At 43.7% G+C, this 55,253-nt stretch overlaps 1 protein-coding gene and 1 non-coding gene across 2 annotated transcripts; both read right to left on the reverse strand.

Moving 5' to 3' along the window:
* Positions 1 to 2,806: 2,806 nt before the first annotated feature.
* On the reverse strand, positions 2,807 to 40,670 carry RRN3 (RNA polymerase I transcription factor RRN3). The gene is made up of 18 exons (XM_075564539.1): positions 40,521 to 40,670; positions 38,735 to 38,840; positions 33,421 to 33,477; positions 30,196 to 30,285; positions 29,966 to 30,095; positions 29,354 to 29,413; positions 28,930 to 28,993; positions 27,992 to 28,061; positions 22,753 to 22,851; positions 19,039 to 19,128; positions 16,410 to 16,548; positions 14,662 to 14,792; positions 12,429 to 12,559; positions 9,417 to 9,601; positions 8,175 to 8,283; positions 6,280 to 6,432; positions 5,112 to 5,199; positions 2,807 to 4,116 (listed from the first exon to the last, which is right to left on the reverse strand). The coding sequence occupies exons 1-18, from the start codon at positions 40,607 to 40,609 to the stop codon at positions 3,934 to 3,936; spliced, it is 1,974 nt and encodes a 657-aa protein (XP_075420654.1). The 5' UTR covers positions 40,610 to 40,670; the 3' UTR covers positions 2,807 to 3,933.
* LOC142423516 (U6 spliceosomal RNA) lies at positions 23,201 to 23,307 on the reverse strand. Its single transcript, XR_012779147.1, has one exon. It is a non-coding gene; the product is annotated as a U6 spliceosomal RNA (small nuclear RNA).
* Positions 40,671 to 55,253: the final 14,583 nt, after the last annotated feature.

Here is a 55,253-nt window from a genome sequence, read left to right on the forward strand (position 1 = left end):
TGTATCTTAAACACTTTTATTGGGGGCTCTTACATCTCTTATCACGATCCATACATTCATCCATTATGTCAAGCACATTTGCTACCATAATTTTTTTTGCTCATTTTTCCTTCATTTCCCCCATCATTTTAAAAGCATTTTCTTTCTACTTGAGCCCTTGATAACAGCTCATTTCTCCCGTCCCTCCCCCACCTGCCCTCTCATGAACCCTTGATAAGCTATAATTATTTTCATATCTTACATATCCTCTGCTGCCCTTCGGCCACTTTTCATTGTTCATCTCCCTGTGAGGGGGTTATGTGTCTCAGGGTCAACAATGAGAATAGAGATAACAGGATTAGGGGAAGGTAGGGGGAGAAAGATGAAATCGAGCACAAGGATCAATTTTATTTTTTGTGCTATCTCCTCCCACCCCACCCCACTACCCACAGGAGATAGTTTCATTTCAAAGTTGAAAGAGCATTTGAGAAAGATAGTCCTCAAACTATGGCCCGCTGGGTGTTTTTGTCCTTTTTTTTTTACTTCAAGGTAAGTTATGTGCAGTGTGCATAGGAATTTGTTCTTTTTTTTTAAACTATAGTCCAGCCCTCCAATGGTCTGAGGGACAGTGAACTGGCCCTGTTTTAAAAGTTTGAGGACTCCTGTCTCAGAATCCTCCAGTCTTAAACAGAGGTCAAATTATTCTGGTTTATAAAGATTTTGAGTTCTGCTGTGTTTTCCTCTGCTACACAGAGCCATCTATTATTGAGCCTGTATCAGGATGGCTGGTATTATCAGCACGGTCTAGTTATTTTCATCTCAGAGCAGACGAGACTATTGCTTGTATAGACTAAGGTCATCCCTACTCTGTTCTGTAGGATTCCTGAGTTGGAAATCACTCAATGGCACTGAGTGTGACTTTGAGCTCCAAGTGACGAGAGCCACTATTACAGGCAGTGGCTGCTTGGGGTAGCACCCCGACCCTTCCTTACACTGATCCTCAAGCAATGTAGCAGAAATGAACTTATTTTTGCCTCCAGAATACCTGTTCATGAAAGTGCTTCCTGTTTAACCCAAGCTGTCTCACAAGATAAAGAAACAAATTAACTGACTACAGGCATGCTTTCGTTGACCCTCACAACTATGACATAACAATTATTCCCATTGTATAACTCACAACAAGCGGTGTGCATCAGGACCGTATCCTTACACCACACGCCTTCAATTGTATGCTGGGAAAACCATCAGAGAAGCTGGGATTATATGAAGAACACGCATCAGGAGTGGAGTAAAGTTTAACCGCCTTCGCTTAAGTGAGGACCCGAAGCACTTATTGATGGAGATCAAGGACTGAAACCTTCAGCATGGCTTGCAACTTAATGTAAAATCTAAAATCCTGCCACTGGACCACAAGATCTCATGACAAATGGAGAAAATATTGGATCTTTGGATCCACAATCAATGCTCACGGAAGTAGCAGTCAAGAACCCAAAAGGCATATTGCACTGGGCAACCCGCTGGTACAACCTTCGCATAGTGTTAATGAGCAAGGGTGGCTGAGAACTGAGGCTTGCCTGGTCTAAGTCATGGTATTTTCGCGTGCCTTATATATCCAAGTGAAAGTTGCACACCACACAGGGAAGACTGCAGAAGAGCCAATGCATTTGGACTATGGTGCTGGTGCATACGGAAAGCACCGGAGATTGCTCAGAGCAGACAAGCTATGGAAGAAATATCGCTTAGAAGCAAGGATGGTGAGACCTCTTCACACAGAACTTTGGACACTGTGAGAGACTGGGTCCTGGAAAGGACGCCGTGCTTGGTAGAGTAGAAGAGCAGTGAAAAAGAGGAAGACACAAGGAAATGGATGACCGCGGTTCTAACAATGGACCCCAACATCACAGTCCTGAGGACGGCATAGGACGGAGCAGCGTTTCAGACGCACGAGGCCCTGTTAGTGAGAACTGACTGGAGGCATCTTGACAATAAGCAGAACTCAAAGACAACAAAAGGACTTGGGGAAAACCCCCCCTTTCCCCCCCGCCCCCGCAAACTTAAAAAGAGATGGAAAAACCTCATAGGAGTTTCCAAAACTCTTCTAGGTTTCAGCTCCCCGCCCCTTCCCAGAGGTGTTTCTTTAAAGGAATTTTTTTGGAAAATCATTCGTTTTCTTTGAAACTCAGTGCCCGTTCCAGCTTCGGTCATCCGTGGCCGAGTGTGGTCAAGGAGAGCGGCTGCCACCTCCAGGTGGTCCTCCTCACAGCCCTGCCACACCAGGCTCACTCCCGGCTCCATCAGAGACTCTCAGACGTAATCAGGAGGTTTGGTGAGGACTCTTGTTTATTGGGACGCTGCCTCTGATTAGCTCAAGAACAAAGTCCCAGACTCACAATGCAGCTGTTCCATGTTCACAACGAATTGTGTTCTCAACTACTTTGAAATCAATCACACTTGCTTTTAAGTATATCCTCCTACATTAAAACGATGTCCCAATCTATTCTTCGTTTATTCATTTTAACCAGAATACAAAAAATCCACAGCTTTTTTGGTCATTACTTAAAAATAAAGTTTCTTTAAGTTTTTCAGATAACTTCACTGTCTTTGGAAGAAATTAATCAATATTCCAAACATTTTAAAGCAATAAAAATGTCCAAGGAGATATTTACAGATTCAAATTCTACATTTATCATCAATAGAATTACACAAGACCATAAAAAGCTCCAGGGAAAAGAAGTATTTCATTACAAAAGGCTTATGAACAAGAAAATAGTGCTGGCCCTTAAATAAAGAATAAGGAAAAGCAGTAAATATAATAAATACTTAGAGATGCTTATTTTTTTTTACAAGTAAACAAAAAAGTACACGCATAAAGAATGAAACTGAAAGGAAGGGCACATGGAGCTTCAAAATGATTCCAGTGTAGTGTTTGCATATTCTTTTTAGGACATGCTTGTCGTGGCTGCGCCTTTTAGGGTCTAATGTTTAGAATACAGAGTCTTGCCAGGAGGGCTTCACCAAGTGGCACTCACGATCTGAAGAGTCCTAAGGGCGAAGTACTGCGTTCTATTCCACCACCCGTGACCTCCTTCAAAGTCACACGCAAGTTTGCTTTCACATGTGAGCAAGAAAGCCTACAAATGACCACCAGGTGCTAGTCAGGTGTAACTCATCTGAACATTTGGATATAAATGAGCAGTTTCAATTCAAATGGGACTCTTAATTATACTTTGAGGGTCCCTCCCCTTTTAAAATTCCTTTCTTCCTTTTTTTTCTTGCACAGTGTAAACTGTGTCTGATTCTGCTTCCCACAATCCCCTCCTTTTTCTCACCTCCTGGCTTTGACGTGCCCACAGATCTCTCCCAGTGCCTCTCCTGCTTGCTTTCCATGAGCCCAACTTGCTCTGGTCACCCCTACTGTCCTCATGTCCTTCTTTCTGCACTCCATGGGGACCCCGATACACAAATAGGAGGGCATCAAAAAGCTCGTGGAAAAATTCCATTTTCCCATGAACTTTTAATAGCCACCTCATCCAATCAGAGCAGACAGCAAAGAGTACCATCCAAAGTACACACATCCTACTTAGATTTTCAACAACGTCCTAGAAGATTTTTCACTGAATAGAAGAAGTTAGAGCACAAAGTCTTGGGCAAAGGTATGTTATGTCAAAAATATCTGTTCAAAGTATTCCAAATGTTACAAAGACCCCAATCATCATGTTCAGGAATGCTAGCAGGGCTGGAACCGCACACAAGCACGCCTTGAGAAAAAGGCTGTGGAACATGTTATCCTCATTCCCACTGTAAAACGCTGCCCAAGGCGTCAGTCTTTGTCTTCACGCAACGCAAAACCAACCACGAAATCCCGTGTCCACACCCGGCGTCAGTCTAACTTGAAAGTGAGAGGCTTGAACAGCAGGAGCCTCACTGCAGAGCCCAAGGGGGGCAAAGCCTCGCTCAATCACAAATCCTGGCCACCACAGGGGACTGGTCCGGCAGGTACAACACTGGTGGGGAGCCCACGCTGCTGGAAGGGCTGCGGAAACTCGAGTCAAAAGAACTTGGTGTTATCCCAATCACAGGCTCATTCTGGGGTACTTCCCCTTTCAAAAAATCATCATCTTCATCTTCCACCATTTCCTGTGAGAAGAGAGATGATACACAAGATGAAAAATGGCCGTTGGAAGACCTGCTAAAAGTTCCTTGCCTCAGGAAAATGCTGTTTTCTAAAAAGGAAAAAGTGACCAATATTTTCAAAAGCTTCCTTTGATAAGAGTCACGATTATGCACCTCCCACCCCCTCACCCTCTCAGCCTGCTGCTCTGCACTTCCTGGAGTGCAGAGACCGCAAGCTCAGTAACAGGAGCGTCTACCATGCTTTATGCGGTGTGAAGGAAGCAAAGCTCCTCCCAAATGCAAATTGCAAAAGAATATATGCCATGCCTTTCCAGTGATTACTTAGGAAAAAGGGGACAGGCACATTAAAGACATAAATGTGCTTCGGAGGAACTGCAGTAGTAGGCACCATGGCGGGCACCGCAGCCCTGCCCTGTCTTTACCACACTCACCATCACCTGTAAGATTCACGCGAGCCTGCCCTGTCTTTACCACACTCACCATCACCTGTAAGATTCACGTGAGCCTGCCCTGTCTTTATCACACTCACCATCACCTGTAAGATTCACGTGAGGTCATCGTAGCATTTCAACAGCAGGGAAATTTGAGATGGCTGCTTGGTGATACTAAGCAGTAAAACTCTTCATCGTACATCTGTGCACATTGCACATACTCTCAACAACAGAAAGCAAAATATTAATAAAAACTACACCAACACAATTTAAAAATTTCCATTGATAATCAATGAACCTTTGGTCCAAAGTCTGGATGTGGTAAGTGGTTTAAACACAACCAACCAACAACACCTTTTCATAAAAACAATCTGGGCTTGCACTTTTAAAAAGTAAACTAAGTCATACGCAGCTCTTTTTTTATTCCCTACATTTTGACTTAATTCAGGCTCCTCTGATTTGGTAGCAATGTATTTCTTTTAAAGAGCAGTGTCACTGTTTTCCACTTGACTATGGCCTGGGAGCACAGGGGAGACAATTAGAAAGTGGGCTGTATCCTAAGTTTACCTTTTTCATTGGTTTCTTAAACTCCTGAAGCTCTTCAGCACTCATGTCTTCCCATATCTGATAAATAGGATCAATGAATTTTTTTGACCTGTCAGCAGACATAATCAAATAACATTTCAAAATTAGGTTGAAGTACAATGAAGCTCAAAACGTTTTCAAGCCCTTTTCTCTTAAGATAGACTTCTTGAAATGCAGGAAGTAAACAACTCTGCCTAAGCATAAAGTCAAAACCACGATCTGCAGATACTGCAGCTAGTGTGGGCCATATGTGCAAAAAATCCACTCCTCACTTTCATTTCCAAGTGAATCTATTCTTGAACTTCGCAACACACAACTGAGTTACAGTCTTCTCCAGCTGAAAATGCATTACAGAAAAATATTCTAGCAAGTCCCTTTCCAGATGACGACAGGGCCCTGGTGGCCCAGGCTGTGTGCTGATGCTGGACCTCCAGCTGCAGGGCCAGCAGTTGGGAACCACAGGCCTCTCCTTAAGTAGCTCCTCTAATGCAGTTAGGGTCGTAGGAACCCACAGGGGTGGATCGCTGTGAGCGGAATGGCCTCAACAGCAGTGGGCTAGCTACCTGCCAGAAAGAAGCCCAGGAAAACCAATCCAGTCAAGCAAGACCTGGGAGCACAGACAATCCCGAGTCAGAAATGTATAATAAGCAAAAACCTAGTTTCATTATAAAATACAAACTGAAGACTGGCAAGTGGCTTTCCAGAAAGGCCTACCTAGAGAGGACACTAGACTTTCGTTTATCCTGGGGGCAGGGGGCAGCGCGGAGGTGGTTTTCGGGCAAGGAGAGAAGGAGCACTTGGCAGGAGCGTGTTCAGCTTGGAAAAGGCAGTAGCGGCCTCCCATTGCATTTACATTGTGCTCACACCCCTTCGATGTTACAACCAGCTGGGTTAAAGAAAAGCGCACAATTGAAAACACTCTTGGGGTCAAGCTGTGCTCTCCCAGAGAAAAAGATCAACAAGTCCCATGTGGCTACGCCAGCCTGCGCCCAGGGTACTGTACCAGCCTCTCCTACTCGGGGCCACTGGCACATGTAAAGAGAGCATGGGCCACCTGTGATGAAGCAGCCCTGAGCCCCACACCTGGGGGAAGCAAATGTGTATTCCATTTAAATTACCACGGCCAGCACCAAATGCTATGAGTACCTACCTCTTAAGAACACAGGGGTCGAAGGGGAAGAAGGTGTCGAGTGGGTTGGTGCAGGTTTGCACTGAGTCCCCTCCAGCTGTGTTTCGAATGACTGGGAGCATCTGGCGATTGTTCCTCTCAATGATGGTGTAGCAGAAGACCAGCTGGTATTTCCTGTCGAACACAGTTAGCCACGCCATGTGGACAGGGCTATTATGTGGGATTAGCTACACAGCCATGGCTGAGTCTCACAGGAAACAGAAAGTAATGTGAAGGTGGAGCAGTTCTGTGTTTACAATTCTCAAATGTGAGGTGGAACAAGGTAATGGGACTGTCGTTGAGAAGCTGTAGGACAATACCATTAAAAATGGAAATGTTTGTAGGGTACAAATCTACTTTACATAATTACACCTAGAAGCTCCTCTCTCTCTCTCTGTTTTCTCCAAATGAGAAAGGTAGGGCTGCCTACTTCCATAAAGATTCACTGTCTTAGCAACCCCAGAGTTCTAGTCTGCCCCTAAGGTTGCTGTGAGTAATAACTGACTTGCTGGCAATAGGTTTTTAGTCTTCTAATTTTTGAAAAAGAACTAGGGAGTGGGTGAAAAAGGGATTCAAGTTTCAGTGAGAAGAAATAGTATTTGTGGATGGAAACGAGGCTATTGATGAAGACGTGACCAAGCTTATCGGGATGGAAGGCATCAGGAACTAAGAAAGTAGTTGTTAAAAAAGAACAGACGTTGTGTGCAGATGAAATGTGTTCCACATAAAATACTTATCAGACCTGTGCCCGGCACTGTAAAAGCTCAGTGTAAGCGATAGAAACACGGCCTGGGGCAATGGGTCTCTCACAAAACGAGTCTCCTAATGTGGGACATTCCTCATGTCCAATTTATTTTTAGGATGATGACAGGAGTCTCTGATTAATAAACAATTGGGGGTTGTACCTCTCAGCCTACTAGCAGCCTCACTGATTTCAAAGTGCCTGGGCTTCTAATGAATTATTGCTCTGGATGAAAAGTAGTAATTTCCAGTGCCGTCAGTTATAGAAACAATAGCTTCAGTACTCTCCTGCAAACACTGGTCATCTTCCTTTCAACATGGTACTGCTCTGTTAATAACGCCACAGGAATTTAATGGAATGCTAAAATGTCAGCATCGACACAAATCTTTTAAACAATAAAGTAAAATTTTTATTTTCTTTAACATTTTTTCTAATATTTTTCTTTTTAACAATTTATTGGGGCTCATACAATCTAATATTTTTCTTTAATAAATTTTCTATCCATGTGCCTGTCACTCCCACCAAATGGCTGGGTCTAACAAACACTACACACCAAGTCCAAGTCCGTTCTGACCCACAGTGACCCTACAAAGAAAGGCAGAACTGTGCTGGTGAGTTTCTGAGACTGTCCATCTCTGAGGGTGTACAAAGCTACGGAGCGGCCAGTGGTACGTTTGGTCAGTTTTAGCTGCCACTCCCCTGGCTTGAAGGGTGAGCAGAGAGAGAAAGCAATCCTGGGGCCTTTGGAAGAAGAGCCCCCAGCGCAGTCCATTCAAGATCTCGGTCTAAAGTGGTGGAGGCTGAGAGCAGAAGCACCAGAGGCCGAGGCAAAGAGACAAGAGAGGAGACTGAGGCAGAGCAGCAGGTTGGCTTCCTGGCTCAGGAAGGCAGAGGTCCAGGCTGAGGGACAAAGGATCAGAGAGGTGTTGCTGTGTGGTAACCGTCTGTCTGCGAGTTTGGTGTTGCCAATCAACGATGAGCCACGCCAGCAGAGGAGTGTGCCACGGGGGCAGGGTGGGTGTCAGAAGAGGTCAGAGAATGGTGGCTGGTGGCAACAGGGAAGCCAGCAAGAAGGAAGAGAGGGCCTCGGGTCATTTTACTGCAAACAATTTCCAGGAGAACATAAATAACTTACCTCGTGATGGCAGCGAACAAGTTAACCACTGAGGGCAGGCAGATCTTCAGAGGGTTCAGCTGACTCATGACTATGCGTTCAAAATTTAGACTTTGAAGGTATAGTAAACCTTTGATTAAAAAAAGAAAAAATATTAAAAGCACACATATAATTTAAAAGGAGTCCTGGTGGTGCAGTGGTAAGTGCTCAGTTGCCAACCAAATGGTTGGTGGGTCAAACCCACCCAGAAGATTCTTGGGAGCAAGACCTGGCCATATATGGTCCTGCCAATGGTTAGTCTAGAAAGTCTGAGGGTAGTGGGTTTGGTTAGAACCAATCATTTGGTGGGAGTTATGGTCATGGATAGAAGAGCCTGCTAGGAAATTTTAAAAAGAAAGCAAGGAACTGTACTTCATGATTTAAAATCTCTAGCAACTGAAATATACTCACAACAGGCTTCACTGGGTAAATTTAAATATCTGTCCTTCAGATATTTAGAAAACGGAATGCTGGCCCGTGAATTCTAAGCTCCTCGCAAGCAGGGCACACCTGAGGTGACCATGAGCTTTCGATTCTGCCCCATTAGGTTCAGGTTTGTGATTCTCCGGAGCTAAAGTCTCCTCATCTGTACCTTACTGGACGGTGGCAAGGGCAAGGAGAGGCTAACCGGAAGGCCGTGTATGTGTGTTGGTGCTGACCCGGAGCACGCTCGGCATCACTCTTACGGTAAAGCAGTCAAATCTCTAAGCCTCGACCCTCCCCAGCCTGGGGTGTGCTCAGCCTCAAGTCCACCGGCTGTTAAAGAGCAGGCCCAACGGGCTCTGCTAGCTGCTGTGCAGTCAGCCTGACTCACGGCGACACCAAGCACAAACCAAAGAAGAGCCACCAGTCCTGTGTCATCCCTACGAGAGCCTGTGAATGAGACCACTGTGCCCAGTGGAGTTTCCAGCAGTTGGATTTTGGAAGCAGATGGCCAGATCCCTCTTCGTGGTCATCGGTAGGCTCTACGGAAATCTGTCCAGTGTCAGAGCAACACACCAGGCCCCCACTGACAGGCGCACAGGCCAGGAACGGAACCAGGGTCTCCCGCATCGAAGGAGAGAATTCTACCACTAATGGGCAAGATTACTTGTACAGATTTGTGTATGCATTTTCCTGGAAGCTCCATTTTCACTAAAAACTCAACAATAAAGAAGCGACAATAGTAACAAGCACACAATGAAATTCCAGAATGTTCCCCGTGCTATAACGCACTCTACTGACCGTCTTTCAGATTTCCACTTAAAAGCTGCTTGTGTCTGAAGACAAAAGTATAGAACACGGCTTGACAGGCTGAGTAAAAGGGTCCGTGGAGGGCAACATCACAGAAAGCCTTTGTCCCCGAGTCCTGGTTATTCAGGTATATGTGCAGCCAGTTAACCAAGAGATCTAGGCATGACTTCACAGTACTAGAGCAAAGAAAAATGTAAGTTAACTTTACTTGGGTCACTGAAAAATAAAACAACCTAGCATGATCTAAAATGCACAAATGCTCAACATTACAAACCACGGAAAGTTAGAGATTTAAGTATCTTTCCCCCACAAAAGTTTTATTGACACTTAATCCAATAAATCTAATATGTCACACAATTTTTCAGTCATATCAAAAGGGTTTTATACCCAGGGAATTTAGATTTTGGGGCCAGGGTGTGGCACCCCATCAGACCTGACCAGAAAACACTCCTAAAGGTCAACAAACAGACCTGGAACTGTTTATAGGCTTTTTTTTGTCCTTGGCTTTTGTTGTTGTTGCTTTGTATTGTCTCTGCATGTCTATCTGGATAAGATAGGGGGATAAACAATCTGGAGGAGACCACAATGCGACTGTTCCACGGGGACACGGAAGTGGAGGGGGGAGATAGGAAGAAGGGTGTCAACCAACCCAGGGACAGAGAAACAAGTGATCTAAAATCGATGGCAAGGAGGGTATAGTATGCCCCGTGGAACTTAATCAAGGACAATGTAACCAAGAGGAACTACGAAAACCCAAATGAAGGCTGAATGTGATAGGATGCGTATGATAGTGGGACAAGAGGAAAGTAAAAGGAAATAGAGGAAAGAATAGGAGGAAAAGGACATTTAGAGAGGTCTAAATACAGGCACGTACATATGTAAGGTATTAAGGTAGCAGATGGACATTGGGCCTCTACTCAAGTACTCCCTCAATGCAAGACCACTTTGTTCTAATAACCCGAATTCTGTGATGCTCACCTTCCCAACACAATTGCTGAAGACGAAATGGGTGTATAGCAAATGGTGCTCGGCTATCAAAAGATATAGCAGCTGGAGTCTTCTGGTTTGAAGACAAACAAGCAGCCATCTAGTTGAGAAGCAATAGAGCCCACATGGAAAAAGCACACCAGCCTGTGTGATCATGAGGTATTAATGGGATCAGGTATCAGGCATCAAAAAAAATCACATCAATGTGAATGAGGGGGAATGTAGAGCCCAAAGCCTATCTGCAGACAACTGGACATCCCTTTACAGAAAGGTCACAAGGAAGAGACAAGCCAGTCAGGATGAAGTACAGCACCAATGAAACATCCAACATTCCTCTAGTTCTTTAATGCTCCCAACCCACCGCCACTACCATGACTTCTACTCAACCTACAAATCCAGCCAGACCAGAGCATGTACACAGGACAGATAAGAGCTGGAAACAAGGGAATCCAGGACAGATAAACCCCTCAGGACCAATAATGAGAGCATTAATACCAGGAGGGTAAGAGGAAGGTGGGGGTAGAAAGGAGAACCGATTTCAATGATCTACATATAACCCCTTTCCAGGGGGATGGACAACAGAAAAGAGGGTGAAGAGAGACACTGGTCAGTATAAGACATAAAATAATAATAATAATTTATAAATTATCAAGGGTTCATGAGGGAGGGAGGGGAAATGAGGAGCTGATATTGAGGGCTCAAGTAGAAAGGAAATGTTTAGAAAATGAAGATGGCAACAAATGTACAAATGTGCTTGACATGATGGATGGATGTATGGATTGTGGTAAGAGCTGTACAGCCCCCAATAAAATGATTTTTAAAAAAAGGTTTCACAATCACCACTACAATCAATTTTAGAATAGCTTCCAACCTCCACCATGGTTAAATTTCTTTAAAACTGAGTTCTAGTGTTCCCCTGCCCCCCACATACATTGTTTGCTCCCCAAAATCTGGCAACAGTTTTTATCTCTATACATTTACTCCTTCTGTGCTTCACAATAAAAAACAGAAACAAATAGAGTGGTAAGAATAAAATAGTAACACAGATACATAATGAGTAAGTAAGTAAGAAAAGACCACCATGACTATTTAAAGGGCCAGGGAGGAAATGTTTGTCACGGAGCAAGCAAGAAATACTGGCACCTAAAACAATTTCAGGTTGGGTCAAGAGAGAGGTCAACTGACAAAGTATCCAGTTCGATCTAGTATAATCACAATTACAATGATCTCTCTCTGATAGTAAAGCTTTTGAGACCTAGTGCCAGTGGCTAGAGGGGATCAGCCACAGGCAGATTTAAGCCACTTTTATCCCATTTCTGGACATCAAAGAGAAACAAACAGGAAAAGACAGGAAAGGGGATGGGAGGCTAACTCCCATTCTACGACTTGGAGCACTGAGGCCCTGTTAGTAACAGGCTGCTGGCTGCTAAGGATGCCCGAAGTCCCAAGGGAGGGGCCGTTTTCCCAGTTAACTCAGGAGTGCTTCTCAGTGGGCCTCCCAGCTTTTCATGGAGGAGGATACGGTCAAAGAGGTGTCAGTATTCCAGCCCTTCACAAGGAAAAGACAGCCTGGTCGGCTTCAATCACTCTGTATGGGGCCTGATGAAATTCTGAGGTCAACAATTTCGGGCCAGAATGGCCAGAGGATGCCTCGTTGTTGGGAATATTTTTAACAGCACCCTTGCTTAAGGACATTTTCATGCAGCATTAGAAGAAAGAGTCCCACAGCAGGTCCTCCTATAAAAAAACTAAAAAGAATCAAAACAGTATACAACATTCAAGAAATGGCAGCCACACAGGGCAGGTGCCAGAAGTATTACACAAGAGATCTCACATCTAAAAAAGGAGACCTGTGTTTTAAGTGGCCTCTTGGAAACAGAAACATCTTAGCGTGAAGGTTTCTTCACGAACAAAGGCAGTCCAAATACTAAGGCAGTGATTTTTCTGACTCGAGACAACACTATCATCTTTTAAAAGTCTGACACGAAAAAGTGCTTAGAAATTTAGACTACTTACATAAGAGGAATAAATTTAGCTCTTGCCAAGAGACTTCCAATATAATTTCCAGCAGCTTGCCTGATGATGGCAGGGTTATTGGGGTCCTGCAGTTTCTTCCAAAGGTGTTCCAAAAACGCTTCTGCAAATCCCTAAAAAAGGAGGTTTCGATTTCATCTTTAATACCCAAGATGTTCTGGTTACTAAAATCCAAAGAATTTTGCTCACCAAGGTGGGAAAGTTAAAAAATGAGTCGCACTCCTGAACGATGAATGCAACGCCCCGAGAAAAGCACAAAGCCTTCACAGAGCCCAGCCTGGCTGAGTATTAAAAGCCACGAGGTACAGACCCAGTAGTCTGTGACAGGACTTCAGTGCCTATTTTTAAAATTCTACAAGTGATTCTGGTGTTGTCAGAATTAGAAACTGGCAATAATCTGCACTGTCAAGGAATTCCTTCTACAGCACAGTGGAGCTCAAACCAACCTTCCAGGTTTGACTGTGTTTATTTCTACCCAGAAGTGGGACGGCAGATTCCGCTCTTCATGGGAAGAACAAGTTGATGAGGTTCCCTGCACGGAGACCTGGGTGGCAGCTGGAACCCACCAGATGCTCTGGGAGAGAACAAGCAGCTTCTATAAACATTTACAGCCTCAGAAACCTACAAGAGGTGTCGGAAGGCTGGCAAGGGTTGGGTTTTGGAGAAAAGGTGCCAAGTCCTCTTTCTCTAAATAGCTCTTTTCAAAAGAACCACTGACACACACTTATGAGTAGAATACATCTTCCCATCATCAACACTCCCCTGACCGTTCTAAGAAGCTACAGAAGAGAACCTTCCATGCATTTCTATCCAGCCCCCACCTCTCCCACCATCAAAGCAAGCAAAAAGCCCCCAAAGATGGACAATTCTGGATTAAAAAATTGCTTTGGGTTATTTAGGATTCAACCCTGAAAACACAATAAAGAAAAGAAACAGTTAAGTATTCCACATTTGAGCCCCTTCCCCAAGCTTGCAGTTTTATTTCAGCCATAGAATAATAAGGAAATCTTTCAAGGGCCATTTTGTGTCAATCTGTGTGTGTTGAGGACAGCTTCTCTTCCCTGCAGAGGAATAATTACGTTTGTATCAACATCTTTCTAATGTTGGAAAATATTCCTCTTTCTCTTGCAATATGTATGCCTACGGCTGGCCTTAGTGCCACACGGAAAAGCTTGTGTCCTTGGGATGTCTGCTCGGTCCAGATTAAGTTCTCCAGGGATCTCTGAGTGAGGTCAGGAGACAGGCACCTGGCTGGGTGGGGGTCATCAAGGGGTTGTCCTTCACCCCCTAGAAGGGGCCAAGGCTCAGGCCCCTGGCAGTGGACTTCCCTCAGGTTAGGTCTGCACACAGTCCATCTTCCCTCAGCCTTGTCTCCTTTCTCTAGGGTCGGTCTGCCCCCTTGAGTGGCCGCCCACCCGAGACTTAAATTGATGCAGAAGGACCTGGATATCAGCTTTCTGGAGGCTGAGCGCCTGCCTGGGGTTTTCTTATCCCCGTGAGGCCTAAAATTCAGCAGCTGGTGAACACCCTGGTCACAGGCTCAATGCACATGAACCAAGGGGGTGCAGGGCTGGGCGGAGGTCATTCGGAAGGCCAGTGGCCAGGCTGGGACCCAGACAGTTGAGATCCCATATGGGATCCTCATAATGGAATGTAAGAGTTGGAAAATTTGGCCATAATAAAAGGTTCTTAAATGAGCAAAGACCAAAACGTAATTCACAATCAGATGTGTAACCAGTGCTAGGTGTTTCTGGTGGCACTTGCCCATGGTGCAAATTTCTCAGGCGAAGAGGGATCATGACTGGAAAGGTAAAAAGTCCTTTTCCCTCCTGCAGATTTGACTTTCCTTAAGTCCCACCTTTCTTACTGGGAGTCCACTCAGCTTTGTCTGGGAAACTTCTTACGGAGAGAGACTTCACTTCTCCCACACTAATAGCTGACTACATTCTGATAGCACTCAAGATCAGCAGTGAGTCTAATGTGAGCTCGTCTCTCTGGTCCGGGGAATCTTGTATTTAGTGTCACGTGCTCTCTCCATGGGATGTAAAGGCCATTTAATTAGGGGAACAGAAAATGAAGCGCTCAGGAAAAAGCCTCAGAAACATTCACGGAAAGAATTCAAGGCTCTCCCCGCTCCATGGACCCCTGCTAATTCCTAAGGGACAACATGATGGTGGGAAGAAAAAAACCAAGCTGATTTTAATGACACCCTTACCAATTTGAAGCTGCAGAGATAAAACATGAAAAACTGTACGTGGCAGGAGGCGTGGGTAGGCAACAGGAGTTTGTCAAAGATGGTTATCATATCTCGATATAACTCCTTGGTTTTGCTGTTATCAACCTTACCTATGGGGAAAAGATAGCATTTCAGTTTCAAAAATACAATCCACAAGCTAGCATGATTGTTCCATCTGCCAGATTTGTTTAAAAGGACGTTTTGACTAAACACAAGAGCCAGCCATCCAATAATTTTTAAAGTACAAGCTTCAAGTTCATAATAAGAAGCTACAAACAGCCAAAATGCCTACCAGCAGAAGGAGGGATGGAGAAACTGTGGGATGTACACACAATGGAATACTATACACCCCTAAAAAGTGGTAGAAACATGAACCACTGCATGACACGGACATACTGGAAACATTATACTGCCCGAGTCCACGGCTGGAAGGATAGACACCACGACGAAGGCAGGCTTCTCCGCCCCAGTCTGCCATCGAATGTGGCCCCCAGCAGTGAGACAAGAAAGTGAGCCTGAACCATTTGTCACCCCCTTATTTGTACATCTTAAAATTTTTTTTGCTGTCAACCCCCCACCCCCGAAACCATTTCACTGGGAACTAATACAGATATTGTGTCACCCATCATTCGCTCATCAAGCAGTATCTTACAGCCATTACTCCAATCAGGTTCAACATTCTCTTCCTTCTTGAACTCCGAGACACCAGCTCCCTTTTGCCTACCCCACCCCCAAGAACCCTTATTCTGCTTACTGTCTCTATAGGGTCATCAATTTATAAATATTAAAGAAACAATTTCAAAAGAGGGGCTGCACACTTCAACTGTGGCCAGTTTCCCAACATGGGGAAGAGGGAGACCAATCAGTCCCTGCCATTTAACATTGTCCTACGATCACCCCAAATCAACAGACACTCGTCCAGGGGAAAGATGCAAAAGAGTTTAAGTATAGTGTGACCCCAAGTCTATGAAGTTAAATTTGATATCAACATTCATTATGTGTTTTTTAAAAACAAGAAAACCAGTAACTGATAGTAACAGTCAACTCAGATTCAAATAGTACTAATGGAAGAGATTGGCTTTGTTCTTGAATCTTCCCAATCAAGGTGAACAGAAAAAACATTTTCTTCAAGTAAAGTCACTAGCCTGAAAATCCCCAAGGAAAAGAAGCACACCCATTTGCTCAGGACCGTCTGAACTTAATGGAGACCATCAAGCACTTTTGATCAATACCTACTGCGCTGACTTTATAATGCCTTCAACAATTAGTGTATTTTGATCCCCGCCCCAAACTCAGCAAACTCCATACATCATCTTTTGATGTAATATCCATCTTTTGATATAATATCAGGAGTTTTGAAAAGATGGATGGCAATGATTCTGAATCCCAGTTCCACACCATTTTAGCAGCAGTGCTCAACCTGTTGGCCGTGACCCCTTTGGGGGTCAAACGACCCTTTCATAGGGGTTCCTCGATTCATAACAGGAGTAAAATTACAGTGATGAAGTAGCAAGGAAAATAATTGTATGGTTGGGGTCCCCACCACATGAGAAGCTGTCTGAAAGGGTCGCGGCATTGGGAAGGTGAGGACCACTGCTTTTAAGTTATGTCACGGTGAGTAGCAAATTGACCTCTGAGAATTTCCTTTTCCTCATACTCAAAATACTGACTTTGATCTGTATGAGGAATTACGTAAAATCAGCTATGTCACTGCTACAGGCAGTTACCATCTAGGAAGCAGACATCCCTAATGTAGGACAAAAGTAAAGACAGCAGAACGTCCAGGCGCTCAGCAACAGGATGCACCATACGGTCAAGCAAGGTAGGAGCAGCTCTCTTGTCAACTTCTGTCTCTTCATCTTCATCCTTTAAATAAAGAAGACATTAACATAACCATGGAACTACTGCTTCCTTTCCACACAGAAGTGTGAAACTTGATTCTAGGATCCTGCGGCTACAGCAGACAGAGCTTCTGTTTACAAACGCTCACTCCGCCTAATCACGTGCCATCAGCTTGCCAAAGCTGGCGCCCGGCTCACTGGAGTTAAACGCACCAACCACAAAGATGCGGAGATTCATCATGTCTACAGATTTTACAGATGCCCCCCCAAATAGATCTACTCTGGAATTTCCTTTGTACTCTTTCTCTTGCTTCTGACCCCGGCTAGCTACCTGAAACTCTGACATCTTCCCCACTCTTTCTGCTGTCCAGCTGTCCCTTTCTCTCTGACGGCACCAGAGTCTTTAACTCTCTCTTTTCAAATACACTTGTGTTTAACTCTTTCCTCAGACTCTGCTGTAGTTTGTAGAGGGTCTGTATTAAACCTAAGCTCCTCTTCCTTTATGTAGTAGCATCTCTCATGGTCTCTATACCTCTGAGGTTAGCTAATTCTCTGGCTTTAGACAAAGGGCCAGAAACCTCCCCTCCCTCAATAAATCTGTTAATTAAAGGTTTTGCTGTGTCTTTTGTCTCTGAAAGACCTTGCAGTAAACACTTGCAGAGCTGGCGGTGCAAACACGACAGGTCTCCCGGGTCCCTCTAGCAGGCACTCTTGGTAGCAGGGCCCTTGCTTTCCTGTGCAGGAAATCCCCATCCCAATGCTCGATGGCTGTTTGCTGCCAAGAGCTCCCGCACCCTTCTTGACAAAGAACCGCCCTTAACAGAAGCACTCCACACTTCCTTCCATGCCACCACTCCTCAGCGCCAACGACTGGCTGACCCCAAACTCACACCAACTCTGTGGCAGATTCATACTCTATTCTTGGAGGGATCCAGCTGTGCTGGAGCTCCCCCAACTTTTTATTGTAAACTGAGTACCAATTTACAGAGCCAATGAGCTTCCCCTTCAATAACTCACACACGTTGTTTCATCTCACTGATCACAATATCCGCGATGTACCTCCATCTGCTGCTTCCTTGTATTTCTCATTTCTAATCCTTCTTTGCCACCCCTCCACCCTTCTGGACTTTGCCTTTGGTTAAGTGCTGTTTTCATATCAAATGGTTGATTATTCTAAGGAATGCCTTAGTTCCCCTATCAGGCTGGACTATTGTGTGGCTGATAACTGAGCTTAGTGGGTTGAGTTCATTTCCAGAGCTGCAGGATGACAAAGGGACACAGTCTCAGGGGTTCCACCAGTCTCTCACCAGACAGTAGCCCTGGCCTTGATGATTCTGAGTTTTGTTGCCCATGTTCACGCACTCTGCCTAGGGCCTTTCAGAGCAGTAGGACAACGCCTAGTCCGTCTGACCTCTGGGTCATGGAGGCGGGCCCACGTGGTCCACTAGTCCTCTGGACTAAGTGTTTCCTTCCCTTTCTGGTGCCTTCCACTGCTCTGTGCTCCAGATGGGGAGAGAGCAAGAGCTGCATTTTAGATGGTCACTTACAAGTTTTCATAACCATACTGTGCCTACTTGGCAAATGAAGACCAACCTTTCACTTAGCTCCTTCGCCTGCTTGTTCAAACTGTCTGTCCCAAGAACGTGTAACCCTGCCTGAGGGTCTCTTCAGCTTGTAAAGCACAGGAATGAAATGGATATGCATCCCTATTGATCATTCCTTCACATACTTTAAAAATCAAAACGAGAAACTATGGTGACAAGAAAACGTCCCCCCCTTTCAAATGAACAAGCTCAAACTCAACTTTGCATGTTCAGAAATCATTTTCAGGGGAAAGGGAAGGAAAAATATCTAAGACAGGTCAGCAAAAATGATGGAAGCAAGGAAGAGAGAGGTGGGTACACAATCCTGCAGTGGCGGTGATCAGCGACTGGACATGTGGGCAGACACGTGGGCTGAGCAGGTCTTGAAGGGTGAGGGCCGCACGTGTACAATAGCTTTCCAATTGTGTCCATGAAGGTGGCAGAACATGGTAGAAACAATTACGAAAATTTCTCAGGCAAAACTAAAGGGGAGGGGAGGAGTCATCGTACCCAGGGCTTCAGCGTCCATCCAAGTCAAATCATATCACACTGTCTCCAATGGACGCAGACACCTGCCTACCATTTGCGATGAAAACAGCAGCATTCACCCAGAGACAAAATTGAGAAAATAGAGGAGGAAAAGAGGAGGAATGGAAACCGGAAACACAGGGAGAAAACACAGGGAGAAAGTGGATGAGTGACGTTGCACTGTGGGGATTATGAATTACTGAATGGCAGCCTAATTTGCTCTATAAACTTTCACCCAATTTACAGTACAGTTTAAAAAGGGAGAACAAGAGTGCATTTTAAAATTTTAATGATTTCTGAGCTATGTTAATTACTTGAGAAAAAATGAGAAATTATTAGCTATCTCTTCCCACCCTCTGAAAACATGCACTACGCATAGTGATTGTATTAACAGGAATTCTGACCATATTAAACAGTCCTTCTGTGGCATCTGTCCCGTCATTAGCTTGAGCTTCTTCCTCAGCATCTTCAATATCTTGGCGGGATGCATTCACCTACATCGTAACAAAGGAAGGAGAACAATAAAGAATTGTGGTGTTTAAACGTACCTGCTATTCTGGGGCTGGAAACTCAGCTGACTTTTAGCACCGTGCAACACAGCACTGAAACCTTCACAGGGTGCCAAACCACTCTAGTGAGTGTTATCAGGTAAAACTGATCTGGCCACCAAAGAATTTACAAGGTAATACAGTAAGTCCCCTCTTACTATTCATTTACATGAAAAAGAAAATGTAAATGATGATGCTTTAGTAGGCAGCCTCTATAAATCTAACATCTCTTAAAAGGCACCAGCCACATACATCTTGTATAAGAGAATCATTAATCAAATTAACAGAAAAGGAATGAAATGCAGGTCAAATCTGAATTTTCAAATATTTATTTTGGTATCACTTCAAATGTCTGTTTACATACTGCTCAAATCATATTACCTTTTAACTTCTCAACACATAACCTCCTTTCTAAACATAATTTACAAAGTCCTTTGAGGCTTTCAGGGCTGTAAATCTTTACAGGAGCAGAAAGCAGTTGGCTAGGGAATTCTAACGCCTAGTTAATAGCTAGTTAAACACTGGCTTTAGCAAAACTAACTCCCAGTTAACGCCTAGTTAACACCATGTCAGTGTTTAACTCTTGCCAACAGCATCAATTTTTTTTCCTAGGTAACAATGTCTCACCCTCCCAATTCTAAAATAAGCTTTCTCTAACCCCTGCTCCACCCACCCTTCCTTTCTTTCCTTTCATCACAACCCCTCACCCGGCCAAGACCTCTAGGTGCCTGGATTTCCTAACGACCCGCTCTCCTGCAGCAGAGCTGACACTCTACTGAGACTGCCTTTTGCAGGATAACCAAGATCATTTCCTAATAACTAAGTTCAAAGGCCTTCATGGTATTAGAGGAGGTATGGGAAATGGAAGGTCAAATGCTCTTTTTTATCTTGCAAATTCCCCTCCAGTTCAGACACTCCTGGATCCTCCTCTCACTTCTAGTCTTCCTCCTCCTCCTCCCTATCCTAAACCTAAATTGTATCATTTCATAGGTTTGTTCCCAGTCCCTGATCTGCAGCTGCAGCTACTTAGTGAATACACCCCCTCTTGCCCCAACGACACCCCCACTTGTCTGTCAGTTTGTCGTACGGTGGTGGCGTGTGTGTTGCTGGAAGCTGTCATTGGTACTTCAAGTGCCAGCAGGGTCACTCAAAGTGAACCGCTGTCCGCCTCAAGGGAATTGGCCACTGAAAACCCTCTGGACAGCACGGAAACACTGTCCATTACTGAGAACCTGATGAAAGAGGCAGAACACTGTCAGAGAGGGTGCCGGAAGAGGGGCCCTCAAGTTGGAGGGCGCTCTCAAATGCCTGGAGGACAAGTTGCCTACAATGCTGTGGATAAAGCCTTCGAGACCTTCATTTGTGGATGGGGCAAGACTTCAAATAAGGAACAGCTGTAAACACCAATCAATAGTTGGAACCCAATCCAACAGAACAAAACACTGCCCGGCCCTGCACCGTCCTCACAACTGTTCCTGTGTTCGAGCAACTGTTGCAGCCAGTGTGTCAGTCCGTCTTGTCCAGGGTCTCCCTCTTCGTCACTGCCCCTCTGCTTAACCCAGCATGACGTCCTTCTCCAGGGACTGGTCTCTCCTGACAAGGTGTTCGAGGTACTTCAGATGGAGTCTTGCCATCCTTGCCTCTAAAGAGCCCTCTCCTTGCACTTCTGCCAAGACGGATCAGTTCGTCCTGTTAGCATGCTGCTTTCAATACTCCTCTCCAGCACCATTCAAATGTACTGATTCTTCTTTGTTTTTTTTAATTCAACTTTCAAATGCATATGAGGCAACTGAAATGACCACAGCTAAGGCAGGCCCACTTCGTCCTCTAAGCAAGGTTCTTGCTCTTCAATACTCTAGGAGGTCTTATGCTGCAGACTTACATAATGCAACGGGCTTTTGATCTCGTCTGCTGCCTCCATGAGCATTGATTGTGGATCCAAGCAAGGCAAAATCTTCAGCAAGTTCAATCTTCATTGATCATGACATCACGATGCTACCTAATGGCCCAGTTATGAAGATTTTGGCCTTCTTCACATTGAGTTTTAATTCATACTGAAGATTGCAATCCTGAATCTTCATCAGCAAGTGCTTCAACTCCTCCTCACTTTCATCAAGCAAAATTGTGTCACCTGCATATCTCAGGTTGTTAATAAGCCTTCCTCGATACTGCATTCTTCTTTATATAAGCTGGCTTCTCTTGATTGTTTAGCATACAGACTGAGTAATATGGGAAAAGGATATAACCCTGGCAGATACCTGATTTTAAACCAGGCAGTATTCCCTTGCCCCAATTATACAACTGCCTCTTGATCCATGTCTAAGTTCTGAATAAGCACAAGGAAGTGTTCTGGAATTCCCATTCTTCTCAGGGTTATCCATAGTTTGTTACGATCCACACAGTCACATGCCTTGGCAGAGTCAATCAAACACAAGGAAAAATCTTTCTGGGATTCTCTACTTTCAGCCAAGATGCACCTGACATCAGCAACAGTGCTTGTTCCACGTCCTCTTATCAATGTACCGACCACAAGTGTTGCTGGCTGATCTTCAGTGAGTGTCTTGGCATGTGATGTCAGTGATACTGCTGCATGGTGTGAGCATGCTGTTGGGTCATCTTTCTTTGGAACAGCTACAAATCTGGATCTCTTCCAGTCAGTTGGCCATGAAGCTGTTTCCCAAATTTCCTGGCACAGCTGAGTGAGTACTGTTTTTGAGACATTTCCACTGGTATCCCATCAATGCCCGGAGCCTCATTTGTGGCTAATGTTTTCAGTGCAGCTTGAACTTCTTCCTTCAGCACCACTGGTTCTTGCTCTGGTAAAGTCGGGGCAATGAAAGAGGAAGGCCCTTGAAGAAGTGGCCGCAACAATAGGTTCAAACACAAGAACAATTGTGAAGATGTTGCAGGACCAGGAAGTGTTTCATTCTGTTGTACACACGGCCGGTCTGAGTAGGAATCAACTGCCCTCCCAGCCCAGCAGGTCAACTTGTCCAGAAAGAAAAGTTCTTCCTCTTGACTTTTCTTAAAACTGCTAAGACCCCCATGATTCCAAGTGCCGTCTTTAGAGGGTTCTTTCTCGCATGTCCTAAGTTCTCACTTACCTGTCTTGCTCAGGGATGATGTCCCCATTCCTCTCATGCTGCGAAAGCCGCCAGCTCATGCTCATTTCACTGTGCTGTATTACAGACCCTGAGGGTTGGGGGTACATTTACTGGGTAATGTCTTTATACGTGAGGGGGGAAAGTCAACACCAAACTCTCCATTACTCCTTTAGGAGTCCTTCCTGACACCCCAGTTACATTCAGCTCACTCCCCACAATGCATGTACTTCACACAGTGCCTATCAGATATCCTCTTCAACCCAATAAATGCCTTTTCCCAACCATGATCCACAGAACTGTCCATGGCCTTCCAACACAAAGAGCTTATTGTTGAAAGAAATACATCAGAGGTGGGTGGATCTGTAGGTCCTTTTTCATTATTGTCGCTTTACATGCTTGGATAATGACAAATGAAATACAGTCAGTAGTGAAAATCAGGGAGGAAAGCTGATTATTCTATACTTACATCCAACTTGATTAGCTTTTCAATAACAAGCTCCAGAATTTCATGCCTCAAGGTTGGAAAATACACACTAATCCTTAATAAGTTATGGATATAGCATTCCTAGAACATCAAACATATAAATATTTTCAGAGACCGTTTCATAATTATGTAAGCAAATCAGCAATTAGTCTTTTTTTTTTTAAACCTTTAAAACAAATGGCAACTTTATTTCAAGGAAGTATTAATCTTTAAGGTGAAGAATTACTAACAATAGAGGTAGCATTTATTTTCTCTTCACTTTAATCATGGAAGAATAGACTATGAGTTAAAAGTATCCTAATCGATATTAAAAGTCATTTCTTCATTTAGACCCTTACATTAATTTTTATAATAAAGCACTTTTTATATAATTTAACACACAAATGCTTTGATTGAAGAGTGACTGTAAATGGATCCAGTTTTCTTCCACAAAAATATGGAACGCTTCACGAATTTGCGTGTCATCCTTGCGCAGGGGCCATGCTAATCTTCTCTGTATCGTTCCAATTTTAGTATATGTGCTGCCGAAGCGAGCACAGCAATTAGTCTTTAATTTCATTTATCTAAAACACCTGGCTGCTAGCCAAAAGCTCCGGTTTGTGCGTCCACCAGCTACTGGTTGGGAGAAGATGTGGCAGACTGCTTCCATGAAGGTGCCAGCCTTAACAAGCGTACACATGTGCTTCACACAACGGATGCGTGTGTGGCTCGTGATGAGAGCTGTACGAGCCACCAATAAAATGACTAAAAACAAAGACTTCAGCCTCGAAATCCCTGTGGTTTAATTCTGCTCTGTTGTACAGGGTCACTGTGCGTCAGAATTAACAAAGGATTTGACTGTTTTTTTTTTAATCTAGCAATTCAGAAACGATGTCTATAAAGTGGGAGTTTACATAAACATCTTAAAATATAAATCTATGTTCAATATAACTACTCTATCATTACCACCAACAGTAGAATCTGTAATTCGTAAGTAGTGGTTTATTCTTTAATTGCTTTATTGAGTTATAATTCACATGCCATACACTTCATTTATTTCAAGTATACAATTCAGTGGTTTTCAGTTTATCTCTGAGGTTGTACAACCACCACTCTGATCCATCTCAGAGCATTTCCAGCATTCCCTCAAAATGTCTCAATGCAATTAATAAGTCATTCTCCACTAGCCACCAGACCCCACTCCCAACCACCACCAGCCTCCTTTCTCTGACTTTGGATTTACCTAGTCTGGACATTTTACATACATGAAATCACGTAGTATACAGTCTTTTATGACTAGGTAGCCACACAAACACTTGAACATATATGTTTTATAATGACAAAAAAGGGAGAAATGCCCGAACTATAATATTCTATTACATGGATATACTGCAATGCTCATTCATGTATAAGTTGATTTAGATTTGGGTTATTTCTTTTTTGTCATTATGAAACATATGTTCATTGTTTGTGTAGACTTGTTTTCAATTCCACAGTAGTGGAAGTGCTGCATCGTGTGGTGGCGCGATGAAGTTTTTGAGAGATGTCACAATCTTCTCTCAAGCAGATACACCAATTTACATTCTTACTAGTCATAGAAGAGGGCTCTTAGTCCTGTACAGCCTTGTCATCGGCTGTTAGTGCCTTTATGGTCGCCATCTTACTAGTCACAGAAGAGGGCTCTTAGTCCTGTACATCCTTGTCATCGGCTGTTAGTGCCTTTATGGTCGCCATCTTACTGGGTTAAACGCGGTGTGTCATTGCTGTTTGACTCACATTTCCCCACGACCAATGGCAAGGCTTCATCTTACATGCTTTGGACATGTATCAAGAGAGACCAGCCTTTGGAGAAGGGCAGCATGTTTAGTACAGAAGGCCAGGTCTTCCCTCAACCAGATGGATTGACAAGGTGGCTGCAACACTGGTGTGCAGGAGCTGGCAGTGTTTCATTGTAATATACCATGGCCACAGTTTTAAAACTCACTGAACAGTACCTATGGTGGTTACATCATCTGGTGTCAATCTGAGGATTCAGAGTGAAGGGGTGGAGTCTAGCCTGTCAATCAGGTAGTAGCTTGAACACCTCATTTGGAGGTGCTAAGGAGATAAATAGCTCGCTGGAGGCGGGACACATGCTCACTCTGTGAGCCATCCATGTGGAGAAGACATGGAGAGAGGCTGATGGAGTCAGACCTCTGGAGCTGGAGAAGCCATGTGGAGAGCCCTGCCAACGTTACGATGCTTACAATGCCACTGGATCCACAAGACTTCCCACCACTAGCCTGTAATCTTCCTGTATTCAGTGTCATTGCATATTTCTTGAGTCTGAAGAGGACTTTATAGATTGTTATCGGTCTTTTGCTCATTTTAAAATTGGGTTATTTACCCCTTTCTTGAATTAAAGAGTTCTTTACATAGGGAAAGCCCTGTCGGCTTTCCACTCCCTTCAACAGTTCCAGCCTTGGCAACCCACGGGGGGAGTTCTACCCTGCTCGTCAGTGTTGCTATGAGCTGCAATCAACCCAACGGCAGTGGGTTTGGTTTCATAGATATTACACTCTAACTAACATTGGACATGTGATTTGTGAGCATTCCATTCAATGAATAGCCTTTGAAGCATGCTTTGATTTGTATGAAATACAAAGTATCTACTGCGTCTTTGCTGGAGGGATCATATGTAAGGAACTGTTTTGTAGTCCAAGGTCACAAAGATTTAATGCTACTCTTCCTTTCACAAGCTTTACTTTACACTTAGGTCTTAGATTAATTTTAATTTTTATGTATGTTGTGAGGCATGGATACAGCTTTTGGCGTGTGGATGGCTATCCATGTGTTCCAGTATTATTAGTTGAAAAATAATTCTTTATCCGAGTCCTGGTGGTGTAGCGGGGGTTATGAATTGAGCTGTTCACTGCAAGCTCAGCAGTTCAAACCCACCAGCTGCTCCTGTAAAGAATTAAAGTCTGGGAAACCCATAACAGGGGGAAGTTCTGCCCTGTTCTGTATGGTCATTATGAGGCAGAACCAATTCAATGAGAGAAAAAACAATCCATTACATTATCCTGTCCAATTACTTTATATTAATCTTGTATTCTGCAAGCTTGCTGAACTCATTAGCTCTAGGTTTTTTAACCATTATGTATGATATGAGCTGCAAATTTTTCCTTGATGTCCGTTATGTGGTAATTAGATGATTTTAGGTCTAGTACACACTCCTGCCAATCAAGCAGCAGCCTGATGACACCTCCTTGGGGGTGAGGGACTCTGAGAACTACCCCTCACTCTGCCATGTCGCCTTCCTCCTCACTGGACTTCCCCGGGGCTGTGTCTGTCTCCAGGGCTGGCCCACGTGGGCAGACTGAGAGCTGTTGGTATCCTGCTATGCTTCCACTTACGTCTGCATCCAGGGGACCCTGCACCCACTGGCCTGTGATAATCTGCTTCCCGCTCACCATTCTGAGGCAGTGACATATGTCTACGTGATTCTGAAAAGGGACTGCTGGGATGCCTTCCTGATATACAATTACTTCTTGAGATAAAGTTCTTTCTTGTACATAGGTGAGTGTACAGGAATCGTTGCTTTAGAGAACCCAGCCTAATACACCTTATCAGGTTGAGAAAGTCCCTTTGGGGTGTCTCAATCATGAAAGGGGGTTTGGAATTTGTCAAATGCCTTTTCTGTATCTACTGAAAAGCTGATGTGGTTTTTGTCATTTATCCTACTGATGTGGTTCATTAAATATTCATTTTCAGTGTTCAATCAATCTTGCATTCTGGGGATAGATCCTACTTGGTCATGGTGTATAATGCTTTTAAAATGTTGTTAGATTCTGCTGCCTACTATTTCATTGAATTTTTTTGGGTTGCATTTATACAAGTCTCAAACGAAAACAAACAAACCCACTGCTATCAAGTCAATTCCAACTCGAGCTGTGAATCTTTAGAGAACAAATAGCTCCATCTCTGAGTCACCGGCCTTGTGGTAAGCAGTCTTAAGCTTACCAACAGTGTCACCACGGATCCTCATGTGAGGATAATGGCTTTTAATATTCCACTTTGAGCAGACAAGCACAACAGTAAACATTTAAATGCTTTATATGTATAATTTATTAAAAAAATTATCTAAGTCTAGAAGGAAACCACTAAAATTGTTTAAAAGAAATGAACCAATCACACAAAAATTTAGACAGAATTCATGCTCAAGTAGGAATGATTATTTGTATATAAGAACTACTATCTTTGAACAAAATGATTTTTTTAAAAAGCCAAAACAGAACTACTATCTTCTTATTAATTCTTACCTGTTTAAGCAATAAGCCTTTAAAACATTTCTGCAAAGGACTCTGTCCTTGATTTGCACAGAGCACCAGGAATGGAATCCGAGTCTAATGCATTCTCTTGGCCTTAAAGGCTTTACAGGCAAAACAACTTTTTAAAGAAAAAGATATAGGGGGAACCGATTATAAGGATCTACATGTGACCTCCTCTCCCTGGGGGTTGGATAACAGAAAAGTGGGTGAAGGGAGACGTTGGACAGAGAAAGATAGGACAAAATAATAATTTATAAATTATCAAGGGCTCATGAGGGAGAGAGGAGCAGCGGGGGGAGGGGAAAAATGAGCTGATGCCAGGGGCTTAGGTGGAGAGCAAATGTTTTGTGAATGTACAAATGTGCTTTATACAATTGATATATGTATGTGTAAGGGTCATATGAGCCCCTAATAAAACGATTAAACAAACAACCAACCAACCAAACAAACAAACAAAAAACCCCACAACATAGGGAATCCAGGGGAGATAAACCCCTCAGGGCCAACAATGAGAATAGAGCTACCAGGAGCAATAAGGGATGGGGGGAGAAAGGGGAAACAGATCACAAGGATCAATCTGGAATCCCTTTCCAGGGGGACAAATAACGGGAAAGTGGGGGAGGGGCAACAGAGGACAATGTAAGACGTGGAAAAAATAATCTGTAACTTATCAAGGGTTCGTGAGGGAGAGTGGGCGGGGGAGGGAGAGGGAAAAATGGGGAGTGGATATCAGGGGCTCAAGTGGGAAGAGAGTACTTTGAAGATGATGGCGGCATATGTGCAAATGTGCGTGACACACTGGAGGAATGTATGGATTGTGATAAGAAATGTAAAAGCCCCCAATAAAGAATTTAAAAAACATAAAAGAAAAAGATAAAGCACACCTAAAACTAAATTACAAAATACAAGCTTTCTAATGAAAAATGTCTTACCAATGTTCTCTCTGATTTTCGAACAAATGGGAATTTTTCAATCAGTATTGGCATAAGAAACCACGGTGTCCTGGGGAAATCAAACAGACGGTGTGAACCGGGCTTTCAGGAAGACAGTGTTTCCAATGAGGAGCAACTATGGAGACACAGGCAGCACAGGGCAACCCTCACCCAACAGCAAAGGGTTCTCAGCTTCCATTGGAACCCTAACCATCTGACTTTATATACTTTATTTTAAAAAGGTTATAAGTCATTACTTTTGATGTTTTTAAGTTAACTAATGACATTTTAAAACCTTGATATCCTTTCAAAAGCAACCCAGTTACCTGCAAAAGCTATTCTTAGACACCTAATTTTAGTCTTAAGACATGACACAAACACACAAAGGAACATCTCACTAAATTTTTTGGACATTATACCTGTTGAATATGAAAGCAAATTCTAACCACTACATACAGTTTTTGAGGACGTTTGCATAGAAGTTTATAAAAGAAAGTTACAGGTAAGGTTGCAAGCATGGTTTACACCACCTCCACCCTCACCCCCAGCTCCCCGAACCATGCAATTCGAGTTCTGAAGAGATTAACATTCTCTCAGGGATCAGAACAGGAGCCAGCAAACTTTTGAGATGGAAAAGCCAATCCTGTCTCTCACAATTAAAAAATTGGGAGCCATAAACAAACAAAGGAATCATTTTATTGGGGGCTCATACACTTCGCCATAAATATATTTTAACAAATGAAATCACTATAATCTGAGTAATACTCTTTAAATGAAACTATGATTGCTTTATGTTCATTTTCAATTTCACTTCATAGCCGCATGTACACACTGAATGAGTCACACGTGGCTCTTGACCCAGATTGCCGACCCCTGGACTAGAACATTCCTTTGAGAATAGCAGCATGATTCCAAATAAATAATGAAAACATACTCACGATGGGACATATCTCGCTATTATTTGCAAGGCTCTATGACACGTGTCGAAATTTTCAAGAAGATCTATTAGGAGAAAAGTTGAGTAAGTATGAAACCAAGCTTCAATAAAATGAAAGATAGGCACTCGAAATGAAAAATATCCATGGGCGACAATGGAATGGTTTACTAGAGAAATGATAATTTCACAATTTTTTGTAACATCAACTGTCATTGAAGACGAAGGGCGCTAATTCTACAGCAATTCATTGAGGGCTATTGGCTGCCTATTAATGCTCAATATAGCAAAGGACCCCATCACAGGTGGCCATTTGGTCCATGGTGGACATTTGGATGGACACTGGCCTTGCCAGTGGGCTTTTGTCATTTAGTTAACATTCTGTGCGACCCAGGAGGCGCTCTCTACCCCATTCTCTTTAAACTTACCATCGTCTTCGTCATCAGAGTCTGAAACATCCACATCACCCTCCTTAATGATTACTCGGGCTTTGAGAGAAAAAGAAAATATATTATTCTGTCATCTGACCAGGAAAAGTGAACCCCAAATCAAACCACACCCCCTGCATCCAGTCCACAGCAGCCCCTCCGAGGCTCTCCATCTTGAAGAGCAGACAGGCTCCTCTTCCTCCCAAGGAGCAGTTGAGGGGTCAACCGTCCACTGCTTACCACACAGCTCCAGGGCTCCTAGATAAAAAAGTTAACTTGCTGCCCCAAAGTCCAAAGTGTCTTCAATGAGCACATACTAAACTGACAATTTGAGCAAAGTAAAGTCACTTTATAGTTTTAAATAGTTAACCATTTTTCAACGTAAGGGTTCTAAGACTGTCAGAAACTCCCTATAACTAATAATCACCCACAGAATACACAGCCACAAATAACCTGGCTATTTCCTGCGGCCCAATGGAAGGTGCCGTGTATGAGAAACAGCTGCTAATATGTACTCTGCGACCCTCTGCGGTGGGATAGTCACAAATATAATGGGGCGGTCATATTTTAATAAAAAGAGTGAAAAAATGAGAGCAAAGAATAATCACTTACGAGGTACAAAATGAGAAGCAATCATGCTGAGACAGGGTCGGAGAAAGACAGTCTGTGCCGACACAAGATTACCCAGAAAAGCTAGGTACTCTTCCACCACTTTCTGACTCCTCTTCAACCACTGCAACCTCTACGGTGGAGAGAGGAGAGGTACAGAGACCTTTTGTTTACTGATGCACAACACATGCTATTTCCCAAGTACTACTCTCTGAAATAAACGGCATACTTACTAGGAGGATACTGACAAGCTGCTCAAAGTCTTTTGTCAAGTACATAATGGAAGACCGAAATTCCAGCAGCCAGTTAATGAGTTGGTCATCCTTAAGTTGAACAAAGAATAACACGTTCAGAATAAAAAATTTTCTTAGAGACCCAAAAGAAAGAGAGACATACCTTACATACATCACCTTATCAATATTAGAAAATCCGTAGTTCTGATACACAGGGGAAAAGAAACCAAATGCACCATGTCAGGCTGGACCACGCATTAGCCTTACAGTAGTGATTGTAGACCTGTGGTGACAGGCCTTCGTTTCCATGGTCAAACCGTCCTAGGAGATTTGTTCCTCTCTCTGGGCCCTGAAGAGTTACCTCTGCCCCAGTTTCCTACACTAAGAGATCTGCTATTTTGTTGTCCAGGTTGTCTGCCATCTCCTGGTAAATTATAGACAACTTGATGGTTTGCTACTTTTTGGTTAGATTGGTCGATTTTACACACCTTACCAAAACCGTCTGTTTACTATGCAAATTTAGTGACTTGTAGTACACTGAGGGGATTGGTCAGTTTGTGATTCTACCAGGAGGGGTCCTAGAATCACCAATGACTGATCACATTAGCAACCAACCTCACGGCTTTTTTGAGAGAAGAACCTCCTAGAATGATAACACGGAGAATGGAGAGAGGCCTGGGAATGGCCTGTACTGGGGTTACGCTGCTGTGAGGGTAACAGCTGAGAACCAAGCAAACTGCCGTGCCGGCTACCAAGTGGGCCGCCGAGCAGTGGAGAGGCCAAGGGGGTGGTGGTGGTTGGGGGGGGGGGTGGGTGCTCAGCCTAGAGGAGTTCTCCTGAGCTGAGAAAGGGAGGGGCGCTCTCCAATGTGGAGGGACCATCCAGACCTTGCTGCATGTTCTTTGATCCTGATCCCGTTACACAGTCTGCTACCAAAACCAAAATGGCTGCCACGGAGTAGTGTCCGACAAACTGTGACCCTACAGGACAGGGCAGAACTGCCCCTGTCAGTTTCAGTGTGATTCTTGACAGATCAGAAAGCCTTGTTCTTCTCCCTCGGAGTGGCTGGTGGTTTTGAACTGCCAACCTTGTGGTTAGCAGCCCAAGGTGTAACCACACGCCACCAGGGGTCTTTTATAACCCATACAACTTCCTTAATAAACTGTGAGTATGAGCGTGGAGCGGCGGCATGGCTGGTAAAGTTTTAGAGAGTGGAGCTTTATGTTTGGTCACTACTTCATATGAACAACCTGCTGATCCTGACTCTCATCTCTTGGGAATCTAGGTAAGGCAAGAAGCTTGTATCTCATTTGTTTGGGGGGGGGGGTGGGTACCTCAAATTTTTACACCCAAGACTTTTTAAAACTGGAGAATTAAAAACAAACCATTTTAACACAACAAAGCACCAACAGCTATGCATACTGTCTCCATATTTAAGTTCACCGGCATGTCTGCTAGTAATATTCAGTCTGGCTGATAATCAGAAGTCCCTCTACGAGAATCCCTGGTGGCGCAATGGTTAAGCGCTCCACTGTGAAGGAAAAGGTTGGTGAACAGAGCCTGCCCAGTGGCTCCACAGGAGAGAGGCCTGGCAGTCTGCTCTCACAAAGACCATAGTGAAACGTAGGTGTCGGGCTGATTCCAATTCATAGCAACCTAACAGGACAGCATGGAACTGCCCCACAGGATTTCCTAGGTTGAAATCGTTACAGAAGCAAACTGCCAGGTTTTTTCTTCCGAGGGCTTGACCTCGCAACCTTTTGTTCAGTAGCTTAACCATTTCACCACCAAGGTTCCTCCATTCAAGATTCAACCCAGACGTTCCTTTGGGGCAGTTTTGAAAATGTTAGGCGCCATCAAGTTGGTTTTCAACTCATGGCGAGCCTCTCTCTGCACATGGGCCACTGGCCAGTCCTGCCAAGCCTCACACTCGTTCCATTTCAGGCCATCTGTGGAAGGGCTTCCTCCTTTTCACTACCCTTCTACTTTTCCAAGGATGATGTTCTTTGCCAGGGACTGGCCTTTCCCGATAATGTGTCCAAAGTACGTAGATGAAGTGTCACATGAAAGGGCTGAAACAATTTGTATGAAAATAGAACATAAAGATAATGAAATTTCCCAGAAAGCTTTTGAAGCCTCTTCACATAACTGTTCAAAACCCACTATGTAGGTGTTCTTTGAAAGACAAAATCAGATGCTTACTCAAACCAAAAAGCCTATGTTGGTTGTTAGAAATATAGGCAATCTTTTACATTCTGCAAACTTCTAATAGATATAAATTTCAGTCGCCATGGTAATAGTAACTGTACAAAACACAAACTTCACTGCTAGCTCTTCAATCCACAATTCACTAATTAAATAACAGCTGTGCATTCTAACAGTGACAAATGAGATCACTTCTTTCAAAGTCCATTGGTGACTGGTCACATTATTCAGTTCATAGACAGGCAATAAAATGTACTTAAGTTTTGGTATTCTCTTATCTCCTAATAATAAATCCATGGCACGATAAAAATGGATGATCGAAAGAGGAAACTGAAAAAAAAAAAAGAAAGAGGAAACTGGCCAACAAATGAAAGTGAAACAAAGAGACGTAGTACGGCTGTAAGTAAAATATGAATCGACGTAAACTGCCACTGCAGTGCCATTCACAACTCTGGCTCCGCAGACACAGCAACTTACCACACGCTGGACAAAGTACAGGAGGAAGGCCACTCTTTCCAGACATGGTGGTGAAGGAAGCAAAGGGAACCAAAGCCTATTAAGTTGTTAATGACAGGCATTTTCAACTTGACGATGCGGAAAAAGTTTGCAACAGTAGTAATTTTTGTTGCGTTTTTTTGCTCTGTCTTAGCCTTGAGATTGGTATGGTAGTATAGGAGAAAACCGGTCTCAACTTAAGCACTGCTGACATTTTGAACCAGAAAATTCTTTATTGTAGAGAACTGTAGGGCCCTGCACATTGTAGGATGTTTAACAGCATCATGGTCATCGACCCACTAGATGTCAGCAGCACCCCACACTCCATCCCCACTGGGACAATCCAAGAAACCTCCATCCATTGCTAACCGCCCCCTACAGGTTAAAATTGCCTCTGACAGAATCACAAGATGGGATCAAAGGAATCACGATGTTCTAGACAGGATGAAACAGACCCAAAGTGCAAAATGATGTCTGTACAAAGTGGCAGCCACATTGCTTAAGAATCTAACATGAATGACTTACCTTTATATCTGGATCTGACAGCTGGTTCTTCAGCAGCTCAAAGTCTTTTGTTTCACCCTTGACAGAGAGGAAGGGAAAAATGAGGGTTGGCACCAAAAGCAAGACTCCTAATGACACCTGCCTTAACATCCTTGTAATTCAGGAGGGAACTGAAATGCTATCAGTTCACATGTTTAGATATAGATGGATGGCTGACCATAAATAGAAAGCCATTTCTATTTCCCCTTCAACTGTGGAGATCTAGTAGTACCACTTATAAATTAATGCAAACAAAAAACTAAAACCAACAAAACCCTTTCTTAGCAAAGATGGTTTATTGTTCCAAATTGCATAGCTAATTCCTTAGGGAGACAGAATGCTCTGATATATAGATTTTTGTGTGTGTTTTTTTTTTAATTTAAGCAAATAGCTTTAAAAAAAAAAGAACTAACTACTGTAGGTGCTATACAGCTATGGTAGCCAAAACAGCCTGGCACAAGAGAACCTGACTGGCCACTGGAAAAGAACAGAGAACTGAAAGGTAAATCCATCCACCTACAGACACTTAATTTTGAAAAATAGTTTTATTGGCATAATTCACATCCCACAATTTAATTTAGTCAGAAGAGTTGTACAAACACCTTTACAATCAATTTCGGAACATTTTCTTCTTTCTTGTACTAGTTGTTATTAATTCCCAGTGTCCCTACAACCTCTCCTGCCATAACCCCATCCAGTTACTGTCTATAAACTTACCTATCTTGGATGTCATTTACAGAAAAACATACAAAAACCCCACCACCAACAACAAAGTAAAACTGAAAAGTATCAATCAAGAAGAAAACAAAAAATATCAAAAACTGGAACAAAGTTTAAATGGGTCAAAAAGGAGATCAAACGATAGATAAGGCATCAACTCTTAACCTAATCGCATGGGCAATAATCTACTTCCCAGTGCACTCTGCAACACTGCAAAAACATTTACATCCCCCAACTGTGGAGAGGGGTTCACAGGAGGCCATGTGTGGACCCTGCAAACGAATCCTGAGTTTCCACTGTCATCTACAGCCTTCTGCAAGCCAAGTGTTCCCAACTGAAGAACTGACACCATTCCCTCCACTGGATTTGGATTTTATTACTTACAATCCTCAGATCACACTAGCTGGTTGCTTCTCTCTGGTCTTAGTTGACTAGACAACTTATTTTTCCTACTACAATTGACTAAGCAGTTTCAGAACTGCTAGTTTTCGTTAATTAAGGGGGACATAAGAGCCAAAGCAAATTGTTAATTTCCTCTCAAATTCCAGGTATCACCAAAGCTCACACTACGTGCAACATGGGCTAGTTTTCAACATACGGAGAGCCCAAGCAAGTGGGAGAGTAGTGAAGACTCAGAGAGGGTCACCTCTGAAGCCATGATCCAGGAACTATAGAACTATTCAGCCCGACATTAACCCTGGCCTGAAGTTCATTGCCTTTGTCAAGAGTCCAGTTCAAGCGGATCTTTCCTGCTCATCTTCCAGACCCATCACTTCTTTCAAGGTGACTAATACAGAAGCAGAAAAACCAGGCGCAGCTTCAAACACACTTGCCCAACTCTTTCACACAGCATCTCCACAGGCAGGTCTGGCTCAGATTCTATACAGGGAGTTCCCATTGCCGTCACAGAACTCCTGTCCTCTACGCACTACTTTGCTGAAGTTCTGCTCACTTGGCTCGTCTGCTTTCAACGCCTCCGGATTCTCATCATGTGGCAATCCATTCTGGTCAGTTTCTTTGATGCCTGCTCTACCACTGGTAAAGAACGTTCACAACTCCCTCTGCTGCAGCTGTGGGCACAAAGGTAGATCCACTTCACTCCTCCCAGGTGTGGGACTCCTCCATTTCTTCCCGTCTGTCTCCTGGATGGACACGTACTGTGAGTGTTCAACTCGATCACTTTCACAGGTGTGCTGGCCTTTCCTTGCCGGCATCAGCAAAGAGCTGACGCAGAGTGACCTGCAGAGAGTGGCGTTGTGGTATTCTCAGGGCCTAAATCTGTTGGAATGAGTGGGCATTTTCCTAAGAATTTTTTTATCTTGCTTCAGTTCTGCTCCAATATAGGTACCGACTTGCTTTTTCAAACTCCTCGGATCATCACATCAGGACTGACATCATCGCTTTCAGCCATCTGGGAACTGACCGGGGCTCTGCAACTTCCTTATGTAAATGCCGGATCTGCCCCACGGCTGCCCACAGCTTTTCAAGTCAGGGTCGTGGGCAGGAGCCCCAGTTGCCTCCATTTGCCTCTCAATTTTTGGGAATTGGATAGCTTTTTCCTCTTGCTTCAGGGGCTGAAGGCGAGACTCAATAGCAGAGCCCATGCTGGAAGCAAGCTAGGTGGTTGGAGAGCCTCAGGCCCTTTTTCTATGTGTAAGGAAGGGCAAGTGGGCATGCCTGCCTGCCTACATCTCCTCTGTACCAAGTCTCAGAAACCTACCGAGAACAGTAACAGCCTGGAATTATGCTGAACTGCAAATGAATGATAAACACATAAAAGAACACACGTGAAAAAAAAAAGAACACACGTGGTCCTAAAGTAGTTGAACACCTGTCCCTGTGCCCCAAACAAAGAGAAGAAACCAGGGCCACAGCAGAAGCCTTGGATGGATGCCCAATGCCAAGAGGGCACGGACTGGAGCACAGGATGTGCTATGAGGCCCGGTTTCATTCAGGCTGAGGGGCCTGGACGGAGCTGCTATCTCTCCATCTCCTGCAGCTCCTGCTCCATCAAAGTCCACCTGGCAGCCGATGGGACCTGGACCCGCCACCCTACAGGTCATGATGCCAAGGGAAGCAGCAGCACATGGGCATGCCTGTCTAGAAAGTCTCAGAGAAACTTTTCCACCGGTCTAACCCCACTTGCGTCCAGACAACTAATTGTTGATAAAAGACTAAAATACATAAATGGGAGAAGAGGCAGTCTCTTTTGCCCTGCAAAGCTGGATTTCCAGTAGCAGAATGAATCAGGATCCACACCTCACTCCATATACAAAAACAAACTCAAGATGTACTAAAAACCTAACAGAAAACCCTAGAACTATATAAAAAAATCATCACAGAAAAAATAAAGACAAACACTGGGGCACAAACACTATCAAACGAAATAATGATGAACGCATAAACCTGAGACAGAATAGATGCCTGGGACCGCCTAAAAAGAAATCCACAAGCATCAAAAGATTTCACCAAAAGAGTAAAACAAGAACCTATATACTGGGAAAACATGTTTGGCAATGACATATCAGACAAGGGACTAGTTTCTAAAGCCTAGAAAACTTCAGAGGTGCTCTGTTGGCGTATTGCTTATGCCTTGAGTTGCTAACTACCAAGGTCAGCCGTTTGAAACCACCAGTCACTCCAGTGGGAGAGAGATGAGTTACAGACTCAGAAACTCAGTGTCAGTTCTACCCTGTTGATAGGGTCTTTGTGAGTAGGAATTAACTTGATGACACTGAGTGATAGAAAATTTCCAACCCTCCACAAAAGGGCCTCAACAAGAAAAGGGCTAACAACTGAATGTTAAAATGAACAGAGGACATGAAGTTTACAAAGACGACATTCAGGATGCCAACAAACAAATGAAGATGCTCCCAATCGCCAGCCATTTGCAAATCCAAACAGTTATGAGATACCACCTTAACCCAGAATTGATGGCAAAGTACAAAAAGCAGCAAACCAAAAATGCTGGGGGTCAATCAACAGTAGAACCCAAACACCCAGCAGTGGAAGAACGGACCAACTTTGGTGCACACCCATTGGAGGACCGCGCTCCCTTAAAGAACGAGGGCGCAGCCTCACAACAAGACTGGATTTATGATTTATGCCAAGTGAAGTTAATCAGAAGGGCAAATACTTTATGAGAGTATGGTTACTGAAATTTATTTTTTCTTTTAAAGAGTTTCATATTTTAAAAAAAAGCAAGCATAAAAAAAAAAAAAAAAAAAAAAGCAAGCTTTGATGGTTACCAGGAGTGGGAGGGGAAAGGAGAATGCAAACAGTTGTTAACCTGGGTGAAGGTCAAAACAGGCACTACAAAACGAGAGAGAAGGATGAGTGGGGTGGGTACAGGACAAGCCATTGGGTGATAAATTGTTTTAATTTGTTGAGTGCAAAAACCATCTGATATGCAACCCCCTACCTAATTCACAATAAAACATTTTTTGGGGAAAAAAATACTGTGTAAATAAAACATTTGAAGAGAAAAAACCTTCAAGGACTTGTTACTATTCTAATTTTCAGCTGATATTAAATATTAAGATAGATGTCTACAATTCATTTAGGTATATCTATTGGTATTTAGTCACACTAAAAAACTATGGTGTTAGTCATGCTAAATAACTAAAGCTAAGGTTATTTTCTGAACAGGTTTCAAACCTTTCTATTCAACTACCTGCTGAGAATCTTCATTTCCAGCCAGCTCGGCTGAATCAGAATCTACATTCTAACAGAATCGCCAGGTGAATTGTACGGTTCCAATGGAGCCCTGGTGGTATTAAAGGTTGGTCTGTGGTCTGCATGGCCGGCAGGGCAAACCCACCACCTGCTCCAAGGGAGACACAGGAGACTTTCTGCTTCCACAAAGATTTACAATTGGAAGTCAAACGGAGCAATTCTCCACTGTCTTATTGTGGCAGTTACATAATCTGGTGTCAATTTGAGGATTAAGAGTGTAGGGGTGGAGTCTAGCCTGTCAATCATTATATAGCCAATGAGGCTTCAGTGTGGGTGTGATTCTGGGAATTCCCGTACTTCCTCCATGGAGGGAGAAAACACACTCTCGCTCTGCTCACAATCTGGGAGACAGCAGCTGACAAGACACATGGAACTACACTAGTGCCCTGAGCTGGAGAGACCACATGGAGACCCCTGCCAGTGCTGAGATGCTTATAACGCCACTGGATCCACAACATTTCCCACCCACTGGCCAGAGATCTTCCTGCATTTGGTGGCATTGCATGTGTTTGGTGAAATCTGAAGAGGACTTTATAGACTGGTTATCGGACATATGGCCTAGACTTGATCTGGACTAGGCTGGGATATTTTCCCAATATTCAACTGCTCTTATATATAAAGCTCTTATACATATGAGCGTCTATGAATTTTTTTCTCTAGTCTACCAAGACTAACACACTTATTAGGGTTGCTATGACTTGGAATCAACTAGTGACAAGGGAGACTGGAAAGGAAAATTCTCACCTGGGGATCAATCAAACTGGACCGAACCAGTTAGTTTAAAGTCCTGGTGTGGACCAACAACAACAACAAAAATCAACCCTCAAATGTTCTTTCTTACCTTTTTGTACTTCAGCAAGACTTCTGTCACTGTTCCACCAAATCGAACAGTTTTTCTTGGGGGAGAATTGAAGAAATCGCTCTCAAATGCAAGCATCTCTGAAATCCTGTATAACCAACATTATCATGTGACTAAATGCACGGCAGAAAATAAGCTAGTCATCAACATCGCTCAACGGGACGACTGCAAACAAGGCAAACAATCTCTTTGCTTCTGTTCTTGCCCCCAATAATTCACTCTTTACTTAGCAACGAAGTGGTCTTTTCAACAATCAAAACAGATGGTGCCATTGTGTTCCACGGGAACTCTCCAAAGTTTTTACTGCCCCATTTTGAGTAAAAACTCAACCTTCCTTCCGTGGTCTTCCATGTCCTACCGTAATCTGATCCGTGCCTACCTCTCGGCTGTGTTATTTCTATTCTTCACACTTTGCCAAATTGGGTCCCATTTAACTCCTGTGTCACAATTCTGTACAGAAGGACGATAACTTTGCATCTCTATCAGAGACTTTAAAAAAATCATTTTATTGGGGGCTCATACAACTCTGATCACAATCCATCCATTGTGTCAAGCACATTTGTACATTTGTTGCCATCATCATTTTCAAAGCATTTTCTTTCTGCTTGAGCCCTTGATATCAGCCCTCATTTCCCCCTCTTCCTCCCTCATGAACCCTTAATAATTTATAAATTTTATTTTTTTTTCATGTCTTACACTGATTGATGTCTCCCTTCACCCACCTTTCAGTTGTCCATCCCCCTCAGAGCACTTTTGTGCTCCAAATCTATATACATAGCTGTATTCTTGTCTTCATTCAAGATGCGGCTCCAATGTGAGAGGTCTTTCCCACCAGAAATCCAAAGTACTCACCCTCTCCCTCCTCCATCCATTACAGTTTTATTTTCTCATCTACTACCATCTGGCTCACAGATTTAGAGGATGTTTACCAACTTACCACCCTAGACTGCGGGCTAATTAGGGGCAGGGACCCGTCTCTTTTAGTTGGCTACTGTGCCCAGTGGCTAATGTACTAAGTAGGTGCTCAGTAAATACCATAAATACAATTATTCAAGCTTTTCCTTAAACAGAGCAGATTAAGTGACAACACAGCATCCTACTAAACCCCAACGTGTTTTAATGAGGTTGGGTGCGATAAAGGAGCCCTGGTGGTGCCTCAGATGCTCATCAAAAGGGGGAAGTTCAAATCCACCAAGGGAAAAACGGAAATCCTTGGGAGCCGTGAAACCCTGGTCCTACACGAACCTACGAGTCAAAGTTGGCTCAATGTTGGTGATCTGGTTTTGTTGGTTGTGCGCTTTAAAAGTTAAGAGCTGCAAAAGGGCTTAAACAAATGGCACGCCAATCTCAAACAAACAAAACCAACCGCTTATTTAAAAGATGTTAATCTGTCAGTATTGACGGCATTTATCTGACAACCTACAAAGCTCACGGAATTTCTTCCCAATCTGGACTAGGAAACAGGGAGGAAGTAAGAAAGTGAGGTGAAGCCTCAGTTATCTCAGCCTCGGCTGCTGCTGAGCAGCCCAGAGCGGAGAGAGGAGGACCCTGGAGGGGAAAAATCAGCTTTTCGTCTTTTGTCAGCGCCCACTCCCGCTTGCACGGCGCACGTGGCTCACTCTCGAGACCCTGAGATGGTTCCCTAGCCTCTGCCCCCACCCACCCCACTTCGTCGGCCGAACGCAGACCCTTCGTACCCGCTTCGCCGACCCCAGGCCTGGCCTTTGCTCACACACGCGAATTCGGGCAGGAGGGCCCTGACACTCACCCACTCCTCGCGGTGCCCAGCGTTGAGACTGCAGAGGGCGAAGCGGCCACATCACCGGGCAGACGCGTGCCGAGGAGCGAAGCCGCCATGGGCACAAGTTCAGCCGCTACGCCTCGCGTCGGAAGTCGCTCAGGCACCGCCTCTGTCCCGGAAGTGGCGCAAGTAAGCGACGACCTTCAGCCAATGAGGGAGCCCCGGGGAGGAGCACTTCGCATTCTGCGCCGCACCGCCAGGCTTTCTCCGCCGGGCCTCTCCGCTTCACTCCTACTCCGCACGACTTTCTCCGCTCGGGGGGGCGGGGCCTCACGGGGGGCGGGCCGCTGGGCGGGACCTCATGGGCGGGCCTCGGGGCGGGGCGGGGCGCGGGGCGGGGCCTCATGGGAGGGCTGCAGGGGCGGGGCCGCGGGGCGAGGCCGCGGGGCGGGCCTCGGGGGCGGGGCGCGAGCGGCCTCCGTTGCTAGGACGCAGTCGGCGCCCAAGCCACCTACACGTAACCTGAACAGTTGGTTCACACTGATGGCAACCTTGTGGCCTAGAGTAAAACTGGCCCCATTGTGTTTTCTTGGCTGTAATGCTTATGGAAGCAGGTCGCCGGGACTTACCCCGTGGAGCTCTGCTGGGTGAGTTTCAACCTTACACGTTTGGTCCAGAGCAAAGGATTGGTGCCATGCACAGGCCTCCTCTTGTAGCCCTTGGGATCCGGAGGACGCCCGGAGGGGCTCTGCAGGGCGCGTTCCACAGAGTATTACTAACCCTTTGGACTCAAAACGTCCTTCAGTCAAAGTGCCTTCTACAAGCAGAATAATTGAGGTTACACGATGACTGGAGGCCCTTCAGAGAAAATAGATGGGCCATACCTACCACACTATCAAGGCCCCCCAAGATAATTTCATTTTCAAGGAAACAGAGGCTCGGGTTAATGTCTTACTCAGACTCCTCGGTGAAATTGGTAAGAAGGGGTGAAAGATTTAATACTAGATATATAACAATTTTAAGATTTAGTTCGTTAACCCAAATTATAACAGCACCCCTCTTGTGAGAACAAGCTATAAAATGAGGGACCCTGTAAGAACAGGCTTGGTAAACACCGTAACCTTGATGCCAGGTCCTGATGAACATCATGACACAACTGTATCTGCATGGCCTTACATCTGTCAACTGCAAAGCACACAATAATAGGCCATTCTCTGCTAGATGGTTGCTTGTTTAACTTCAATCCTTTTGATAGCTGGGCACCATCAGCTTTCTTCACTACATTTGCTTATGTACCCATTTTGTCTTCAACAATCTTGCTGGAAGATTGCCAGGTTATTAGAACAAAGTGTTCTTGCATTGAGGGAGGACATGCGCAGATGCCCAGTCCATCTACTACCTCAGTGTATGCCCATATAAATATATGTACATATGCCAATACATCTATTTTTATGAATTAATGTATTTAAATATGCACACACATATGATTATACCTTTATCCTACATCTTTCCTTTGTTTTCTTTTACCTTACTCCTGCCCCACCATCACGCTCACCCTTCTTCCACTTGTCTTTATATTTTATATGTGTTCCCTCACTTTTATTCTCAGACCCACTCTCTCCATTTCCCACTCTTCTTCATTTTCTCCTCCTCCTCCTTGGCGCTCCTCTTTCAGAAACTCCTCTCCAGGAATTATATTGTTTATGAGACTGGAAAGGGGTGAATCTCCCTCAAGTCTAAAGAATAGGACATTAAATTAGATTGTTTATGAGACCACCTGCCATGGCCAGAAAATAGTTAAGGAGCATCCAGGCATTGAATCAGTTGGTTCTTGTCAGCCTGTGACCCTCACTCCTCTGGGGAACATGAATTCTGACACACTTAACAAGGGTGAAGTCTTCTCTGTAACCGCCCAAGAGGCTTTTATAACCATTGAAGAAACCTGGTGGCATAGTGGTTACATGTTAGGCAGCTAGCCATAACACTGGCAGTTCAAAACCACCAGCTGCTCCAATAGAGAAACATGGGCTTTCTACTCCTGTAAAGAAAGAGTTGCAGTCTCAGAAACACAAAAGGGCAGTTATACCTTGTCCTAACGAGTCACTGTGAGTCAGCATCAACTCAATGCAAAACAAGTTGTTGTTTGTTTATAGCCATTACTCAGGAAGGCTCTGTTAGATGCCTTTGCCACATTTTAGTTCACCTGGGACATTGCCTAGGATTGGACTCACTAGCCCAAGAGGAGTTATTTTATATTGTTGTGATTGTAAAGAAAGCTCACACTGAGAGGCTGCCTACTCTACAAATGGGGACTCTTACTAAGATCTTGAGAGAATTGTCTGGGTTTTTTTTCTCTTACTTTTATTGGGGTCTCTTACATCTCTCATTACAATCCGTACATTCATCTAGTGTGTCAAGCACATTTGCACATATGCCACCATCATCATTTTAAGGCATTTTTTTCTACTTGAGCCCTTGGTATCAGCTCATTTTTTCCTCTCTCCCCCAACCGCCCTCCCTCACAAACTCTTGATAATATATAAATTGTTATTATTTTTTCATGTCTTATACCGACTGCTATATCCCTTTACCCACGTTTGTGTTGTTCGTCCCCCTGGGAGGGGGTTATATGTCAATCACTGTGATTGGTTTCCCCTTTCTCCCCCGACCTTCCCTTCCCTTCTTGGTATCACTGTTCTCAGTGGTCCTGACGAGTTTATCTGGCCTGGATTCCCTGTGTTTCCAGCTCTGATCTGTACCAGTGCACATCCTCTGGTCTAGCTAGATTTGTAAGGTAGAATTGGGATCATGACAGTTGGCGGGAGGGAGCATTAAAGAACTAGAGCAGCGGTTCTCAATCTGTGGGTTGTGACCCCTTTGGGGGCCAAATGACCCTCTGACAGTTGTCACCTGATTCATAACAGTAGCAAAATGATAGTTATGAAGTAGCAATGAAAAAAATTTATGGTTGGGGGGGTCACCACAACATGAGGAACTGTATTAAAGTGTCACAGCATTAGGAAGGCTGAGAACCACTGAACTAGAGGAGAGTTATATATTTCATCGATACTAAGATGCACCCTGACTTGTCTCTTCCTTGTGAGCCTTCTGTAAGGGGATGTCCAATTGTCTACAGATGGGCTTTGGGTCTCCACTCCACCCTGCCCCTCATTCCCATTGATATGATTTTTTGTTCTGGGACTTTGATACCTGATCCCATTGACGACACCTCATGGTCACACAGGCTGGTGTGCTTCTTCTTTGTGGACTTTGTTGCTTCTCAGCTAAAAGGACTCCTTTCTTAAAAAACACTTTCACCTTGAAGCCAGACCCTGGTGAACATCATGACACAGAACTGTACCTGGAATTAAACTTGAAAGGTGCTGATACTGAGCAGCCAAAAAAAAAAAGGGAGGGTGGTAAATGATGCATGAGACCCAAGGACAGACTGAGCAACTAATTTAAAAGTTGCCTGAATATCTGCAGAACTTTGACACCCCGCACTTCCCTCCCCCTTGATTATGCCTTTTTTAAAACAGAAGTGTTCCCCCAGACAACCTCCCAGACTACTAGTGATGGGGAGCGAGCCTGTACATACCCAGAGTGAAGAATGTGTTACCTATGCTTAAGGTGTCCTTCTCACCCCATCAGAATGACCCTCTCTTTACTTCTTCTGATGGGATCCTGTGCTTTAATGAAACTGTAGCTAGAATCTTCTCTGTGTGAGCACATGAACTACAGGGGGCTGGAGCTTCCTCGTTCCCCTATGAATGACAACCCAGCTCTGAACTTCACATGTTCTTCCTAAAAATAATCACTCTTCTGATTTTTAAAAATCATCCCAATTTTCATTTATCCCTTGCAATGATAGTCTGGGTACTTTTAGAGAAACAAATCCATAGAAACTCATATATAAGAGAGAATTTTATATAAAGGTTAAGTGCACATCAAGAAAACATCCCAGCCCAGTGCTGCCCAAGCCCACACGTCCAACATGAACCCATATGTCCGACACCAATCCACAAAGTCCTCCTCCATCTCACAAAACAGACGCAATGATGCTGGCTGCAGAAGGAAAGCCGAGTTAGTGAACGTGTCAGCATCTCAGCGCTGGCAAGGGTTTCCACACGGCTGCTCCAGCACCCAGGGCTGCATCGGGGTAGGTCCATGTGACTTTTCCTCAGGGATGTCTTGAAGGAAGTGAGCCTTACCAGCTGAAGCAGGGAACTGGCTAAGGCAGCTGCACCCTGGTCCGACATCACAAAGCAAGAGACCCAAGAACTAGAAAGGCGAGGCTCACGGAGCCATTTATCTCTCTGCCCTTCAATTAACCCCACACGTGTTTATCAGCCAGGTTGGCACAATAAACTAACTACCTCACTTGCCAATATGTTTTACTTTTGTCTTTGAGTTTTATAAAATTCTTTCCATAATGTATTACACTGCTCATTTATTTCAATCCCCATTACGCTTCTAAAATCCATCTTCATCACCTATAATTGTGGTTTATTTTCTCTGCCCTATAACATTCCCTTGCATGCACATACTACATTTCTTTTTTTTTTTTACAATTTATTTCTTCACTCTCTTGTCAACAGATATTCTTACTGTTTTTTCTTTTTATCGAGAGTAGAAAGCTCTCACTAATATCTTCTTTTTCAGCTTGAGCACAGCTGCTTCCTTAGTTTCCCAAAGCACAGCTAAGACTAGGTGTCCATGCTTCAAAGAAAACTTAAATGGAAAACTGAGAAAAATGCAATTAGAAAATCAAAGCAAATCACATAATTTGTCATGTGTTATTTTACCATGCCTCTTCATTGAGGGAATCCCCACTTAGTCCCCTGTGACATGGACCAAGATTGGAAGTGTCCTTCCCATATATTTGTGTTTTCCAGAGACCTATCTTCCTTTGTCGCCACCCCTAATCAGAAAAAAACCCCAAACATCTCTTCTCCTCTCTCCACAACAGATATAGATTTGCCAAATGCAAGTCATCCAATTATACCACTATGTGTTACAACTGTTCTGTACTTCTTCATTCCACAACGGGTTTTGCCTTATTTTCATATACCCTGGAGCTCTGCTGGCTTAGTCTCTTTGAGCTTCTCAACACAAGGTCAGTGGTTCAAACCCACCAGCTGCTCAGCGAGAGAATGATGATGATGTCTACTGTAAAGATTTAAAGTCTCAGAAACCCCACTGGGCAGTCCTCTGTCTTAAATGGACAATATGGGTCAGAAGTGACTTGATGGCAGTGTGTTTAATTTATTTAAAAATATATACCCAGAAGGCCCATTAAATTGTTTATGTGTGTATTTGTGTTTTTTTAAAGAGCAGTCGTCCCCTAGAGATGCATTCTAGAGCCAGACTTAATCATCATTCTTAATCATCATCCCTAGAGTATTAAGTATGGACTTAATATTGTTGGTTAAAATTCTTGGCTTGCAAGTAACAGAAACTAACTTGAGCTAGTGAAAGCAGAAAAGTATAAACATCGTTGTTTGGGTTTATTTGGTGCAATGTGGTGGTCAGGTGCTGTCCCGTCTGACTTAACACTGCTCAGTCCTGCACCATTTTTACAGTCCTTATATCTGAGCCCATGGTTTCAGTCACTGTACCCATCTTAATTGAGGATCAGGTTCTCTTTTGGGGACCCTCTACTTTACCAAGCATGTTGTCTTCTCTAGGGACTGGTCCCTCCAGATGACCTATCCAAAGTAGATAAGAGAAATTCTTGCCATCCTTGCTTATAAGCGACATTCTGACTGTACTTCCAACACAGGTCGTTTGTGCCTCTGGCAGTCCATGATATACTTAATGTCCTTCGCCACCACCATAATTCAAAGGCATCGATTCTTTTCCAGTCTTAATTGTCCAGATTTCATGGGCAATATGAGGTGATTGAAAATACCATGGCTCAAGTCAGGTGCATCTTAATCCTCAAAAGGACAATTCACATGGAGAAAGGAGGAAAGATCACTAATAAGAGTTTTTAAACAACTTAAAAAAATACTTTGAGATACCAGGAGGGTGGAGGGAAGGTGGAGTGGAAAGGGGAACTGCTTACAAGGATCTACATATAACCCCCTCCCCTTGGGGATGGACAACAGAAAAGTGGGTGAAGTGAGACGTCGGACAGTGTAAGATATGACAAAATAATAATAATGTCTAAATTATCAAGAGTTCATGAGGGAGGGGTGTGAGCAGAGTGAGGGGAAAATGAGCTCCTATCAAGGCTGAAGCAGAAAGCAAATGTTTTGAGAATGATGAGGGCAACAAATGTACAAGTGTGCTTGACACATGGCTAGATGTATGGATTGTGATAAGAGTTGTATGAGCCCCCAATAAAATGATTTATCAATAATAAAAATACTTTGAACTGATTCATTTGCTTATAGAACTTCACCCTATAGACTCTAAACTTATATGGAGCAGGATTCAAATGTTCAACTTTTCCATTAACTTTGTGACTTCGGGCAACTGCTTTAAGCTCCCAGCACTTTCCTTGACTATCTATAATGTAAGAATAATTTCTTTTTGTGCTATTTTAGAGCTCAATGCAAAGTTCTAAGAAGATAACTTTTTGAACAGGATGCTATTTATAATACAGTTGAATGATAATTATACTGATTTGACGAGAAGGTGACTCCAACTCAGGGCTGCCCAGCTTCTGCCACTAACTGGTTATCTGCCTACAGGCGGCCTACGATCTTTGTTAGTTTCCTTGAGAGAGAGCCTGAACTACATGGCCCCTTCTAAAGTCAATGGTCAGTTATTCATAGGTGACCAATGTCTCAATTCATTATTGTATTAAAAATTAAAACATTGGTTTTAGTTTACAGTGACAGGAAAAAAGTTTCACATTGCTTAAGGGTAAGGTTGCACTGCCAATGAATGTAATTGCTGTCAATATGTTAGACATCCGTAAAAGGTTGAATTGCCAGAACAAACACCCACCAGCTGTTAAACTGGAAATAACTCAACTGTAAACTGCCCATCAACAGCAGACTCAAGCAACTATGATTCATCCGCCCAGTGGAATACTCTGTGTTCATAAAAGAGCAGAAGGAATCTGCTTAATCCCCCAAATGGAAAGAAACCCAAGATATATTGAGGGAATAAAAAAAGTGCTAAGCAGTATGTAAGGGAAACACTGGAACATATCAATGTTTTTACAATGTATGGGTATTGAAGGGTTCTTTAAAAAAATTTTTAATCACTTTATTGGGGGTTCTTACAGCTCTTATCACAATCCATACATATATCCATTTTTCAAACATATCTGTACCTATGTTATCATCTTTTTCTTTATTTTTGTCTGGTAGACCCAAGTCTTTTAGTTTTTATTTCATTATTTTTAAAAAATCATTTTATTAGGGGCTCGTACAACTCTGGGTATTGAAGATTTCTATGGGCAAAATTAAAATAGTGAACAAAGCAGGCAGAATCAAGAGGTTGGATGGAATATACACAATCATTGCCCCTTCCCCAAAAAGGTCGACATTCTACCATTTCGAAAAAATAGCAGATGAGCAAGAATTGATGGCGCTGAAGGAAGAAATCCAACTTGCGCTGAAGGCATTAGCCCCAAACAAGTCTCCAGGAACTGATGGAACACCAACTGATATGTAAGCCCTGGAGGCACTCCCTCATCTATGCCAAGAAATTTGGGAAACAGCTGCCTGGGTCAGTCAACTGGAAGAGGGCATATGTGTGTGCCCTGTACAGAAAGGGAATCCAGCAGAGTGTGTGAATTACAGAACAATGTCACTGATATTAAAAGCAAGCAAAATTTTGCTGAAGATCATTCCATGATGGGTGCAACAGTACATCGATAAAAAGTTGCCAGCAAGGGTTTGAGAATGATGATGGCAACAGATGTACAAATGTGCTTGACCACAATGCACAGATGTATGGATTATGATAGGAGTTGTATGAGCCCCCAATAAAGTGATTAAAACAAAAGAAGCCGCCAGAAATTCAAGCTGGATGCAGAAGAAGCTGTGGCACGAACATGATCATTGCTGACATCAGATGGTTCTTGGCTGAAAGCAAAGAATAACAGAAAGATATCTACTTGTCTTTTATTGATTATGCAAAGGCATTCGACGGTGTCAATCATAGCTAACTATTGATAACCTAGAGGAGGATGGGAATTCCGGAGCACTTCATTGTGCTCACATGGAATTGTACGTTGACCAAGAGGTGGTTGTTTAAGGAGAACAAGGGAATATTGCGTGGCTTAAAATTAGGAAAGGTGTGTGTCAAGGTTGTATCCTTTCACCATGCTTATTCAGTCTGAATACTGAGCAAATCATCCGAGAAGCTGGGCTCTCAGAAGGATGCTGTATGGCTTATTAACAACCTTCTATATGCACACGATACAACCTTGCTTCAGGAAGATTTGAAGACTTTTCTGATAAAGTTCAAGGGGTGCAGCCTTCAATATTGATTACAACGGAGTTTAAGAAAACAAAAACGCACTCTACCAATAGGCATCATTATGCCAAATGGAGAACAGATCGAAGCTGTCAAGGATTTAACTTTGCTTGGATCCGCAATCCATGCTCTTAGAAACAGCAATCACAATTAGAAAGAAAAGGCAAGGCATGGTGCATTGGACGAATCTGGTGGAAACCTCTTTAAGGTTTTGAAGAGAAAGGATGTCACATTGAAGTGTAGTGTGCCTGGCCCAAGTCAAAATGTTTTCAACTGCCTCATCTGCATGTGACAGTTGGGCAATGACTAAGGAAGACTGAAGAATTGATGCATTTGAATTACGATGTTGACCAAAAACATGGCAGCTTTGGTAAAACTCAAGAGCACAAATTGTGCTCCTTTGCAATCTATTTTAGGAAAACAAAAGAAGCCTGAAGGGACAAGATCAGGGCTGCAGAGCCAATGGAGTGAGGTTTCCCATTGAAATATTTGTAGGACAATTCTTGTTACCTTCAAAGAATGAGCAGGTACTTGGCATGGATGGAGAAAAAATTACCTTAGAGCAACTTTCCTGGAACATTTTTTAGCAATGCAGTCTCGACTTTCTTAAAGCTTCTTGATAATGAGCCCCTGTGATGAACCTGTATTCTTTGAGAAAGTCTATCAAGCTTACCTCTTTGGAATAAAAATAAATAAATCTATAAATCACCATAACCTTGAATTTAACCCAGGAGATCCCCTTCAAGCCAGTGCTTGAATTGGACTCCACCTTTAGGCATTGTAGTGAGACCAAACCCAAACAAGACTCACTGCCGCCGGTCAGTTCTGCCTCATCGTGACCCATAGGACAGAGAAGACTGAGACTGTAAATCTTTATGGGAGTAGAAGCAGCACCTGTCTTCCTCGGAGCAGCTGGTGGTTTCCAGCTGCTGACCGTACATAGCCCACTACATGACCAGGGCTCCTTTAGGGTACAAAAGCGACTAAGCCAAGTGTATTCCTGAAAGCATTGATCTACAGCCATCTACCGATCACAGGAACGGGGTTAGCCAGGTTTGGTTTGCAATAAATCTGTGCATATGTGGACCGGGTCCTAGTAGCAATACTTGTTCAAAGCTCACTCTGATGTTTACCCTTTCTCATGATTGTGAGGTCGATTAAGGACATTGCAGGTTACAATTCAGGATAAGAAATTATTCAGGATGTTGTTCTTCATTCAGGATACTCTTTTCTTAGCCATCCCTGCAGGCACCCTTTTCTCTGGGCCTCAGCTCCCCTAACCTTTGCCAGACGGATGCGAATGTTACCAAGATCTACTCCATCAGTAAGGCTCCTGCCTGAAGGCACTCACCTTTCTTGTTCCTATGGTCTGGGACAACTTCTGCTGTGGTGGCTTGTGTGCTGCTGAAATGCTGGAAGCTATGTCATCGGCATTTCCAATGCCAGCAGGGTCACCCAAGCGAACAGGTTTCAGCAGAGCTTCCAGACGAAGAACAGACTGTGAAGAAGGACTCAGCTGTCCACGTCTGAGGAAGCAGCCTTTGAAAACCCAATGCATAGCTTTGAAACACTGTCAGAGTTCGAAGCCCTCGTGAATGGAAACAGAAGCTTGTCAAAGGTGGTGCCGGAGAATGGACTTTTTGGGTGAGAAGGCACGCACGATGTGACTGAGGCAGAGCTGCTTGCCCAGAGTAGAGTCAGCCGAGGTGACATGAATGGAGTAAAGCCTGGGGGGGGGGCCTTTAGGATCTGCATTTGCTGATGGGATACAACTCAAGGAAGAAGGAACAGCTGCAAAACTGATCATCATTGGAACTTGGAAGGTACAAAGTCTGGATCTAGGGAAACAAAGTCATCAATGAAGTAGAATGTTTAAAGATCTATATCCCAGGCGCTAGCAAGCTGAAATGCACTGGCATTGGCCATTCTGAATCGGAAAGCTATATGGCTCATTATGCCGCGCATGACACAATCAAGAGGAATGATGTTGCCTTCCTAGGCAAAAAGGACATTTCGAGACTTATGAGCATATTTTGAAATACAATGCAGTTGTGATAGGATGCTACCTGCCTTCAAGGAAATCCCACCAATACACCTGTTATTCAAATGTATGGACCAACCACAAAAGTTAATGATGAAGAAACTGAAGAGTTCTACCATCATCTTCAGTTGAAAATCGATCAAACATGTAATCTAGATGCACTGAAATTACTGGTGACTGGAATGCAAAAGTTGGAAACAAAGAGGAGGAAACAGTAGTTGGAATATATGGTCTTGGTGTTGGAAATGAAGCTGGAGATGGCATGTTAGAAGTTTGCAAGATCAACAACTTGTTGATGGCAAATACTTTATTTTCAACAACACGAACAGTAACTGTACACATGGACTTCTCCAGATGGAACACACTGAAATCAAATAGACTATATCTGTGGGAAGAGACAATGGAGAACCTCAATATCAGCAGCTAAAAGCAGGCCAGGGGCTGATTGTGGAAACGGCCACCAATTGCTCTTATGTAAATTCAGGTTGAAGCTGAAGAAAATTAAAAGAAGTCCATGAGAGCCAAAATATGACCTTGAGTCTATTCCACCTGAATTTCGGGAACATCTCAGGAACAGATTTGCGGCACTGAGTGCTAATGAGAGAAGACTTGATGAGCTGTGGAATAACAGCAATGACATCATTCATGAAAATTTTTTTAAAGGGTCATTAAAAAGCCAAGAAAGAAAGAAAAGATCAGCGTGCGTGTCGGAAGAGACTCTGAAACGTGCTCTTAATCACAGAGTAGCTAAAGTGAACTTGGCCACCAACGTTGGGCACAGCTAGTTTCCACTCTGCCTGTCGAGCTGCTTGGTTGCTTCAAAACACTCATGCTGCCTTTGTTTTCTACGAGGGAGGTTAAGCTTCTCGTAGGGCACCGACCCATGGTTTTCCCACTCTTGTTATTGTTCCAGGGACCCGTAGTTTGCACATTCTGGTAGGTCTCCCTTGGCCAAGGGCCCAGGCTAAATCAGGAAGAACACGCTCAGAGCACTGCTTTGAGATGCAGAAGAGCATAAAGACATATCTTTTGAGATAGAAAGTGAGCAGATCACGCAAGTAAGCAAGCAAGCAGAACTCAGGAGAGCTAAATGGCACTCCAAGAAGAACTCCAAGAAACCAGGAAGCAGATGCTGAAAAGAGAAAAAGACTTTCCCTCCAGAAGCAAAAGAGAGAGAAGGCCTCTCCTTAAAGCTGGTGCTCTGAATTCAGACTGTAAGCCTCCCAAACCCAACAACAAACAGTGAGGAGATAAATATGTTTACTTAAAGCCACCATTTGTGGGATTTCTACTATAGCAGTACTAGGTAACTCAGACACAGGTTAAGGTTAAGTATTTGTGCTTTTGAGTCAGAATTGACTCAATGGCAGTGGGTTAAGAGTTGGATCATTTGTGACTTTATAAAGGTGGCAGTTATGTTTTTAGAAACATTGGTGCGTTCCGGGGGAGGTGGGGTGGCGAGACACATTTTTACTGGGGATGATATTTATAAAAATAATATGGAGGAGAACAAGAAAATTGAAGAGTTGCAGATGCTCATTCTTTCTCTAGGATTACTGTTTTACAAAGGGAAGTAATGTATAAATTGATCGGGAGTACTATAATGTAAATTACAATGAATAAGCTCAAACAAAGGTTCATTAAGACAGCAAAACCCGTGTGAGCCAGAGCTCAGTGGGACTACCTCGATTTTTTTCTGGGTTTTCACTTTTTTTTCTTTCTTTTTAAAAAAATAAATCATTTTATTGGGGCTCATACAACCCTTATCACAATCCATACATACATCAATTGAGTAAAGCACCCTTATACATTCGTCGCTCTCGTCATTCTCATCTGGGCTTTCACTTTTGACGGGGGCAGGCTCACCACTTTTCTATTGGTATCCGTGGAAATAATTTGAGTTTGCCTTTTCTGACAGGTTTCCACCTCACATGGGTTCCAACTTTCACACAGTTTATTATATCTCTAATTCAGGAGGAAAGCTTCTAACTTACAACCTAGCTCCTTTAGACATCAATCCTAGCTTATCCATGAACAGTTGCATGAAACTGAACCAAACAAACCAACAAAAATACCCTGTCAATACCAAACCTGTTATCCTTAAAGAATAGCCAGACAGTAAAGGTATCCATCTTTGATGACAGCAAAGAACAAAGAGAATGCCTGTTAATCAGGACAGTGTGAAATGCATTAAGCACACTAGCTTTGGATAATGAGTGTTGACACTGATGCCAGGTCATAAATACCAGGTGTATTGATTCAAAGATGACACAAAACAGGATACAAAGATGAGTGAAACAATGAACATGACCCTGTGATCTACCAGATAAGATAGCCATCACTGTACCAGAAGTAATGACTCCGTGGGGATGAAAATAGAACATTTTCCTTAAGTGCCTCATGAAGTACAGACAATTGTTATTATTGGAGATCAACCTCCACAATATGGATATTTGGGGTAGATAATTCTTTGTTGGGGTAAGGGGTGGCCTCTGCAGTATAGGATATTTAGCAACATCCCTGACCTCTAGATGCCAACAGCACCCATGGACACTGTTTGGACTGGGTCCGGACCAAAGCAGCCCCTTGTACAAGCTTCTTGAAAAGACAAATGACCTGGCTGAATTTCAAAACACCTGAAATTCAAAGCACCTGCTTTCAGTGTTTCACAGAACACAGGCCCCCTCTCCCTAGCACTGTTTCCTAGGAACAACATGATTTACTGACAAAAATGTCACCTGGCCAGAAACTTGAAACTACGGCACAAAGAACCTCCTTCCCCTCACCAGCTCAATACCTTTAAGCTCATACCTTTAAGTCCCATTGCCTCACTGCCAGGTGTGACTTCCCTTACCTAAGTCATTGGGTTGCAGAACCTACTGGGGGGGGGGCGCTCAAAATGCCCCCGTCCCTTTCTCTGCTCTCCCTTCCCTCCCGGGAGTTCTTTTCCTGCCTCAATAAAATCTTTCTCAACTTCACATTCCTGGCTAAATTCTATGTCTGTTCTGTGCCTCGTCTCCACCCTTTCAGACACCACTGGAACAGGCAGGCACTGTGAACCTCAAAGACCAACCCAGGACATCTGCCTCTGCTCCGCCCCCTCCCCCCGCCCCGCCATCCTCCAGTGATCCCGGTGCCTGACTCTGCGGCCTGTAGTCAGTGCAGTGTCCACACTAGTCCTCACCTTCATGCTGAGGACGCCACTGTTGACACTAAACAGCGGAGTCTCAATTCAAGAACCAGAGACTCAACGAGTCTCCAGTCTTCCAAGCGGACATGGCTGGGTTCTCTAGGGGGAGAGAATGTGTACGTGGATCTGGATATCAATGGGGCAGAGTGAAATAGACCATGATGGTGGCAAAGCCTAGGTGGGTAGGTCTCTTTCCCTAAGGCAATTGCTCTTGGTCTGGAGAATGATTCCAGTTGGTGCAACTACTAGGCTCAAAGCCCACTCTGGGTAGCCTACCCCGGGCAAGAAGGGTTTTCTATATGGTTACATAAATAGTCACATAATAGCACCTATTTTGCCTCATGATCACAAAGGATATTTATCTCAACCTTCACGGAAATAAAGCTGTCCACTTCTACTCCAGATAAGTACTTATCTTACCATAGTTATTGAGGAATGTATCCATCACATTTAGTGTTTCTCTACATGAAATCATCTTTGGAGCACAAAAACAAAACACAAGGAACCAACCAAACAACAAACCCAGGAAAGAAAGCATGAACATGTTTTCTAAGATGAGTACATATGGAGCCGACCCTTGGTAAGAAGCTATTGTTAACTTCTAAGAGTGCTGTTTTCCAATTAGAAATAAATGAGAGTCACCTTAGGAATGGATTGCCAATTGTTGGCCTATTGCCATTAATTTAGGAAGCCCTGTAGATGTGGTGGTTACACATTGGGCGGCTAACTGCCAGCTCAGCAGTTCGAAGCCACCAGCTACCCTGAAGGAGAAAGATGGGGAAAGAGTTCTTTCTACCCTGCCCTGCAGGGTCACTATGAGCTGGCATCTACTTGATGGCAGTGAGTTTGGTTTTGGTTTTGCCATTACTTTACAGCAGAGCCCACAGATGTAATTGGAGACTAGCATGCAGGAGCGTTCAAAGTCCTCTAATGCGAACAGGAGGGATGGGAACCCACCGGATCACAACACAGATTGCGATGGAGTTCAGGCATAACTTCACTCTCCAATCTTCTTACCCATTCTGACTCCAGCTGTCCTCCGCACAGTAGCCTCCACGCCTCGAGTGAAGTAGAGATAATGCGATAGATA

Source organism: Tenrec ecaudatus, chromosome 12 (assembly GCF_050624435.1).
Source record: "Tenrec ecaudatus isolate mTenEca1 chromosome 12, mTenEca1.hap1, whole genome shotgun sequence".
Lineage (NCBI taxonomy): Eukaryota > Metazoa > Chordata > Mammalia > Afrosoricida > Tenrecidae > Tenrec > Tenrec ecaudatus.

What these genes read in the sequence shown, in the direction of transcription:
- RRN3 (XM_075564539.1), bottom strand. Translation starts at nt 40,609, where the DNA reads ATGGCGGCTTCGCTCCTCGGCACGCGTCTGCCCGGTGATGTGGCCGCT. An exon ending in AGCTTGTCAGTATCCTCCTA is followed by an intron (nt 30,096 to 30,195) that starts GTAAGTATGCCG and finishes TCTCCACCGTAG; the next exon opens with AGGTTGCAGTGGTTGAAGAG. An exon ending in GACCCCTGTGTTCTTAAGAG is followed by an intron (nt 5,200 to 6,279) that starts GTAGGTACTCAT and finishes GTCTGCTGACAG; the next exon opens with GTCAAAAAAATTCATTGATC.